Source organism: Salmo trutta, chromosome 3 (genome assembly GCF_901001165.1).
Source record: "Salmo trutta chromosome 3, fSalTru1.1, whole genome shotgun sequence".
NCBI classification, from domain to species: domain Eukaryota; kingdom Metazoa; phylum Chordata; class Actinopteri; order Salmoniformes; family Salmonidae; genus Salmo; species Salmo trutta.
This window is the reverse complement of record NC_042959.1, coordinates 10676760-10748848: the sequence shown is the minus strand read 5'-3', so window position 1 is coordinate 10748848 and position 72089 is coordinate 10676760. Positions and strand designations below refer to the sequence as shown.

The following is a 72089-nucleotide window of genomic DNA, read 5'->3' as shown; positions in this document are numbered from 1 at the left end:
GCATGCGCGCGTGTACACACACGCTCAGAAACGTAGGCACACACAAGCACGCACACACACTTTTAGCCTATTTGCAAGTCTGTTACCTCATCCCTTGGTCGACTCTAGTTGAATGGACAAGAGGCAAGGTAAACGGTCTGTTCCAGTCAGGCTGACAGCAGGCAGCCAGGCTGCAGGCAGAATTGGGCCCTTACAGCTCTTGTGAAGAAGGCAGCCACAAGACTAACAACAAACCTTCCCACAACTTTAGAGAACGTTCCCTTAAGAGTCTCATTAGGTCATTAACTAACGTTTTCATAGGAATGTTCCCATGACGTGCAAGGAATGTTTCCAAGAGACCATTCCCTTAATGTCAAATAGAAACAGTGCCGATTTTAGCATGTAAATCCTGATGTGGCAAACTCAAAACAAAAAAAAATGATGCATGCCAGATAGCCACTACACAACACATTAATTGCACTATAACAGTGACAAATTGTGTCCATGAACTGTTAGGGCCTACATGTTTTACCTTTATTTTAACTAGGCAAGTCAGTTAAGAACACAATCTTATTTTCAATGACGGCCTAGGAACAGTGGCAGAACGACAGATTTTTACCTTGTCAGCTCAGGGATTTGATCTTGCAACCTTTCAGTTACTAGTCCAAAGCTCTAACCACTAGGCTACCTGCCGCCACATAAAGCTGTCCCAACGGCAGTCCCAACACCATACCACTGCTACACCTGGCTATCAGTGGAGCCTTGTCTGGCAGCGAAACAGTTCATTCAGCCTCATTTACTGCCTTTTAAAAAAACATAGCTGATATGGCTGACTTGCTTAAACAAAAAGTGGACAATTGACATATACAAACCATGGACATATACAAACCATGGTTCCGGACCGTGGACGTCTCAGGAGGTTCCGAACCGTGGACCGTCTCAAGAGGTTCCGGAGCGTGGGCCGTCTCAGGAGGTTGCGGACCGTGGGCCGTCTCAGGAGGTTGCGGAGCGTGGGCCGTCTCAGGAGGTTGCGGAGCGTGGGCCGTCTCAGGAGGTTGCGGACCGTGGGCCGTCTCAGGAGGTTGTGGACCGTGGGCCGTCTCAGGAGGTTCCGGACCGTGGGCCGTCTCAGGAGGTTCCGGACTGTGTGCACAGAGCGCACAGGGCTGTGGATGCGCACTGGAGACACATTGCGTATCTCCGCAAAACATGGTGCCTGACTGGTCCCACGCTCCTCACGGCGACTGTCTTGCTCCAGACACCAATGCATCCACTCTACCTCGTCACCCCCCTCAACTATCTCACAATACTCCTCGCTCAGTCTATCCCAATATTCCTCCTCGCTCTCAGACTTGCCCCTCGGCTTCGCCGATCAACCCGTGTGCCCCTAGGGTAGCATATCCTTGCTACCATTTGAAAGGAAACACTTTGCAGCTTGTGGAAATGTGAAATGAATGTAGGAGAATACAACACATTTGACCTGGTAAAAGATAATACAAAGAAAAAACCTTGCGTTTTTAAAAATGTTTTGTACCATCATCTTTGAAATGCAAGAGAAAGGCGAAAATGTATTATTCTAGCCCAGGCGCAATTTAGATGTTGGCCACTAGATGGCAGCAGTGTATGTACAAAGTTTTAGACTGATCCAATGAACCATTGCATTTCTGTTCAAAATTAGGCCCAAATGTGCCTAATTGGTTTATTAATAACTTTTGAAGTTCATAACCGTGCATTCGCCTCAAACAATAGAATGCTATTCTTTCACTGTAAATTGGACAGTGCAGTTAGATTAAGAAGAATTTAAGCTTTCTGCCAATATCAGATATGTCTATGTCCTGGGAAATGTTCTTGTTACTTACAACCTCATGCTAATCACATTAGCCTACGTTAGCTCAACCATCCAGCGGGGACCAACCGATCCTGTAGAGGTTAAAGGGGTAGTTTTGTATTTTGAGACAGTCTTGAATAAGCTAAGTAGCCAATAGGCAGAGCATAGCATAATTTGTCTGATTCTCTGTAATAATGATATGGGAATAATAATGCATTTTATTTTGTTTCTTGCATCAAACACAACATTTTCAGACACCTCCTTGTCTGAAGGACAAGTGGATAAACAGGTTAATGTCAAACCCTGCATGTTTTTTAACAAAAGTCTAATGGAATGTGGCTATTGAATGTGGCTGCTACTGAAGGCTGAATGACAGAACAGCTATTTCCATGTTAAAATGTTATGGGACTCTTTTTGTCTCTATTGTTTTTGATGGTAGGCCACTCTGGTAGGTCTACATTATGATCAAATTGCTATCGTAGCCTACTTGGCCACTGTTAAAACTGTAACTTAAAGCGGGTACAGCCTCAGTGTTTACAGTAAACGCGTGCGCGAAGTTGCACAGAATGCAAACTGTAATGTTCATGTCGGATAAGACAAACCCAAACATACAAGGTTGGCAGTCATCTAATTATACACAGACAGGCAAAGTGTTTAGTATTAGGTATTAGGCAATCCGGGAGAGGAGAGGGGAAGAGGGGAGAGGAGAGGAGAGGAGAGGAGAGGGGAGGAAAGGAAAGGAGGTGGGAGGAAAGGAAATGAGAGGAAAGGAGAGGGGGGAGAGGAGAGGAGAGGGGAGTAAAGGAAAAGGGAGGAGGGGGGGGAGGAGAGGAGAGGAAAGGAGAGGGGAGGAGAGGAGAGGAGAGGAGAGGAGAGGAGAGGAGAGGAGAGGAGAGGGGAGGAGAGGAATGGAGAGGAGAGGAAAGGAAATGAAAGGAAAATAACAACGAGGGGAGCAGAGGGGAGTAAAGGAAAGGAAATGAGTGGAATGTAAAGGAGAGGAAAGGAGAGGAAAGGAGAGGAGAGGAGAGGAGAGGAGAGGAGAGGAGAGGAGAGGTAATGAGAGGAGAGGAGAGGAGAGGTAATGAGAGGAGAGGAGAGGAGAGGAGAGGAGAGGAGAAAAGAGGGGAGGAGAGGAGAGGAAAGGAGAGGAGAGGAAAGGAGAGGAGAGGAGAGGAAAGGAGAGGAAAGGAGAGGAGAGGAGAGGAGAGGAGAAAAGAGGGGAGGAGAGGAGGTGAGAGGAGAGGAGAGGAGAGGAGAGGAAAGGAGAGGAGAGGAGAGGAAAGGAGAGGAGAGGAGAGGAGAAAAGAGGGGAGGAGAGGAGAGGAGAGGAAAGGAGAGGAGAGGAGAGGAGAGGAGAAAAGAGGGGAGGAGAGGAGAGGAAAGGAAAAGGGAGGAGAGGAGAGGCAGAATTGTATCATTGTAAACTCTCAGAGATCCAGCAGGTCAAAAGTAGTTCCCCGTTTCTTCTCCTCTTCTCCTCTTCTTCCAGGATCTGATGCGTCTGGATAGGTGTAAACCACATCTCCACCTAGAGACCACTATATTTATTTCACCTATCAGCTCTGTAAAGGAAACTGAAAAAAGAGCAGCGGGAAGTAATTAAACACGACCCTTGTTCTCATCTGATGTGGCGTCTCTTTTTCGTCTGACGTTGAAATACGAGCTGTGTTTCAAGTTTCAACAACTCGAAAGATCTAAACAGCTATTCTATTCAGACACGTAACTGCAGACGTCAGCCGGTCGGCGGGTTTCTATTGAGCTCTTCCTTCGTCGGGTTTGTTAACAGTGTCAGTTTTTATGGGTTGTCTCCACTGAACATATAGCACATACCTTGTCTCACTAAACATTATGACTATGATAGGGGTTTGAGAGGAGTATACTTTGTTACATTTCCAACCATACTAGAGTGCTTTTACCAAACACCCTCAGTTCATGTTCAGTTCCGTTCTGATGGTTTATAATGGTGTGTGTATGTTGTACTTATGGAGCAAATCAAACAGCTCACAAGTAGTTCATCCCATGTTTTAAATGAGGCCTTGGAAAGCGTTGTCCTTCCACATCTCGGTCTGTCTTCTTTCTCTGCTCTCTCTTTCTGGAGAGTGACACCAGACATCAGTGTAGACGTGTGTTGTAATGTACAACGACCACCAGATGGCGAAATCTCACCACTGACCAGAGCTATCCAACCATTTTCCAAGAGAACTTCTGTGCATTATAAACGGCAGCCAATTCCCTATAGTTCACTACTTTTGACCAGAGCTCTATGGGCCCTGCTCAAAAGTAGTACACTATATAGGGAATAGTGTGTCATTTGGGACTCATACACAGGGTTGGCCTCGTCCTAGAGAGCTACTGGGTGTGTTAGAGAAGGGTTGGAGCAAAACCTTGCACTTACACAAATCAGCTGTCACAGTGGCGAGGTGAGCAGTGACTGGGATAACGTAACTGCCAGGGGACAAGGATGACAGTGGACAGGGATGACAGGGGACAGGGACAGTGTAACTGCCAGGGGACAGTGGACAGGAACAACACCAAGGAAACTGTACCAGTCTACACATTGTAGTGCTCAGGTCGGCATGGTACCTGAAACCCTATAGGATCAGTAGCAGAGCCATGGCTAATGGATAAACCAGATAGCATCAGCCCATGCTCCTACACACACACGCACACACACACACACACACACACACGTTTCTACAGTTGGGTGGAACTGGAGTCAACCCTGCCCCGTCCTAGTCCCTGTGAACTAATGAATTAATTAAACCAATGAATGACTGAGCTGACTATATTAATCGCGAGCAGCATATCACCCTGCATACCACTGCTGGCTTGCCTCTGAAGATAAGCAGGTTCGGTCCTGATCAGTCCCTGGATGGGAGCAGGGTGAGTCCTGGTCGGTCCCTGGATGGGTGCAGGGCTGGTCCTGGTCGGTCCCTGGATGGGAGCAGGGTCGGTCCTGTTCTGTCCCTGGATGGGAGCAGGGCTGGTCCTGTTCTGTCCCTGGATGGGAGCAGGGCTGGTCCTGGTCGGTCCCTGGATGGGTGCAGTGTCGGTCTTGGTCGGTCCCTGGATGGGAGCAGGGCTGGTCCTGGTCGGTCCCTGGATGGGAGCAGGGCTGGTCCTGGTCGGTCCCTGGATGGGTGCAGGGTTGGTCTTGGTCGGTCCCTGGATGGGAGCAGGGCTGGTCCTGTTCTGTCCCTGGATGGGAGCAGGGTTGGTCTTGGTCGGTCCCTGGATGGGAGCAGGGTCGGTCCTGTTCTGTCCCTGGATGGGAGCAGGGTCGGTCCTGGTTGGTCCCTGGATGGGAGCAGGGTTGGTCCTGGTTGGTCCCTGGATGAGAGCAGGGTCGGTCCTGTTCTGTCCCTGGATGGGAGCAGGGTTGGTCCTGGTCAGTCCCAGGATGGGAGGAGGGTTGGTCCTGGTCAGTCCCAGGATGGGAACAGGGTTGGTCCTGGTCGGTCCCAGGATGGGAACAGGATTGGTCCTGGTCGGTCCCTGGATGGGAACAAGGTTTGTCCTGGTCGGTCCCTGGATGGGAACAGGGTTGGTCCTGGTCGGTCCCAGGATGGGAACAGGGTTGGTCCTGGTTGGTCCCAGTATGGGAACAGGGTTGGTCCTGGTTGGTCCCTGGATGGGAGAACAGATGCTGCTGGAAATGGTGTAGGAGGGCCAGTAGGAGGCATTCTTCCCTCTGGTCTAAGGAGGTCTCAGGGCAGTGAACGGGATATGTCCCATCTTTCGGATGGGACATTAAATGGGTGTCCTGACTCTCTGTTGTCATTAAAAATCCCATGGCGCTTAATTAAAGTGGTATATAAATCCCATGTATTATTATTATTAATGAATAATGAAAGATGAATGAGGCCTGTCAGTTAAGGTGAATGAGGCCTGTATGTGAGTCTAAGGGAGGGAATCGGTCACTGTGCGCTTTTACATGATGAGTAATGTTGCTTGATACCTGAAGACTTGGTCCTGAAGATACCTGCAAGGCTTTAGCTCAGTGGCCTAACACAGTCTTGTGGAGGGCTGAGGCAGACATTATCATGTAAACACAATAAACACCCAATATGAACAGCTTCTCACAAGAACAGAAACCAGGTGGAAGTGTAGAGGGCAGCACTGCGGAGAGAGAGGGAAAGACAGAACGAGAGAGAGAGAGAGAGATCTAAGTAACAGTGAGGTTCAGATCTGATCAAAGCGAGATTAATCAAGCCGTAAAGCTCGATTACCAGCTGAAAATAGCAGCAGCTTATTTTAATGAGATTGCTATGCAGCAGTGTGCACTGTGCAGCTTGGTGCTACCGAACACACACACACAATCTCTCTCTGATGCTTTCTGATTAATCTTAAAGGGATAAATAGCTGATTCAATCATTTGATTATCACATCTTGACCAATAAAGTATGTTCCAGAGAAAAAGCTTATGAAAGAAGATTCCCAGCTAGCACATAATGTTCTGAGAACCATATGTTTCTTAGAGCTTGGTAAGAGCGTGGTTGTTTTATGGTTATTTTGCCTACAACCTTCCCACAACTCTCTGGTGCAGGATAGTTGTTTGGCTTTGGAACATTCTCAGCACAGTTAAGGAACTTGACAAAATACTATTATTTTCTTGGTATTTCATTACTTTAACAGATCGTTTGCTAAAAGTTCAAACATGGTTACATTTGATTTCAATGTTGGTAATGTTCTAGGAATGTTCTAAAACTGGTTTGACATTGGGAATGTTCTCACGTTGTTCTGAGAACCTTAAGAAACAACCTCAGTACTTCAGTATAACGTTTCCTACAGGTTTCCTCATTGTTCTACTTAAAGTCATGTTCTCCAATTGTTCCGAGAACGTTTAGAAAACGTTCTATAAAAACCACAAGAAAACTTTAGTAATGTTCAGAGAATGTTCTAATAACATTATTTAAAAACATACACATTCCGTTCTCAGCATCAACAACAATCTATCTATCCGCTATCTTTTTGAGTGTGTTCAGGTGTGTTGGCCGCGCCCACACCTGATCTTAATGAGTGTATGTTTCCCTGAAATGGGGTCTGTTTGAATAGACTAAAATGAAACATGACATGCTAGCTCCATCCTTGTGGCGCAGTGGAGTAATTCCATGGATAGAGAACATAAGTTCAAGTCTCACTGACACTGAGGCTGTGCCACAATAAAAAATACATGTATTTGCATGATTAATGGCTAAGCAAATGAATTTCAATGTGTCCTATCTGTGCTTGGAGTTCAAATTGTATTGGTCACATAAATGTATTTAGCAGGTGTAGCAAAATGCTTGCGTTTCTAGCTCCAACAGTGCAGTAATATCTAACAATACACACAAATCTAAAGTAACGGAATTAAGAATATATAAATATTTGGATGAGCAGTGTCAGAGCGGCATAGATTAACATACAGTAGGTTAGAATACAGTATATATGAGATGAGTAATGCAAAATATGTAAACACTATTAAAGTGACTAGTGTTCCATTATAAAGTGGTCAGTGATTTCAAGTCTATGTATATAGGGCAGCAGCCTCTAATGCGCTAGTGATGGCTATTTAACAGTCTGATGGCCTTGAGATAGAAGCTGTTTTTCAGTCTCTCAGTCCCAGATTTGATGCACCTGTACCGACCTCGCCTTCTGGATGATAGTGGGGTGAACAGGCAGTGGCTCGGGTGGTTGTTGTCCTTGATGATCTTTTTGGCCTTCCTGTGACATTGGGTGCTGCAGGTGTCCTGGAGGGCAGGTAGTTTGCCCCCGGTGATACGTTGGGCAGACCACCCCACCCTCTCGAGAACCCTGCGGTTGCGGGCGGTGCAGTTGTTACCAGGCGGGGATACAGCCCGGCAGGAGGCTGTCAGTTGTGCATCTTTAAAAGCTTGTGAGGGTTTTAGGTGCCAAAACAGTTAACCTATGCTAGCTGTCTTGTTGAAACATGTCCTCAGAACATTATTTTGTTACCTTCAAATAACCTAGAATTTCCGTTCTCAGAACATTAATGAAAACTTTCAGGGAACCATAGCAAAATGTTTTCAGAACCTCCTTGCAACCTAAAACTGAATGTTCCCAGAACAGGCAAAATGTTCACCTCAGTTCTCAGAATGTTTAAAAAAGTTCAGTTTTACCGTCAGGAAACGTATGACTTCGTTCCCACAACCAATATGAAACTTCAAAGGAACAAAATGTGCTAGCTGAGTCAAGATTGGCCTCTTATCTTGCCTTTTTCTTGTGTTTAAATGTGTTTAATAACCCTGTTTAATCATAGATGAATATCACACAGAAGCCTTGACTGACTGTTCTGTTTTTTGTCTTATTTCTTGTTTGTTTCACAATAAAAATATTTTGCATCTTCAAAGTGGTAGGCATGTTGAGTAAATCAAATGATACAAACCCCCCCAAAATCTATTTTAATTCCAGGTTGTAAGGCAACAAAATAGGAAACATGCCAAGTGGGGTGAATACTTTCGCAAGCCAATGTATCTACCGTAGCTTTGATTGGACTGATCATGTCAACATCATACTTTCAAAATGTTACGTAGCAAGCTAGCAGTCATCATCATGAAATCATGATGGCAAATCATTTTCAGTCACTGTCATATGAAGAGAAATGATGAAGAGAAATTATAGATAAAACGTATCGCGGACATAAACATTACACAAGTTGGAAATCGCAAATTCAACAATGAGTGGTTTGGAAGGAATCAGTGGCTAACTGCAAGCATTGCAAAGCAATCAGTAGCCTGCTATTCAGTGGATTGGGTGTGTGGTCCAAGTCTGGGTCTCTTTTCCAAGCTTAAAAGGATAAACATTCAACATTGGCCATGCTATCAATCCAGCGTTCAAAACAACTGGAAACTCGGAACTGGGAAATCTCAGACTTCAGTCAGTTCAAGTCAACTAGGTCAGGCTGGGAAAATACGTTTTGAATGGTCATCCAACTCGGAATTCCAAGTTGGGAACTCAGGCCTCTTTCTAAAGCTCTGACCTGAAGATCACTGGCGTCATAATTCGACCTTGTTTTTTTCTGAGTTCCCAGTTGTCTTGAAAGCACCATAAATTCACAGAATGACAGACTTTGATTACAAAATTGAAGAACCGCCGTGCCACCTTCCTGTTCAAATGAGCACAGCACAGAAGGTGAGTAAAAAAATGTATTGTATGCTGCTGCATAAATATTGTAATATGCCAGGGAGATATGTATACTGTAGCTAAGAAAGTAATACTAAGTGTATGTTGTGTTGTAAGCTGTTAGTAGCCCATGTGCTTCAACCTATTAATTTGGTCCCTTTTCCACTCATAACTTAGCCTACTGTTTTAGGCTAAGACTTAGCCTACTGTTTAGCCTGTTTTAGAGAAATGTTATCATTGAATATTGTAAGACCTGTCATTGTCTGCTTATATGCCCCCTTTATTTATCATACGGTTCAGACTTGGTGTACAGGGAGAATACTGTAAGAACAGCCCCGGTTCTGAATTCTGTCTCTGTACATTTCAAAGTGCTGAACAAATAGTTATATTCACTACGTCCGTCCTAGCTCGCTCATTAATGTCTTAATCTAAATTAAGGTTTGCCTCTTATCCGCATGTTGTTCCCTTATGCATAGTTTTTACATGTCAATTGTCAGTAGAAACCACATGTATTATGTGAAAATTGTGCATTTCTAGGTTTTGCAGTAAAATCAATAGAGGAAGACAAGTGTTTCCAATGACATCGTCTGTGTGCATCGTTTGATTTCAACCAATTATGAGGAGGCATTGTCTATTAATTATATACTTATTGATTGAAGATGTCATTGGAAACACTTGTCTTCCTCTATCGTCGTTTTTACTGCAAAACCTAGAAACACGTAATTTTCTTATATGTTGATGTTGGGGTGGTGCTGGATGGATATGAAGTTGAAACGTGGAAATGTCCCTTTAAGCCAAACTAAGCTAGCAGTGTTATTAAAGTCTAACTGAAACATTCATTGAAAGTTGAGGAAGATGTTCAAAAACCTCCATGCAACCTAAAAATGAATGTTTCCAGAATAGGCAAAAAATGTCACTTTCGTTCTTAGAACGTTTAAAAAAAGATGCAGTTTTACGTGTCTGGAAACGTACAGTATGGTTTCGTTCCCAGAATCAATGAGAAACGAAAAACGTACATTCCCACAACTTCCAAGGAACCAAATGTGCTAGCTGGGTGCTCTCTTATAATTTAAAAAGTCCACAAAAACTCCCACTGTACCTAACATCATTATTAACCTTTAGACGTACGCGTTATCATACCAGTCTCAGGGATGGCTAACTCTGGAAATTCCTTTGGTTTTTTTGCACCTTACTTGTGGAATAATCTTCAAAATTCAAGTGTTTTATTTATTTTGGTGCCTCTAGGGCAATTCAGACTGCTGATTGAGAACCTTCTTACTGTAGAATGTGTTTCTTTTCTATGATCGGGTTTTGTATTTCTGCTTTGCATTTCGTATCTGTATTTGATGCGTGTATTTTTGTAATTACAGGGATCATATGTAAAATAGACCTTGGTCTCAACATCACTGCCTTTCAAAATAAACATTAAAATAAAAAAATAAAAAAATATCCTACTGGGCACAGAGATCAATTCAACGTCAACCAGTGTGTGCCCAGTGGGATTAAATGCTTCCAAGGAAGTCGTCACCGGTAGTCCCACAGATTTTGGACCGGAACTCCAATGGCAATGCCAAGGACTCGCTGCCCTCCTGGATGGTGCCAGTTGTTGACAATAGCTAGTGTGTGTGTGCATGCGCGCGTGTACACACACGCTCAGAAACGTAGGCACACACAAGCACGCACACACACTTTTAGCCTATTTGCAAGTCTGTTACCTCATCCCTTGGTCGACTCTAGTTGAATGGACAAGAGGCAAGGTAAACGGTCTGTTCCAGTCAGGCTGACAGCAGGCAGCCAGGCTGCAGGCAGAATTGGGCCCTTACAGCTCTTGTGAAGAAGGCAGCCACAAGACTAACAACAAACCTTCCCACAACTTTAGAGAACGTTCCCTTAAGAGTCTCATTAGGTCATTAACTAACGTTTTCATAGGAATGTTCCCATGACGTGCAAGGAATGTTTCCAAGAGACCATTCCCTTAATGTCAAATAGAAACAGTGCCGATTTTAGCATGTAAATCCTGATGTGGCAAACTCAAAACAAAAAAAAATGATGCATGCCAGATAGCCACTACACAACACATTAATTGCACTATAACAGTGACAAATTGTGTCCATGAACTGTTAGGGCCTACATGTTTTACCTTTATTTTAACTAGGCAAGTCAGTTAAGAACACAATCTTATTTTCAATGACGGCCTAGGAACAGTGGCAGAACGACAGATTTTTACCTTGTCAGCTCAGGGATTTGATCTTGCAACCTTTCAGTTACTAGTCCAAAGCTCTAACCACTAGGCTACCTGCCGCCACATAAAGCTGTCCCAACGGCAGTCCCAACACCATACCACTGCTACACCTGGCTATCAGTGGAGCCTTGTCTGGCAGCGAAACAGTTCATTCAGCCTCATTTACTGCCTTTTAAAAAAACATAGCTGATATGGCTGACTTGCTTAAACAAAAAGTGGACAATTGACATATACAAACCATGGACATATACAAACCATGGTTCCGGACCGTGGACGTCTCAGGAGGTTCCGAACCGTGGACCGTCTCAAGAGGTTCCGGAGCGTGGGCCGTCTCAGGAGGTTGCGGACCGTGGGCCGTCTCAGGAGGTTGCGGAGCGTGGGCCGTCTCAGGAGGTTGCGGAGCGTGGGCCGTCTCAGGAGGTTGCGGACCGTGGGCCGTCTCAGGAGGTTGTGGACCGTGGGCCGTCTCAGGAGGTTCCGGACCGTGGGCCGTCTCAGGAGGTTCCGGACTGTGTGCACAGAGCGCACAGGGCTGTGGATGCGCACTGGAGACACATTGCGTATCTCCGCAAAACATGGTGCCTGACTGGTCCCACGCTCCTCACGGCGACTGTCTTGCTCCAGACACCAATGCATCCACTCTACCTCGTCACCCCCCTCAACTATCTCACAATACTCCTCGCTCAGTCTATCCCAATATTCCTCCTCGCTCTCAGACTTGCCCCTCGGCTTCGCCGATCAACCCGTGTGCCCCTAGGGTAGCATATCCTTGCTACCATTTGAAAGGAAACACTTTGCAGCTTGTGGAAATGTGAAATGAATGTAGGAGAATACAACACATTTGACCTGGTAAAAGATAATACAAAGAAAAAACCTTGCGTTTTTAAAATGTTTTGTACCATCATCTTTGAAATGCAAGAGAAAGGCGAAAATGTATTATTCTAGCCCAGGCGCAATTTAGATGTTGGCCACTAGATGGCAGCAGTGTATGTACAAAGTTTTAGACTGATCCAATGAACCATTGCATTTCTGTTCAAAATTAGGCCCAAATGTGCCTAATTGGTTTATTAATAACTTTTGAAGTTCATAACCGTGCATTCGCCTCAAACAATAGAATGCTATTCTTTCACTGTAAATTGGACAGTGCAGTTAGATTAAGAAGAATTAAGCTTTCTGCCAATATCAGATATGTCTATGTCCTGGGAAATGTTCTTGTTACTTACAACCTCATGCTAATCACATTAGCCTACGTTAGCTCAACCATCCAGCGGGGACCAACCGATCCTGTAGAGGTTAAAGGGGTAGTTTTGTATTTTGAGACAGTCTTGAATAAGCTAAGTAGCCAATAGGCAGAGCATAGCATAATTTGTCTGATTCTCTGTAATAATGATATGGGAATAATAATGCATTTTATTTTGTTTCTTGCATCAAACACAACATTTTCAGACACCTCCTTGTCTGAAGGACAAGTGGATAAACAGGTTAATGTCAACCCTGCATGTTTTTTAACAAAAGTCTAATGGAATGTGGCTATTGAATGTGGCTGCTACTGAAGGCTGAATGACAGAACAGCTATTTCCATGTTAAAATGTTATGGGACTCTTTTTGTCTCTATTGTTTTTGATGGTAGGCCACTCTGGTAGGTCTACATTATGATCAAATTGCTATCGTAGCCTACTTGGCCACTGTTAAAACTGTAACTTAAAGCGGGTACAGCCTCAGTGTTTACAGTAAACGCGTGCGCGAAGTTGCACAGAATGCAAACTGTAATGTTCATGTCGGATAAGACAAACCCAAACATACAAGGTTGGCAGTCATCTAATTATACACAGACAGGCAAAGTGTTTAGTATTAGGTATTAGGCAATCCGGGAGAGGAGAGGGGAAGAGGGGAGAGGAGAGGAGAGGAGAGGAGAGGGGAGTAAAGGAAAGGAGGTGGGAGGAAAGGAAATGAGAGGAAAGGAGAGGGGGAGAGGAGAGGAGAGGGGAGTAAAGGAAAAGGGAGGAGGGGGGGAGGAGAGGAGAGGAAAGGAGAGGGGAGGAGAGGAGAGGAGAGGAGAGGAGAGGAGAGGAGAGGAGAGGAGAGGGGAGGAGAGGAATGGAGAGGAGAGGAAAGGAAATGAAAGGAAAATAACAACGAGGGGAGCAGAGGGGAGTAAAGGAAAGGAAATGAGTGGAATGTAAAGGAGAGGAAAGGAGAGGAAAGGAGAGGAGAGGAGAGGAGAGGAGAAAAGAGGGGAGGAGAGGAGAGGTAATGAGAGGAGAGGAGAGGAGAGGTAATGAGAGGAGAGGAGAGGAGAGGAGAGGAGAGGAGAAAAGAGGGGAGGAGAGGAGAGGAAAGGAGAGGAGAGGAAAGGAGAGGAGAGGAGAGGAAAGGAGAGGAAAGGAGAGGAGAGGAGAGGAGAGGAGAAAAGAGGGGAGGAGAGGAGGTGAGAGGAGAGGAGAGGAGAGGAGAGGAAAGGAGAGGAGAGGAGAGGAAAGGAGAGGAGAGGAGAGGAGAAAAGAGGGGAGGAGAGGAGAGGAGAGGAAAGGAGAGGAGAGGAGAGGAGAGGAGAAAAGAGGGGAGGAGAGGAGAGGAAAGGAAAAGGGAGGAGAGGAGAGGCAGAATTGTATCATTGTAAACTCTCAGAGATCCAGCAGGTCAAAAGTAGTTCCCCGTTTCTTCTCCTCTTCTCCTCTTCTTCCAGGATCTGATGCGTCTGGATAGGTGTAAACCACATCTCCACCTAGAGACCACTATATTTATTTCACCTATCAGCTCTGTAAAGGAAACTGAAAAAAGAGCAGCGGGAAGTAATTAAACACGACCCTTGTTCTCATCTGATGTGGCGTCTCTTTTTCGTCTGACGTTGAAATACGAGCTGTGTTTCAAGTTTCAACAACTCGAAAGATCTAAACAGCTATTCTATTCAGACACGTAACTGCAGACGTCAGCCGGTCGGCGGGTTTCTATTGAGCTCTTCCTTCGTCGGGTTTGTTAACAGTGTCAGTTTTTATGGGTTGTCTCCACTGAACATATAGCACATACCTTGTCTCACTAAACATTATGACTATGATAGGGGTTTGAGAGGAGTATACTTTGTTACATTTCCAACCATACTAGAGTGCTTTTACCAAACACCCTCAGTTCATGTTCAGTTCCGTTCTGATGGTTTATAATGGTGTGTGTATGTTGTACTTATGGAGCAAATCAAACAGCTCACAAGTAGTTCATCCCATGTTTTAAATGAGGCCTTGGAAAGCGTTGTCCTTCCACATCTCGGTCTGTCTTCTTTCTCTGCTCTCTCTTTCTGGAGAGTGACACCAGACATCAGTGTAGACGTGTGTTGTAATGTACAACGACCACCAGATGGCGAAATCTCACCACTGACCAGAGCTATCCAACCATTTTCCAAGAGAACTTCTGTGCATTATAAACGGCAGCCAATTCCCTATAGTTCACTACTTTTGACCAGAGCTCTATGGGCCCTGCTCAAAAGTAGTACACTATATAGGGAATAGTGTGTCATTTGGGACTCATACACAGGGTTGGCCTCGTCCTAGAGAGCTACTGGGTGTGTTAGAGAAGGGTTGGAGCAAAACCTTGCACTTACACAAATCAGCTGTCACAGTGGCGAGGTGAGCAGTGACTGGGATAACGTAACTGCCAGGGGACAAGGATGACAGTGGACAGGGATGACAGGGGACAGGGACAGTGTAACTGCCAGGGGACAGTGGACAGGAACAACACCAAGGAAACTGTACCAGTCTACACATTGTAGTGCTCAGGTCGGCATGGTACCTGAAACCCTATAGGATCAGTAGCAGAGCCATGGCTAATGGATAAACCAGATAGCATCAGCCCATGCTCCTACACACACACGCACACACACACACACACACACACACGTTTCTACAGTTGGGTGGAACTGGAGTCAACCCTGCCCCGTCCTAGTCCCTGTGAACTAATGAATTAATTAAACCAATGAATGACTGAGCTGACTATATTAATCGCGAGCAGCATATCACCCTGCATACCACTGCTGGCTTGCCTCTGAAGATAAGCAGGTTCGGTCCTGATCAGTCCCTGGATGGGAGCAGGGTGAGTCCTGGTCGGTCCCTGGATGGGTGCAGGGCTGGTCCTGGTCGGTCCCTGGATGGGAGCAGGGTCGGTCCTGTTCTGTCCCTGGATGGGAGCAGGGCTGGTCCTGTTCTGTCCCTGGATGGGAGCAGGGCTGGTCCTGGTCGGTCCCTGGATGGGTGCAGTGTCGGTCTTGGTCGGTCCCTGGATGGGAGCAGGGCTGGTCCTGGTCGGTCCCTGGATGGGAGCAGGGCTGGTCCTGGTCGGTCCCTGGATGGGTGCAGGGTTGGTCTTGGTCGGTCCCTGGATGGGAGCAGGGCTGGTCCTGTTCTGTCCCTGGATGGGAGCAGGGTTGGTCTTGGTCGGTCCCTGGATGGGAGCAGGGTCGGTCCTGTTCTGTCCCTGGATGGGAGCAGGGTCGGTCCTGGTTGGTCCCTGGATGGGAGCAGGGTTGGTCCTGGTTGGTCCCTGGATGAGAGCAGGGTCGGTCCTGTTCTGTCCCTGGATGGGAGCAGGGTTGGTCCTGGTCAGTCCCAGGATGGGAGGAGGGTTGGTCCTGGTCAGTCCCAGGATGGGAACAGGGTTGGTCCTGGTCGGTCCCAGGATGGGAACAGGATTGGTCCTGGTCGGTCCCTGGATGGGAACAAGGTTTGTCCTGGTCGGTCCCTGGATGGGAACAGGGTTGGTCCTGGTCGGTCCCAGGATGGGAACAGGGTTGGTCCTGGTTGGTCCCAGTATGGGAACAGGGTTGGTCCTGGTTGGTCCCTGGATGGGAGAACAGATGCTGCTGGAAATGGTGTAGGAGGGCCAGTAGGAGGCATTCTTCCCTCTGGTCTAAGGAGGTCTCAGGGCAGTGAACGGGATATGTCCCATCTTTCGGATGGGACATTAAATGGGTGTCCTGACTCTCTGTTGTCATTAAAAATCCCATGGCGCTTAATTAAAAGTGGTATATAAATCCCATGTATTATTATTATTAATGAATAATGAAAGATGAATGAGGCCTGTCAGTTAAGGTGAATGAGGCCTGTATGTGAGTCTAAGGGAGGGAATCGGTCACTGTGCGCTTTTACATGATGAGTAATGTTGCTTGATACCTGAAGACTTGGTCCTGAAGATACCTGCAAGGCTTTAGCTCAGTGGCCTAACACAGTCTTGTGGAGGGCTGAGGCAGACATTATCATGTAAACACAATAAACACCCAATATGAACAGCTTCTCACAAGAACAGAAACCAGGTGGAAGTGTAGAGGGCAGCACTGCGGAGAGAGAGGGAAAGACAGAACGAGAGAGAGAGAGAGAGATCTAAGTAACAGTGAGGTTCAGATCTGATCAAAGCGAGATTAATCAAGCCGTAAAGCTCGATTACCAGCTGAAAATAGCAGCAGCTTATTTTAATGAGATTGCTATGCAGCAGTGTGCACTGTGCAGCTTGGTGCTACCGAACACACACACACAATCTCTCTCTGATGCTTTCTGATTAATCTTAAAGGGATAAATAGCTGATTCAATCATTTGATTATCACATCTTGACCAATAAAGTATGTTCCAGAGAAAAAGCTTATGAAAGAAGATTCCCAGCTAGCACATAATGTTCTGAGAACCATATGTTTCTTAGAGCTTGGTAAGAGCGTGGTTGTTTTATGGTTATTTTGCCTACAACCTTCCCACAACTCTCTGGTGCAGGATAGTTGTTTGGCTTTGGAACATTCTCAGCACAGTTAAGGAACTTGACAAAATACTATTATTTTCTTGGTATTTCATTACTTTAACAGATCGTTTGCTAAAAGTTCAAACATGGTTACATTTGATTTCAATGTTGGTAATGTTCTAGGAATGTTCTAAAACTGGTTTGACATTGGGAATGTTCTCACGTTGTTCTGAGAACCTTAAGAAACAACCTCAGTACTTCAGTATAACGTTTCCTACAGGTTTCCTCATTGTTCTACTTAAAGTCATGTTCTCCAATTGTTCCGAGAACGTTTAGAAAACGTTCTATAAAAACCACAAGAAAACTTTAGTAATGTTCAGAGAATGTTCTAATAACATTATTTAAAAACATACACATTCCGTTCTCAGCATCAACAACAATCTATCTATCCGCTATCTTTTTGAGTGTGTTCAGGTGTGTTGGCCGCGCCCACACCTGATCTTAATGAGTGTATGTTTCCCTTGAAATGGGGTCTGTTTGAATAGACTAAAATGAAACATGACATGCTAGCTCCATCCTTGTGGCGCAGTGGAGTAATTCCATGGATAGAGAACATAAGTTCAAGTCTCACTGACACTGAGGCTGTGCCACAATAAAAAATACATGTATTTGCATGATTAATGGCTAAGCAAATGAATTTCAATGTGTCCTATCTGTGCTTGGAGTTCAAATTGTATTGGTCACATAAATGTATTTAGCAGGTGTAGCAAAATGCTTGCGTTTCTAGCTCCAACAGTGCAGTAATATCTAACAATACACACAAATCTAAAGTAACGGAATTAAGAATATATAAATATTTGGATGAGCAGTGTCAGAGCGGCATAGATTAACATACAGTAGGTTAGAATACAGTATATATGAGATGAGTAATGCAAAATATGTAAACACTATTAAAGTGACTAGTGTTCCATTATAAAGTGGTCAGTGATTTCAAGTCTATGTATATAGGGCAGCAGCCTCTAATGCGCTAGTGATGGCTATTTAACAGTCTGATGGCCTTGAGATAGAAGCTGTTTTTCAGTCTCTCAGTCCCAGATTTGATGCACCTGTACCGACCTCGCCTTCTGGATGATAGTGGGGTGAACAGGCAGTGGCTCGGGTGGTTGTTGTCCTTGATGATCTTTTTGGCCTTCCTGTGACATTGGGTGCTGCAGGTGTCCTGGAGGGCAGGTAGTTTGCCCCCGGTGATACGTTGGGCAGACCACCCCACCCTCTCGAGAACCCTGCGGTTGCGGGCGGTGCAGTTGTTACCAGGCGGGGATACAGCCCGGCAGGAGGCTGTCAGTTGTGCATCTTTAAAAGCTTGTGAGGGTTTTAGGTGCCAAAACAGTTAACCTATGCTAGCTGTCTTGTTGAAACATGTCCTCAGAACATTATTTTGTTACCTTCAAATAACCTAGAATTTCCGTTCTCAGAACATTAATGAAAACTTTCAGGGAACCATAGCAAAATGTTTTCAGAACCTCCTTGCAACCTAAAACTGAATGTTCCCAGAACAGGCAAAATGTTCACCTCAGTTCTCAGAATGTTTAAAAAAGTTCAGTTTTACCGTCAGGAAACGTATGACTTCGTTCCCACAACCAATATGAAACTTCAAAGGAACAAAATGTGCTAGCTGAGTCAAGATTGGCCTCTTATCTTGCCTTTTTCTTGTGTTTAAATGTGTTTAATAACCCTGTTTAATCATAGATGAATATCACACAGAAGCCTTGACTGACTGTTCTGTTTTTTGTCTTATTTCTTGTTTGTTTCACAATAAAAATATTTTGCATCTTCAAAGTGGTAGGCATGTTGAGTAAATCAAATGATACAAACCCCCCCAAAATCTATTTTAATTCCAGGTTGTAAGGCAACAAAATAGGAAACATGCCAAGTGGGGTGAATACTTTCGCAAGCCAATGTATCTACCGTAGCTTTGATTGGACTGATCATGTCAACATCATACTTTCAAAATGTTACGTAGCAAGCTAGCAGTCATCATCATGAAATCATGATGGCAAATCATTTTCAGTCACTGTCATATGAAGAGAAATGATGAAGAGAAATTATAGATAAAACGTATCGCGGACATAAACATTACACAAGTTGGAAATCGCAAATTCAACAATGAGTGGTTTGGAAGGAATCAGTGGCTAACTGCAAGCATTGCAAAGCAATCAGTAGCCTGCTATTCAGTGGATTGGGTGTGTGGTCCAAGTCTGGGTCTCTTTTCCAAGCTTAAAAGGATAAACATTCAACATTGGCCATGCTATCAATCCAGCGTTCAAAACAACTGGAAACTCGGAACTGGGAAATCTCAGACTTCAGTCAGTTCAAGTCAACTAGGTCAGGCTGGGAAAATACGTTTTGAATGGTCATCCAACTCGGAATTCCAAGTTGGGAACTCAGGCCTCTTTCTAAAGCTCTGACCTGAAGATCACTGGCGTCATAATTCGACCTTGTTTTTTTCTGAGTTCCCAGTTGTCTTGAAAGCACCATAAATTCACAGAATGACAGACTTTGATTACAAAATTGAAGAACCGCCGTGCCACCTTCCTGTTCAAATGAGCACAGCACAGAAGGTGAGTAAAAAAATGTATTGTATGCTGCTGCATAAATATTGTAATATGCCAGGGAGATATGTATACTGTAGCTAAGAAAGTAATACTAAGTGTATGTTGTGTTGTAAGCTGTTAGTAGCCCATGTGCTTCAACCTATTAATTTGGTCCCTTTTCCACTCATAACTTAGCCTACTGTTTTAGGCTAAGACTTAGCCTACTGTTTAGCCTGTTTTAGAGAAATGTTATCATTGAATATTGTAAGACCTGTCATTGTCTGCTTATATGCCCCCTTTATTTATCATACGGTTCAGACTTGGTGTACAGGGAGAATACTGTAAGAACAGCCCCGGTTCTGAATTCTGTCTCTGTACATTTCAAAAGTGCTGAACAAATAGTTATATTCACTACGTCCGTCCTAGCTCGCTCATTAATGTCTTAATCTAAATTAAGGTTTGCCTCTTATCCGCATGTTGTTCCCTTATGCATAGTTTTTACATGTCAATTGTCAGTAGAAACCACATGTATTATGTGAAAATTGTGCATTTCTAGGTTTTGCAGTAAAATCAATAGAGGAAGACAAGTGTTTCCAATGACATCGTCTGTGTGCATCGTTTGATTTCAACCAATTATGAGGAGGCATTGTCTATTAATTATATACTTATTGATTGAAGATGTCATTGGAAACACTTGTCTTCCTCTATCGTCGTTTTTACTGCAAAACCTAGAAACACGTAATTTTCTTATATGTTGATGTTGGGGTGGTGCTGGATGGATATGAAGTTGAAACGTGGAAATGTCCCTTTAAGCCAAACTAAGCTAGCAGTGTTATTAAAGTCTAACTGAAACATTCATTGAAAGTTGAGGAAGATGTTCAAAAACCTCCATGCAACCTAAAAATGAATGTTTCCAGAATAGGCAAAAAATGTCACTTTCGTTCTTAGAACGTTTAAAAAAAGATGCAGTTTTACGTGTCTGGAAACGTACAGTATGGTTTCGTTCCCAGAATCAATGAGAAACGAAAAACGTACATTCCCACAACTTCCAAGGAACCAAATGTGCTAGCTGGGTGCTCTCTTATAATTTAAAAAGTCCACAAAAACTCCCACTGTACCTAACATCATTATTAACCTTTAGACGTACGCGTTATCATACCAGTCTCAGGGATGGCTAACTCTGGAAATTCCTTTGGTTTTTTTGCACCTTACTTGTGGAATAATCTTCAAAATTCAAGTGTTTTATTTATTTTGGTGCCTCTAGGGCAATTCAGACTGCTGATTGAGAACCTTCTTACTGTAGAATGTGTTTCTTTTCTATGATCGGGTTTTGTATTTCTGCTTTGCATTTCGTATCTGTATTTGATGCGTGTATTTTTGTAATTACAGGGATCATATGTAAAATAGACCTTGGTCTCAACATCACTGCCTTTCAAAATAAACATTAAAATAAAAAAATAAAAAAATATCCTACTGGGCACAGAGATCAATTCAACGTCAACCAGTGTGTGCCCAGTGGGATTAAATGCTTCCAAGGAAGTCGTCACCGGTAGTCCCACAGATTTTGGACCGGAACTCCAATGGCAATGCCAAGGACTCGCTGCCCTCCTGGATGGTGCCAGTTGTTGACAATAGCTAGTGTGTGTGTGCATGCGCGCGTGTACACACACGCTCAGAAACGTAGGCACACACAAGCACGCACACACACTTTTAGCCTATTTGCAAGTCTGTTACCTCATCCCTTGGTCGACTCTAGTTGAATGGACAAGAGGCAAGGTAAACGGTCTGTTCCAGTCAGGCTGACAGCAGGCAGCCAGGCTGCAGGCAGAATTGGGCCCTTACAGCTCTTGTGAAGAAGGCAGCCACAAGACTAACAACAAACCTTCCCACAACTTTAGAGAACGTTCCCTTAAGAGTCTCATTAGGTCATTAACTAACGTTTTCATAGGAATGTTCCCATGACGTGCAAGGAATGTTTCCAAGAGACCATTCCCTTAATGTCAAATAGAAACAGTGCCGATTTTAGCATGTAAATCCTGATGTGGCAAACTCAAAACAAAAAAAAATGATGCATGCCAGATAGCCACTACACAACACATTAATTGCACTATAACAGTGACAAATTGTGTCCATGAACTGTTAGGGCCTACATGTTTTACCTTTATTTTAACTAGGCAAGTCAGTTAAGAACACAATCTTATTTTCAATGACGGCCTAGGAACAGTGGCAGAACGACAGATTTTTACCTTGTCAGCTCAGGGATTTGATCTTGCAACCTTTCAGTTACTAGTCCAAAGCTCTAACCACTAGGCTACCTGCCGCCACATAAAGCTGTCCCAACGGCAGTCCCAACACCATACCACTGCTACACCTGGCTATCAGTGGAGCCTTGTCTGGCAGCGAAACAGTTCATTCAGCCTCATTTACTGCCTTTTAAAAAAACATAGCTGATATGGCTGACTTGCTTAAACAAAAAGTGGACAATTGACATATACAAACCATGGACATATACAAACCATGGTTCCGGACCGTGGACGTCTCAGGAGGTTCCGAACCGTGGACCGTCTCAAGAGGTTCCGGAGCGTGGGCCGTCTCAGGAGGTTGCGGACCGTGGGCCGTCTCAGGAGGTTGCGGAGCGTGGGCCGTCTCAGGAGGTTGCGGAGCGTGGGCCGTCTCAGGAGGTTGCGGACCGTGGGCCGTCTCAGGAGGTTGTGGACCGTGGGCCGTCTCAGGAGGTTCCGGACCGTGGGCCGTCTCAGGAGGTTCCGGACTGTGTGCACAGAGCGCACAGGGCTGTGGATGCGCACTGGAGACACATTGCGTATCTCCGCAAAACATGGTGCCTGACTGGTCCCACGCTCCTCACGGCGACTGTCTTGCTCCAGACACCAATGCATCCACTCTACCTCGTCACCCCCCTCAACTATCTCACAATACTCCTCGCTCAGTCTATCCCAATATTCCTCCTCGCTCTCAGACTTGCCCCTCGGCTTCGCCGATCAACCCGTGTGCCCCTAGGGTAGCATATCCTTGCTACCATTTGAAAGGAAACACTTTGCAGCTTGTGGAAATGTGAAATGAATGTAGGAGAATACAACACATTTGACCTGGTAAAAGATAATACAAAGAAAAAACCTTGCGTTTTTAAAAATGTTTTGTACCATCATCTTTGAAATGCAAGAGAAAGGCGAAAATGTATTATTCTAGCCCAGGCGCAATTTAGATGTTGGCCACTAGATGGCAGCAGTGTATGTACAAAGTTTTAGACTGATCCAATGAACCATTGCATTTCTGTTCAAAATTAGGCCCAAATGTGCCTAATTGGTTTATTAATAACTTTTGAAGTTCATAACCGTGCATTCGCCTCAAACAATAGAATGCTATTCTTTCACTGTAAATTGGACAGTGCAGTTAGATTAAGAAGAATTTAAGCTTTCTGCCAATATCAGATATGTCTATGTCCTGGGAAATGTTCTTGTTACTTACAACCTCATGCTAATCACATTAGCCTACGTTAGCTCAACCATCCAGCGGGGACCAACCGATCCTGTAGAGGTTAAAGGGGTAGTTTTGTATTTTGAGACAGTCTTGAATAAGCTAAGTAGCCAATAGGCAGAGCATAGCATAATTTGTCTGATTCTCTGTAATAATGATATGGGAATAATAATGCATTTTATTTTGTTTCTTGCATCAAACACAACATTTTCAGACACCTCCTTGTCTGAAGGACAAGTGGATAAACAGGTTAATGTCAAACCCTGCATGTTTTTTAACAAAAGTCTAATGGAATGTGGCTATTGAATGTGGCTGCTACTGAAGGCTGAATGACAGAACAGCTATTTCCATGTTAAAATGTTATGGGACTCTTTTTGTCTCTATTGTTTTTGATGGTAGGCCACTCTGGTAGGTCTACATTATGATCAAATTGCTATCGTAGCCTACTTGGCCACTGTTAAAACTGTAACTTAAAGCGGGTACAGCCTCAGTGTTTACAGTAAACGCGTGCGCGAAGTTGCACAGAATGCAAACTGTAATGTTCATGTCGGATAAGACAAACCCAAACATACAAGGTTGGCAGTCATCTAATTATACACAGACAGGCAAAGTGTTTAGTATTAGGTATTAGGCAATCCGGGAGAGGAGAGGGGAAGAGGGGAGAGGAGAGGAGAGGAGAGGAGAGGGGAGTAAAGGAAAGGAGGTGGGAGGAAAGGAAATGAGAGGAAAGGAGAGGGGGAGAGGAGAGGAGAGGGGAGTAAAGGAAAAGGGAGGAGGGGGGGAGGAGAGGAGAGGAAAGGAGAGGGGAGGAGAGGAGAGGAGAGGAGAGGAGAGGAGAGGAGAGGAGAGGAGAGGAGAGGGGAGGAGAGGAATGGAGAGGAGAGGAAAGGAAATGAAAGGAAAATAACAACGAGGGGAGCAGAGGGGAGTAAAGGAAAGGAAATGAGTGGAATGTAAAGGAGAGGAAAGGAGAGGAAAGGAGAGGAGAGGAGAGGAGAGGAGAAAAGAGGGGAGGAGAGGAGAGGTAATGAGAGGAGAGGAGAGGAGAGGTAATGAGAGGAGAGGAGAGGAGAGGAGAGGAGAGGAGAAAAGAGGGGAGGAGAGGAGAGGAAAGGAGAGGAGAGGAAAGGAGAGGAGAGGAGAGGAAAGGAGAGGAAAGGAGAGGAGAGGAGAGGAGAGGAGAAAAGAGGGGAGGAGAGGAGGGGAGAGGAGAGGAGAGGAGAGGAGAGGAAAGGAGAGGAGAGGAGAGGAAAGGAGAGGAGAGGAGAGGAGAAAGAGGGGAGGAGAGGAGAGGAGAGGAAAGGAGAGGAGAGGAGAGGAGAGGAGAAAAGAGGGGAGGAGAGGAGAGGAAAGGAAAAGGGAGGAGAGGAGAGGCAGAATTGTATCATTGTAAACTCTCAGAGATCCAGCAGGTCAAAAGTAGTTCCCCGTTTCTTCTCCTCTTCTCCTCTTCTTCCAGGATCTGATGCGTCTGGATAGGTGTAAACCACATCTCCACCTAGAGACCACTATATTTATTTCACCTATCAGCTCTGTAAAGGAAACTGAAAAAAGAGCAGCGGGAAGTAATTAAACACGACCCTTGTTCTCATCTGATGTGGCGTCTCTTTTTCGTCTGACGTTGAAATACGAGCTGTGTTTCAAGTTTCAACAACTCGAAAGATCTAAACAGCTATTCTATTCAGACACGTAACTGCAGACGTCAGCCGGTCGGCGGGTTTCTATTGAGCTCTTCCTTCGTCGGGTTTGTTAACAGTGTCAGTTTTTATGGGTTGTCTCCACTGAACATATAGCACATACCTTGTCTCACTAAACATTATGACTATGATAGGGGTTTGAGAGGAGTATACTTTGTTACATTTCCAACCATACTAGAGTGCTTTTACCAAACACCCTCAGTTCATGTTCAGTTCCGTTCTGATGGTTTATAATGGTGTGTGTATGTTGTACTTATGGAGCAAATCAAACAGCTCACAAGTAGTTCATCCCATGTTTTAAATGAGGCCTTGGAAAGCGTTGTCCTTCCACATCTCGGTCTGTCTTCTTTCTCTGCTCTCTCTTTCTGGAGAGTGACACCAGACATCAGTGTAGACGTGTGTTGTAATGTACAACGACCACCAGATGGCGAAATCTCACCACTGACCAGAGCTATCCAACCATTTTCCAAGAGAACTTCTGTGCATTATAAACGGCAGCCAATTCCCTATAGTTCACTACTTTTGACCAGAGCTCTATGGGCCCTGCTCAAAAGTAGTACACTATATAGGGAATAGTGTGTCATTTGGGACTCATACACAGGGTTGGCCTCGTCCTAGAGAGCTACTGGGTGTGTTAGAGAAGGGTTGGAGCAAAACCTTGCACTTACACAAATCAGCTGTCACAGTGGCGAGGTGAGCAGTGACTGGGATAACGTAACTGCCAGGGGACAAGGATGACAGTGGACAGGGATGACAGGGGACAGGGACAGTGTAACTGCCAGGGGACAGTGGACAGGAACAACACCAAGGAAACTGTACCAGTCTACACATTGTAGTGCTCAGGTCGGCATGGTACCTGAAACCCTATAGGATCAGTAGCAGAGCCATGGCTAATGGATAAACCAGATAGCATCAGCCCATGCTCCTACACACACACGCACACACACACACACACACACACACGTTTCTACAGTTGGGTGGAACTGGAGTCAACCCTGCCCCGTCCTAGTCCCTGTGAACTAATGAATTAATTAAACCAATGAATGACTGAGCTGACTATATTAATCGCGAGCAGCATATCACCCTGCATACCACTGCTGGCTTGCCTCTGAAGATAAGCAGGTTCGGTCCTGATCAGTCCCTGGATGGGAGCAGGGTGAGTCCTGGTCGGTCCCTGGATGGGTGCAGGGCTGGTCCTGGTCGGTCCCTGGATGGGAGCAGGGTCGGTCCTGTTCTGTCCCTGGATGGGAGCAGGGCTGGTCCTGTTCTGTCCCTGGATGGGAGCAGGGCTGGTCCTGGTCGGTCCCTGGATGGGTGCAGTGTCGGTCTTGGTCGGTCCCTGGATGGGAGCAGGGCTGGTCCTGGTCGGTCCCTGGATGGGAGCAGGGCTGGTCCTGGTCGGTCCCTGGATGGGTGCAGGGTTGGTCTTGGTCGGTCCCTGGATGGGAGCAGGGCTGGTCCTGTTCTGTCCCTGGATGGGAGCAGGGTTGGTCTTGGTCGGTCCCTGGATGGGAGCAGGGTCGGTCCTGTTCTGTCCCTGGATGGGAGCAGGGTCGGTCCTGGTTGGTCCCTGGATGGGAGCAGGGTTGGTCCTGGTTGGTCCCTGGATGAGAGCAGGGTCGGTCCTGTTCTGTCCCTGGATGGGAGCAGGGTTGGTCCTGGTCAGTCCCAGGATGGGAGGAGGGTTGGTCCTGGTCAGTCCCAGGATGGGAACAGGGTTGGTCCTGGTCGGTCCCAGGATGGGAACAGGATTGGTCCTGGTCGGTCCCTGGATGGGAACAAGGTTTGTCCTGGTCGGTCCCTGGATGGGAACAGGGTTGGTCCTGGTCGGTCCCAGGATGGGAACAGGGTTGGTCCTGGTTGGTCCCAGTATGGGAACAGGGTTGGTCCTGGTTGGTCCCTGGATGGGAGAACAGATGCTGCTGGAAATGGTGTAGGAGGGCCAGTAGGAGGCATTCTTCCCTCTGGTCTAAGGAGGTCTCAGGGCAGTGAACGGGATATGTCCCATCTTTCGGATGGGACATTAAATGGGTGTCCTGACTCTCTGTTGTCATTAAAAATCCCATGGCGCTTAATTAAAAGTGGTATATAAATCCCATGTATTATTATTATTAATGAATAATGAAAGATGAATGAGGCCTGTCAGTTAAGGTGAATGAGGCCTGTATGTGAGTCTAAGGGAGGGAATCGGTCACTGTGCGCTTTTACATGATGAGTAATGTTGCTTGATACCTGAAGACTTGGTCCTGAAGATACCTGCAAGGCTTTAGCTCAGTGGCCTAACACAGTCTTGTGGAGGGCTGAGGCAGACATTATCATGTAAACACAATAAACACCCAATATGAACAGCTTCTCACAAGAACAGAAACCAGGTGGAAGTGTAGAGGGCAGCACTGCGGAGAGAGAGGGAAAGACAGAACGAGAGAGAGAGAGAGAGATCTAAGTAACAGTGAGGTTCAGATCTGATCAAAGCGAGATTAATCAAGCCGTAAAGCTCGATTACCAGCTGAAAATAGCAGCAGCTTATTTTAATGAGATTGCTATGCAGCAGTGTGCACTGTGCAGCTTGGTGCTACCGAACACACACACACAATCTCTCTCTGATGCTTTCTGATTAATCTTAAAGGGATAAATAGCTGATTCAATCATTTGATTATCACATCTTGACCAATAAAGTATGTTCCAGAGAAAAAGCTTATGAAAGAAGATTCCCAGCTAGCACATAATGTTCTGAGAACCATATGTTTCTTAGAGCTTGGTAAGAGCGTGGTTGTTTTATGGTTATTTTGCCTACAACCTTCCCACAACTCTCTGGTGCAGGATAGTTGTTTGGCTTTGGAACATTCTCAGCACAGTTAAGGAACTTGACAAAATACTATTATTTTCTTGGTATTTCATTACTTTAACAGATCGTTTGCTAAAAGTTCAAACATGGTTACATTTGATTTCAATGTTGGTAATGTTCTAGGAATGTTCTAAAACTGGTTTGACATTGGGAATGTTCTCACGTTGTTCTGAGAACCTTAAGAAACAACCTCAGTACTTCAGTATAACGTTTCCTACAGGTTTCCTCATTGTTCTACTTAAAGTCATGTTCTCCAATTGTTCCGAGAACGTTTAGAAAACGTTCTATAAAAACCACAAGAAAACTTTAGTAATGTTCAGAGAATGTTCTAATAACATTATTTAAAAACATACACATTCCGTTCTCAGCATCAACAACAATCTATCTATCCGCTATCTTTTTGAGTGTGTTCAGGTGTGTTGGCCGCGCCCACACCTGATCTTAATGAGTGTATGTTTCCCTTGAAATGGGGTCTGTTTGAATAGACTAAAATGAAACATGACATGCTAGCTCCATCCTTGTGGCGCAGTGGAGTAATTCCATGGATAGAGAACATAAGTTCAAGTCTCACTGACACTGAGGCTGTGCCACAATAAAAAATACATGTATTTGCATGATTAATGGCTAAGCAAATGAATTTCAATGTGTCCTATCTGTGCTTGGAGTTCAAATTGTATTGGTCACATAAATGTATTTAGCAGGTGTAGCAAAATGCTTGCGTTTCTAGCTCCAACAGTGCAGTAATATCTAACAATACACACAAATCTAAAGTAACGGAATTAAGAATATATAAATATTTGGATGAGCAGTGTCAGAGCGGCATAGATTAACATACAGTAGGTTAGAATACAGTATATATGAGATGAGTAATGCAAAATATGTAAACACTATTAAAGTGACTAGTGTTCCATTATAAAGTGGTCAGTGATTTCAAGTCTATGTATATAGGGCAGCAGCCTCTAATGCGCTAGTGATGGCTATTTAACAGTCTGATGGCCTTGAGATAGAAGCTGTTTTTCAGTCTCTCAGTCCCAGATTTGATGCACCTGTACCGACCTCGCCTTCTGGATGATAGTGGGGTGAACAGGCAGTGGCTCGGGTGGTTGTTGTCCTTGATGATCTTTTTGGCCTTCCTGTGACATTGGGTGCTGCAGGTGTCCTGGAGGGCAGGTAGTTTGCCCCCGGTGATACGTTGGGCAGACCACCCCACCCTCTCGAGAACCCTGCGGTTGCGGGCGGTGCAGTTGTTACCAGGCGGGGATACAGCCCGGCAGGAGGCTGTCAGTTGTGCATCTTTAAAAGCTTGTGAGGGTTTTAGGTGCCAAAACAGTTAACCTATGCTAGCTGTCTTGTTGAAACATGTCCTCAGAACATTATTTTGTTACCTTCAAATAACCTAGAATTTCCGTTCTCAGAACATTAATGAAAACTTTCAGGGAACCATAGCAAAATGTTTTCAGAACCTCCTTGCAACCTAAAACTGAATGTTCCCAGAACAGGCAAAATGTTCACCTCAGTTCTCAGAATGTTTAAAAAAGTTCAGTTTTACCGTCAGGAAACGTATGACTTCGTTCCCACAACCAATATGAAACTTCAAAGGAACAAAATGTGCTAGCTGAGTCAAGATTGGCCTCTTATCTTGCCTTTTTCTTGTGTTTAAATGTGTTTAATAACCCTGTTTAATCATAGATGAATATCACACAGAAGCCTTGACTGACTAGATTTTTAAATGCAGGGAGTACTGAATGTATAAAATACATCTAGTTTGAATTTTGTGCATTATTTGCCTGCATGTGGAACTCCACCCATGAATTTCTCAACATCCTTATTTGGGCTGAGAACGTCTTGAACGCAGTGCTATTTCATTGAAAAGGCGTGAGATGGGTGTGGTTTACCCACACATATCCAATTAAACGCCATTCATCTGTGGAAAGGGGCGAGGCCGCAGAGGGAAACCCTTGCAGTCTGTGGGTGGGAGTTGGAGGAGGGGGCGGGGTTATGAGTCGGAAGTGTCTCCCTACTGGCCCAGCTGTCATCGACTAGAAGAGACCATTCGTACCGGTTGACTTGGAAATGCAGAAAATTGAAAAAAGCTGAAATATGGCAACATCTAGGAACCATAAGGACATGACGACAATTTAGAGGTACATAATGCACGATATAGAATCCGTTACAGAAATGTAATGTCGAACCAGAGAAATGCACTCAGGTTTATACCCGTAGTTTAGAATTGCACAAAAATTATGACGACAACGATTGGTGCTAAGCTATGACATTGAACACACAGGACACGAAACCGACGAGGTCGTTTAAAGATACACACACCATTTAATACCAATATCACCGCAGATCCAGCCCGTGTATCGCTGTCGGTTGAATTTTCGGATACATTGTTTCATTTGTCATCGACATTGTTGCCTATCTGCTTCGATTGCTCGGCTACAATGTATCTACTGTAGTAGCTTGTCGGCTATTACCCTAGCCGAGCGGCTTGTATACGGGGAACTAGGCTACCCTAGATTCAGCATAGACAAGAAACGTCACCAGCATTTTCTTCTTTAACTGGTCGCGACGGAGGAGGTCATTGCAGAAAAAAATCTAGATATTCGGTAGGTGTTGGTGTATTTACCTTCATTTTAACGCACGGGCATAGACACACACCACACTGCATATAGACCTCATATAGACCAACACTGATGATCGTAATGTGTTTGATTGACAGGGCACATGGAGCCCAATGCAGCAGCTGTTAGCTTGCTAGCCACATAACGACCTTTGGGAAGAGAAACGTCAACTAATAGCGTAGCCAGCCTGCCTGGTGCTATGTGCTTCTACCGCAGCTAACCTACGCAGGTTCACTCAGGTGTTTTCTGTTGTGGCCTGCTAGTGCTACTGCTATGCTAAGTCTGTTATTTTATCATGTAGCCTTGGCCTACTGTGGCTGAGCGAGTCAATGATTTAATCTCATTGTTACATCACTAGCAGTCTGCAGTTGCAGCAAAGTCACTGCAGTTGGCAAGGCTGGTGTTGTTTTGGATGGCCTGTAGGATCAAATTGTGGAATGATAGCCTTTGTATTTATGTCCCCCCCTGTCTCTCCCCCGACCCTGTCTCTCCCCCGACCCTGTCTCTCCCTCGACCCTGTCTCCCCCTCGACCCTGTCTCTCTCTCCACCCCCTCCCTCGACCCTCTCTCCACCCCCTCCCTCGACCCTCTCTCCACCCCCCTCTCTCCCCCCTCCCTCGACCCTGTCTAGTCCGCTTCTCACTCATCTCCCCCTTTTTACCTCACCCACTGTTTTCCCTACATCACCTTTCCCTCCCCTTGCTTTCTCGCGCATGCCTTCACTCCTGTCCTCTCCCTCACCCCCTTTCTCCCTTCAATTTCTCCCGCACTCCTCTCCTCTCCTCTCCATGTTATACAGTAGGAAAAAGGCCTAGAAGACACTGAGATAAGAAGAACCAAGTTGAGGAGGAAACATCGGCTTTACACCGGGATTCATAAATGGACGACTACGGCTTCGGAGTCCTGGTGAAGAATAACGGCAGTGGCAACAAGTCTGCTTTCCCTGTGAGGATCCCTCCTCACCTCCAACCCCAGCCCCCCCACCTCAATCACCCTGCCAACCCCTCCAGCCCCCCTTCATTCGTCAACAGCACCTCGGCCACCAATGGAGGGGGTAGCGCCTGGCTGTTCCCCTCCGTAACACCCCACAGTAACATGCAGGATGAGATCCTTGACTCCGACAAGTCCAAAGCCCTGGACCTCCAGGACTTGCAGGAGAAGGCCCAGCCGCAGGTCGTCTCCCCTGGGCAGCAAGAGGCCGGAGGTGGCCTAGGGGAGCTGGATGGAATCCTACCCGAGGACGGCTCCATGGAGAAGGGCTCGTTGGAGACCGGTGGGAAGGAGAAGCTTAGGGGTGGGATGGACTCCCCTCCGGTGCTTGGGGGGTTTGACTACCAGGACAGCCTGGGAATGGGGACGTCTGGAGCCCAATCCTCCACCACCTCCTCCTCCTTGACCTCCTTCAACAACTGGTCCCCGACCATACCTTCCAACCCCTCCCCTGTTATCGGCGAGGACGTCGGGGGTGGGTTCTTTGGCCCGGCTGGTTCCAACGCTAACGGACCCCAGATGCTGTTCCAGAACTTCTCCCACCACGCGGGGCCCGGCTTCGGAGGGGCGGGGGGCAGCTTCTCCCCCCAAATCGGCCCGGTCTCCCAGCACCACCCTCCTCCCCACCACTACCACCCCCACAACCAGGGGGTCCCCCCTCAGCACCGTCGCTCTCCAGCCCCCCCCCACCCTCCCCAGCCCTCCTTCCCTCCTCACCCCCACCGCTCTGGAGCTTTCACCCAGCTGCCCCACCTGGCCCCGGCCCAGTCCAAGCCCCCCTCCCCTTGGGGCAGCTACCAGAGCCCTGCCCCCCCCACTTCCACCTCCTGGAGCCCCGGGGGAGGTGGGTACGGTGGCTGGGGAGGGTCACAGGGGGTTCGTGAGTACCGCAGGGGCCTCAATGGAGGGGTGACGGCCCTCAACTCCATCTCACCACTTAAGAAGTCTTTCCCCAACAACCAGGTACTGAACTAGCTTGATATACTGCACACTCCCCTCTAACAACCAGGTACTGAACTAGCTTGATATACTGCACACTCCCATCTAACAACCTGGTACTGAACTAGCTAGATATACTGCACACTCCCCTCTAACAACCTGGTACTGAACTAGCTAGATATACTGCACACTCCCCTCTAACAACCTGGTACTGAACTAGCTAGATATACTGCACACTCCCATCTAACAACCTGGTACTGAACTAGCTAGATATACTGCACACTCCCATCTAACAACCTGGTACTCTTAGATGTATATACTGCACACTCCCATCTAACAACCTGGTACTGAACTAGCTAGATATACTGCACACTCCCATCTAACAACCAGGTACTGAACTAGCTAGATATACTGCACACTCCCCTCTAACAACCTGGTACTGAACTAGCTAGATATACTGCACACTCCCATCTAACAACCTGGTACTGAACTAGCTAGATATACTGCACACTCCCATCTAACAACCTGGTACTCTTAGATGTATATACTGCACACTCCCATCTAACAACCTGGTACTGAACTAGCTAGATATACTGCACACTCCCATCTAACAACCAGGTACTGAACTAGCTAGATATACTGCACACTCCCCTCTAACAACCTGGTACTGAACTAGCTAGATATACTGTACACTCCCATCTAACAACCTGATACTGTTAATGTACAGTTGAAGTCGGAAGTTTAAATACTTAGGTTGGAGTCATTAAAACTCGTTTTTCAACCACTCCACAAATTTCTTGTAAACAAACTATAGTTTTGACAATTCGGTTAGGACATCTACTTTGTGCATTTTCGTTTTTCCAACAATTGCTTAGACTGATTATTTCCCTTATAATTCACTGTATCACAATTCCAGTGGGTCAGGAGTTTACATACAGTAAGTTGACTGTGCCTTTAAACAGCTTGGAAAATTCCAGAAAATTATGTCATGGCTTTAGAAGCTTCTGATAGGCTAATTGACATCATTTTAGTCAATTGGAGGTGTACCTGTGGATGTATTTCAAGGCCTACCTTCAAACTCAGTTCCTCTTTGCTTGATATCATGGGAAAATCAAAAGAAATCAAACAAGACCTCAGAAAGAGAATTGTAGACCTCCACAAGTCTAGTTCATCCTTGGGAGCAATTTCCAAACGCCTCAAGTTACCACGTTCATCTGTACAAACAATAGTACACAAGTATAAACACCATGGGACCACTAGAGATGAACGTACTTTGGTGTGGAAAGTGCAAATCAATCCCAGGACAACAGCTAAGGACCTTGTGAAGATGCTGGAGGAAACAGGTACAAGAGTGTCTATATCCACAGTAAAATGAGTCCTATATCAACATAACCTGAAAGGCTGCTCAGCAGGGAAGAAGCCACTGCTCCAAAACCGCCATTAAAAAAAGCCAGACTACGGTTTGCAACTGCACATGGGGACAAAGATTGTACTTTTTGGAGAAATGTCCTCTGGTCTGATGAAACAAAAATAGAATTGTTTAACCATAATGACCACCGTTATGTTTGGAAGAAAACGGGGGAGGCTTGCAAGCCGAAGACACCATCCCAACCGTGAAGGACTGGGGTGGCAGCATCATGTTGTGGGGGTGCTTTGCTGCAGGAGGGACTGGTGCACTTCACAAAATAGATGGCTTCATGAGGAAGGAAAATTATGTGGATATACTGAAACAACATCTCAAGACATCAGTCAGGAAGTTAAAGCTTGGTTGCAAATGGGTCTTCCAAATGGACAATGACCCTAAGCATACTTCCAAAGTCTTGGCAAAATGGCTTAAGGACAACAAAGTCAAGGTATTGGAGTGGCCATCACAAAGCCCTGACCTCAATCCTATAGAAAATGTGTGGGCAGAACTGAAAAATTGTGTGCGAGCAAGGAGGCCTACAAACCTGACTCAGTTACACCAGCTCTGTTAGGTGGAATGGGCCAAAATTCACCCAACTTATTGTGGGAATGCTCGTGGAAGGTTATCTGAAACGTTTGACCCAAGTTAAACAATTTTTAAAGGCAATGCTACCAAATACTAACTTGGTGTATGTAAACTTCTGACCCACTGGTAATGTGATGAAAGAAATAAAAGCTTAAATAAATCATTCTCTCTACTATTATTCTGACATTTCACATTCTTCAAATAAAGTGGTGATCCTAACTGACCTAAGACAGGGAATTGTTACTGGTATTAAGTGTCAGGAATTGTGAAAAACTGATTTTAAATGTATTTGGCTAAGGTGTATGTAAACTTCAGACTACAACTGTATATGGCACACCTCATACCTGTTAAGACCGGATGTTCCAAAGGCCTCAGAATTATGAGTAGATTAACCATATTCATATAACAGCCTACAAGGAACTAGTCAATGATTTTTCTTTCATTTCAATGTTTTGCCAAACTCCAATTATGCGTGATTTAGTTGGTTATGATATAATTTATTCGCGACTGCAGGCTGTAATCCAGCTAATGCTGTTGTCTATTGAGCCATAAAATAAATAAACTCTTTCATGCGCTTCAATGGTACAATCACATGGTACTATCCCACATGTACTACATAGGACAATATTATATAATATTGTCCTATCTTCCAGGTTCCCTCTCAGAAGTATCCTCGTAATACCTCTGGGTTCAACCAAAAGGCCTGGATGGAAGACAGCATGAGTCGCACTGACAACTTCCCTTTCCAGGTGAGAGAAGTGATGAGCAAACTGTAGAGAGAAAATATATTTATCCACCCTTATAGGACAATGAAAATGGACTTGAAACATGCTTCTATATTGTTAAAACCAACACATGCAGCTTTGTAAAGGCATTTTTGATACAAGTATCAGACCCAAATGATATGTTCTCATCTGCGCAATACAGTACACATCAAAGTAAATGAGAAGAGCAAATATGATCTAGTTACTAGTAAGTAGAGCATCTGATAACATCAATGACAATTAGGCCAACAAAAAAATGTTCATTATGAAATTCACAGTAACTGTGTGTTGTTGTATATGTAGTCTTATAGATCTGTGAATGTGGTGGTAAGCGTATGCCATGAAGAGGCCTAATCCGGTAATCAGTGTTCATCCAAAAAAAACACCATACTCTCTGTTTAGTGCATTACTTTAAACCAGAGCCTGGTCAAAGGCAGTGCACTATACAGGGAATTAGGTGCCATTTGGTACGGAAACTTCAGCCTTCTTCTTTCGTTACAGATGTTAAATACGGAAACCCCAGCCTCCCTCTGTTGTTAGAGATCGCACAGCGCCTGTATGACAAATGTTGACATACTGTCATCTCACTTCTGCAGTCTTTGGCCCTGTTTGAATGCATAAAGAAGGCCCTGTTTGAATGCATAAAGAAGGCCCTGTTTGAATGCATAAAGAAGGCCCTGTTTGAATGCATAAAGAAGGCCCTGTTTGAATACATAAAGAAGGCCCTGTTTGAATACATAAAGAAGGCCCTGTTTGAATGCAAAAAAAAAGGCATGCAAACATTCTTCTGAGGTAAACGCAGATCTGACATGACCTGGATTGGCTAAAGCAGTAGGGTGTAAGTCTAGCTTTAGCGTTCCAGTCACACACAGATCAGTGATTACTTCAAGGAAGGGATTATTTGAAAAGCATTCAGTGTCTATCTACAGAGACGGGCATGTGATACAAAAGCTGTAGATGGCCTACATCTGGAGATATCTCTGTAGAATCAGAGAAATACATTTTGGTGGCCTTTTATTTCATAAGCGTCACCGCAGAACATCTCTGTGGATGTGTAACTGTTTAGGTCTAAAGTACCAGGACAACATAGTTCTCATCTATTAACAAAGCAAAACTGTGTCAAGGGTCTTCAGTAGAACCTACCACGGGTTCTAGCATCAGAATGGTTCTGTGTTCCTGTTGTTAGAACACCGCAGGCTAATCATCGTGTTCCCGGTCTCTGTGTGTCTCCCAGCAGGAGAGAACCCGTTCCTTTGATGGCTTCAGCATGCACTCTCTGGAGAACAGTCTGATTGATATTATGAGGGCTGAACAGGATTCCTTGAAAGGTGGGTTTCTCTGTTTCACGCAGTATGAAAGAACACCCTGGGCCTGTATTCACAAAGCGTCTCACAATAAGAGTTTTTTTTTTTTCCTTTAGAAAAATAATGAATATAATTATATGTACAAGGGGGACCTGATCCTAGATGCTTTGAATATAGGCCGTGGTATTCTGTAATACCCCACAAACAATGAGGAAATATTAGCTGAACATACAGTAATGGCATATTTTCAATTTAGAGACAGAAGATTGATGTCACGTAATTCTGACCGGTTGGTAAAATGTCTAGCTGCGCTAGTGCAGGATAGAGGAGAAACGGCTAAACTCTGTCTAAACGTGCTCCATCACACACGCTTACCTGTTTAAGTACTGCTATGCTGCCACTTTGATCCATGCTCCACTCTCCATTCTCTCCACCACCATGAATTAAACATTTGGGTTACGTTCTGTCGCATACCATCTCGGAAGACATGTTTTATAGCCAAGACCCAGACTGCTCCTCAGAAGGAGTTTGTCACTATGTTCATTTAGGCCAGTCCATCACTTATTTCCCCTCTCTGATCATGCATTGCTATCTGTTGGCTGTTAAGTCAGTTCTCTGGATGCTTTGATGCTTCTGCTGCTCATCTCAATTCTCATTCTCCTCAGTACATCACAGAACAGCTACAGTTGTTGAAATATGGTGGATATATGGAGTGAGAATGCGGTGGCTGTGTGGAGTGAGAATGCGGTGGCTGTGTGGAGTGAGAATGCGGTGGCTGTGTGGAGTGAGAATGCGGTGGCTGTGTGGAGTGAGAATGCGGTGGCTGTGTGGAGTGAGAATGCGGTGGCTGTGTGGAGTGAGAATGCGGTGGCTGTGTGGAGTGAGAATGCGGTGGCTGTGTGGAGTGAGAAGGCAAAGTAATATGCATATTCTAACTGACTTCGGTCTCTTCCTCTCCAGGTCGCTATGGTTTCTCTCACCAGGGCGGAGATGGGTCTTTGCCCATGAATGGTATGGAAATGTTATTTTGCCTCAATACTAGAACGTTTATAGCTTAGTTCAGCCATTCACAATACAGGTAGTCAATTGGATGCAAGTTGTTCATGGAGTGTACATTATTTTGTAACCCTGTGCTGTTAAGAGTTGGTATGAAGGTTGTTGTCTCTTGTTTTACATGCAGCTAGGAGCTATGGCAGACGACGAGGTAAAGCCAAACCCAAAATGTCTTCATGTTTTAGCCTAAGTTATGTCAATATTTGCAAAGCGGCCATTACACAGTACATGCTGTCTGTCTGGTTTGGCCTCTGTGTCTGAAGTGGGGGAATAGGGTGCCATTTCAGATGCAACTTGTCTGTGTTTACCTCTTAAATGCTGACTGTTCACTAGTCCCCAACTGAACCTGCAGAGGAAGACTTCAAGTCCCCAGGGAGGATTTGAAATGAATATAATAAAAAAAATATCAAAATAAAATGTATTAATTCAATCCAAATACTATAAAACATTTGATAAGAACTTCGTGTAGATTGTGTGGCCTACTGCTCTGTGTTGCTTTATATACTTAACATGGTGAAGTGTTGAAATGGATTTCCAGGTTGTCTTTATTGCAATTGTGCTGACTGACCATCTCACAGATTGCTATATTAATAACGTTCAACACATGAGTTTGTTGTGAAATCTGATCATATGTACAGCGCAACAGCAAAAAAAGATGTGCTGACGTGATTGTCGGATGCCTGTTTCCTGCTGGGTTTTTATGACCTGGCTGTGGTGGCTTGTCACTAGACTTCACCAAAGCATCAAATCTTACAAGCGCTTGCGGAAATCGTGATTGGTTTCATGATCATGGTTCTCTTTTGTCTTCATCACAATGAAAAATTGCTTTATTTGAGTTAATTTGATTTCAATTAATGTACCGCAATTTTATTGTAGGTGTAGGTATTTATTTGGGTACAATCTTTCCCTTTTTCGACGACTGAGTCAAATAGACCTGATCCAAGCTCCACAGAGCTGGCCTGGTTAAACATCCACAATGGTTGTTGAAAAGGACAATGTGAAAATGAGTTATCGGAGCCGGCACAGTATGGTTTGAAAATAAATATTATAACCACAAATAGGTGCTAAGTGACATAAAAATGTCCAGGCACTCGTGTTCGGTTTGAAAGTTAAAAAGCCTTTAATGTATGGGACATTAAAATACTTCAATGTATATCAGCTTACGTCTTCATCAGGGTGTCTGGGTTAGTACGGTTTGGGTTGGCAACATGGTGTGAAATAAGTCCAGGGTGTCGGGGTTAGTACGGTTTGGGTTGGCAACATGGTGTGAAATAAGTCCAGGGTGTCGGTCGGGGTTAGTACGGTTTGGGTTGGCAACATGGTGTGAAATAAGTCCAGGGTGTCGGGGTTAGTACGGTTTGGGTTGGCAACATGGTGTGAAATAAGTATCTCATCTCTACTGGTCTATTTCTCGGCCCTCCAGGTCACTCTAACCTGTTCCCTATGGAGGACGAGCGGACCTTCGGAGAGGATGAGTCAGGTGACCAGGGACTTCCTGGTTTAGGATCCGCCCACTGTTTCCCACACCTCAACGGAGAGCGAGTGGAGAGATACTCACGCAAGGTGTTTGTGGGAGGACTGCCCCCCGACATAGACGAAGGTATTGATCAATGAACAGAATAATACACCTTCTACAATGAAGTTCTGAGTTAAAGACGATGAGAGGCGTCTGTTTTCTATGTTAATGACCCCGACATGTGATGTCAGAGGCTTAAAGGCTGTGTGCTACAACTACAGGGTCCTGAAGAGCCTGTGTAGCTGACTATCTTTGACTCTTTCATTCTCAGATGAGATCACCGCCAGTTTCCGCCGGTTCGGTCACCTGTTTGTCGATTGGCCCCACAAGGCTGAGAGCAAGTCCTATTTCCCACCCAAAGGTGAGTGATATGGTCACATTCACCAGGAAATACTCGGGGCCCTAGGAATGACGGGGACACTCGGGGGCCCTAGGAATTAAGGGAACTAGATGAAGGTCATGAGAGTATTGAGCTCTTTCTTTACCTCCCTCTAGGTTATGCATTCTTACTGTTCCAAGACGAGAGCTCTGTCCAGGCTCTGATCGATGCCTGTATCGAGGAGGATGGCAAGCTCTACCTCTGTGTCTCCAGCCCCACCATCAAGGACAAGCCTGTGAGTGGAGCTTTACGTGTCTGTGACACACGAGCCAGTCAGTCTTGGTGGGAGTTGTCAGTCCTCCTTGTCAGTCTAGCACTGCTGGTAAATAGTGAGATCTCCCCAGTCCTCTCACCTAGTTCAGCCCTGCCCACTCACCTAGTTCAGCCCTGCCCACTCACCTAGTTCAGCCCTGCCCACTCACCTAGTTCAGCCCTGCCCACTCACCTAGTTCAGCCCTGCCCACTCACCTAGTTCAGCCCTGCACACTCACCTAGTTCAGCCCTGCCCAGTCCACTCCACTCACCTAGTTCAGCCCAGTCCACACACCTACAGTAGTTCAGCCCTGCCCAGTCCACTCCACTCACCTAGTTCAGCCCAGTCCACACACCTACAGTAGGTCAGCCCTGCCCAGTCCACTCTGCTCACCTAGTTCACATCTAGTTGTATGGACATTGAAAGAGTTACAAACGTTATATGAAATTTGTTAGCATTTGTTAGCATTTTCTAGATGTTATATGGGTGTTATCTGAATGTTGTCTGGCCGTTCCTCTAGGTCCAGATCCGTCCCTGGAACCTGAACGACAGTGACTTTGTGATGGACGGCTCTCAGCCTCTGGACCCCAGGAAGACCATCTTCGTAGGGGGGGTGCCACGTCCTCTACGCGCAGGTACTGCACTGTGTTTCTGTGTGTGTGTGTGTGTGTGTGAGAGAGAGAGACTCTGAGCTATAGTAATGCCTAGGCTTTAGCTCAGCAGGCTAACAGTGTCTGGCATGACAGACTCAGTCAGCCACATCATCAGCCTATATGTGTTAATGTTCCAGTGGAGCTGGCCATGATAATGGATCGTCTGTATGGAGGAGTGTGTTACGCTGGCATCGACACAGACCCTGAGCTGAAGTACCCTAAAGGAGCGGGCCGTGTGGCATTCTCCAATCAGCAGAGCTACATCGCTGCTATTAGCGCTCGATTCGTTCAGCTGCAGCACGGCGAGATCGACAAACGGGTGAGTCAGTCTGGTCTTTGGTACTTTAGCGGAGCCACATACGCCCTGCATTTTGTCCAGGAGAAAAACCATAAAGACCTCACACGAACAATAGCTAAGCTACAAAATGGAGCTGGGTCTGAGCTTTTCCCCTCTGGTTTCTCTCTTGTCCCATTCCATCTGGGTATGTTTCATCTCCTCTTTCCCCCTCTGTCCTCCTCTCCCCCAGGTGGAAGTGAAGCCATACGTGCTGGATGACCAGCTGTGTGATGAGTGCCAGGGGACACGCTGTGGGGGGAAGTTCGCTCCCTTCTTCTGCGCTAACGTCACCTGTCTCCAGTACTACTGTGAGTACTGCTGGGCCGCCATACACTCCCGGGCCGGACGAGAGTTCCACAAGCCACTGGTCAAGGAGGGGGGAGACCGACCCCGACACATATCCTTCAGGTGGAATTAGGGAGGGAGGGAGGGTGACAGGCTATGTTGTAGAAAACAAATGCACTTTTCTTTTTGCTGGTTCCTATTTAGTTTCAAAATGAAAAGAAAAGAAACTTAAAAGCTTAATTTAATCTTTATTTTTTTAATCAGACTTTCTTCTAACCAAGTAAATGCTAAGAAGAAGTAAAACGAAGTGAAAGAAATCCCGTTTTGAATTTAAGTTAAGGTGTGCATGAGTACTTGGATGCATTATTAGTATGAGAAGAAGTGTTTCTTCTGACTTGACTGTATTTTATTTTCTCACATTAGCTGGCGAAGCTGCTTACGTTTGTTGTCAAGAGTAACATATATAAAATTTGAGAGAGCTATGTGCTGCACCTCAATCAGTATATTAACTAGAACAGTTGCGTTTTAAATGGTGCACTTATTTTGTTACTTTACGCATGCAGGATTAGATTAATAATTGTATTGTTAACCAAAGGTTGAGAGCAACTGGTCAGGTTAAAGTTCAATAGTGAAAGAAATCCACTGCAGGAGGGCAGACAGACTGACAATTCCCTTCATCATAAATAAACTGTTCAGAGTACATACAGGATTATTTCAGAAAAAAATGATCCCCTTGGTATCGGGCCTGACATTGATTACTGATATCTGTTTCCAGATCATGGTTTTAAATTGACTCTTTGTAGCCAAAATGGGCAAACCAAAGATTGGCCTAAAAACAAGTGATCAAAGCCAGTTGATTATCTGAGGGGTTTAAGGACTATAAGACTCCATTTTCAGGTTCAGAAGGTCAGTAATGCTAGTGCCGTTTTAAGTTGTGAAATTGAGGAGAGGGTAGAAACAGTCTTTGGAAAGACACTTTCAGCTGATAAAGACAAGAGCCCTAGCTGTCTAGGCAGGGCTCAGGTATTGGCAGTAGTATTAGCTCACTTTATATTGTCAGGGATATTAGCACTGGACGCTAACATGCTAATGTTGTAGTACTAGTAGGGATGCACAGTACAGTGGTAGCTAGCTACAGTGTTCCCTGAGTGACTCATAGTATGCAGCCTGGTACTATGTGCTTTAGTGTTAACCAACTCCTCTGGCTATCGTTGTCCAGCTAATTAACACAGAGAGGAGTTGGCTAAAGCAGAGACAGACAGGACTACCAGGCTAGTCTCATGGTGATCTGACGTATTCTCTACCATGACTGGAGTGTAGAGGAAGTAGATCCGAGCTGTGGCGAATGGCTTCGCTAGTGGATTCTAGCTGTGGAGGATGAATATGTTAGTAGTTGGACACTCTTTGAAGAACTTGCTGTCACAGAGATAAAGATATTATTTTATACATGGCCTGCTGATTTTTGTACAGTGTTTTCTAGCTGATTATTTTGTCATGAACATATATAAATTTATTATGCACTACTTTTCTAAATATTTTTTTCAATAGTCATTTTAGGCACATTTTTCACAAGATGGGATAACTCCTTTTGCAATACCTCATTTTTTTCACTTGGTGAAAAATAATTTTGTACCTTTGTTACTAAGAGATCTGCATTTATGGTAAAACTTAATTTAAAAAATAAAAAATGAATGATATTAATATAATTTTCAATTTAGCTTTTTATATATTTAAGTGCTGGTAAATGTTAAATTGTCTGGTGTGATTGTGTAGAGAAAAGAAAAAGAGTTAGCCAATCATGTACAGTACAGACTTCTCTTTCATAATAATAAACCATAAGTACTGGATCTTAAGGCATGACAAGACCTTTCTAAACTTATTTTGATAGTCTTGAAACATATATTCAGCTTGTAGTGGGTAAGGAAAACCTTGGGGAAATGTTTTGCCTTGGATGGATGAGTGAACCCTCGTTCCCTTGTATCATCAGTGAATGATGACAGGTGTTCTAAAAACTATTTAGATTCTCATTCTGGAACTACCTGAAGGTTCCAGTTATTCTAGGCATGCATGACGTAATACAGAATAACATGACTATTGACTAGTGTTAATGCAGAAAACTATTGTAATGCTCTAGATCTCTTTGTTTTATTTTTGTATGAGTTTTTAAGTTCTCTTTCAGATCACATAATATCTATCCTCTCTTTCTCACCTAAAGTCTGCCTCCCTCACAGACAGACCTGCTGTACATGCAGGATACCACATGAGTTTAGCCATGTAGAAGACACTTGTTCCTAAAGAGACTTGATCACTCCACCCCTGTGATGTGGCATGCTTTGGGACATAGACTTGAATGTGATTCATGTTGCAAGTTAACTTTGAGCCCTTATGTGCAATACTTGTTCTTTCCTAAAACAGTTTCTCTCTTTCTGCAATGTAAATCATTTAAACCCATATAAACCATGTAATCATTAAAACAGGATTATTTTCTCAGTCTATTGTTCATGCTGGTGTCTGCAAAGTAAAACAAAAGATACTTTCTACTAATATATAACTGAATTTATTTTTAAACATTATTTTGTGCTTATTCAATTATTTTGCTACTACCATGCTACTGTGATTAAGAAAACATTGTATATACTAAGTTGATAATGTATTTAGCATTTGTTATATTTTCAATTGAAATGTAAAACTATAATTTGGATCAGATTTTTATATTTTTTGGGGTGATGTGTTGAACTTATTGATGTCTAGGTTTTCTAATTGCTGTTTGTGCGCCACATTCAGAGGAATAATGTCTGTTAGTATTACTTGATTGCGAAACATGTCAATAGTTTTTAATGGTATGTTGGGAAGGTTGTATTTATTGATATACCTTTTTTACTTGACATCATCTTGATTTTTATTATTGGTCATTTTGCATTTATAAGTTCCAATTTGTATATTTCTTCCCCCCCCCCCGTTATGTTATGTGGTAACAGATGTCAGTTTTTATAGTTGGTTTGTAGAACTGAAGTAAAAATCAAGATCTAAAGTCATATAATCATCTGCAGCCAACTATTTATAACTGTATGCATACAACATTTGAAGTATTTGTAATGTGAGATGTTGAAAGAATAAAACTCAGCTGTGAGGAGAACAGTGGTTGAAGTGAATTTGTTGAGGAAAGCAAGGTGTGTGTGTGTGTGTGTGTGTGTGTGTGTGCTGCTGCTGCTGGGTTTGTACAGGAAAAGGAAAACACACAGGTTCTTTTTTCAGTACATTCCTTTTGAACCCTGCACCCAAATAAACTATTGACTCAAACACTTCAATGTCTTATGTTGCTGAAAGTGGACATTTAAATCCATTGGATTGGTATAAATATTGTTACACCAGTCCATTCCTTTTTAATCCATGATGGGGAGTGAGTAAGTGCACACTTCATGGAGAAGATTGTCCCTCACAACACCAGTCTTTCTACATTGTTTTGTTCCTCTTTTTGTTTGTGTGAAAGGTGTTGTGACCCTTGTTAAATGCATTTGACTTGACTAGAAGGATAGAGAATTGGACCATAACTATTGAGTGCAGCTGCGTGTGACAGAGACCATCTGGCCTGATGAGCTGAACCAGGTCAGAAAGGGCAAATTATAGATGCAGGCAGATCCAATCCTCCAGCCCGGACCTTTGGCTCCTCATACCAAGAACGACGGATACCTAGAGGGTTGAAAGTGTATTTGAAAGTGGGCTCAGCAGGCCACTGTAGTATGCGCTATTACATTTGTCAGAAAAAGAAAGAAACGCCATCTGCTGGCGAAGAGAAACCATTGTAATGCAGCATGGAAAATATCTTATTTACGTCAATCAATTTGGCTGGCAGTGGCAAATTGTACTGCTCTTTTGGTCAGTGAGTGACAACACTAATATTCACCAAATAAGTGATTAGCAGCTAAATTGAGAATTAAATAGTGAGTTGTTGCATCTCGAACTAAATCAACAGATTCATGTTTCCAGACTGGGCACGTGCAGCTAATCCGCACTGCTCGAGCCAGGTAGGGAACGGGCTCGAGACTGTCCGTTAACTAGCCGAGCTAGGTAGGGAACGGGCTCGAGACTGTCCGTTAACTAGCCGAGCTAGGTAGGGACCGGGCTCGAGACTGTCCGTTAACTAGCCGAGCTAGGTAGGGAACGGGCTCGAGACTGTCCGTTAACTAGCCGAGCTAGGTAGGGAACGGGCTCGAGACTGTCCGTTAACTAGCCGAGCTAGGTAGGGAACGGGCTCGAGACTGTCCGTTAACTAGCCGAGCTAGGTAGGGACCGGGCTCGAGACTGTCCGTTAACTAGCCGAGCTAGGTAGGGAACGGGCTCGAGACTGTCCGTTAACTAGCCGAGCTAGGTAGGGAACGGGCTCGAGACTGTCCGTTAACTAGCCGAGCTAGGTAGGGACCGGGCTCGAGACTGTCCGTTAACTAGCCGAGCTAGGTAGGGAACGGGCTCGAGACTGTCCGTTAACTAGCCGAGCTAGGTAGGGAACGGGCTCGAGACTGTCCGTTAACTAGCCGAGCTAGGTAGGGAACGGGCTCGAGACTGTCCGTTAACTAGCCGAGCTAGGTAGGGAACGGGCTCGAGACTGTCCGTTAACTAGCCGAGCTAGGTAGGGAACGGGCTCGAGACTGTCCGTTAACTAGCCGAGCTAGGTAGGGAACGGGCTCGAGACTGTCCGTTAACTAGCCGAGCTAGGTAGGGAACGGGCTCGAGACTGTCCGTTAACTAGCCGAGCTAGGTAGGGAACGGGCTCGAGACTGTCCGTTAACTAGCCGAGCTAGGTAGGGAACGGGCTCGAGACTGTCCGTTAACTAGCCGGCAGCGTTTCTTTACAGACTAACGTTTCTTTACAGACTAACTTTTACTAGCCAACTTCAAATGATTGTTGATAAACAGGCATAGAAATAAGATGCCAGGTGCTCAGTTCAAGGCTTTTTACGTGCCAAGTTTTGGATCTCAATCCTCACGATGTAGTCAAAAAGATGGACAGCAAACGAATGAGTACTTGATCGAGTTGTCCAGCTCATGGAGAAGACAATATAAATTGTCAAGAAAAAAGATCAAATTAACGAAGTGTAACAGCAAGCCTGCCCTGTCCAAGAAGAAACGAAAGGCTGAGAGAAGGTCGATGCCTCCGCCACCACCACCCGTGACAGAGAGAATGACAGCTACCCGAAGACAAGGTGAAGGAGAGAGATCACAACAACAGAGACGGAGAAGTCCTAGATGTAACTACTCTAAAATAACGTTATCCAGAATATTGTCAGAATAAGTAGTTAGCTATCAGCAGAATGTTTTCATGTGATGGTCTAGCTAGCTAACGTTAGGGTGCTATGTCAATGGTAGGCTACCCTACTCAACCCTGTTGGGAATTCTTTAAAAGTGAATTCATCCATCCTAACTTCCTGGAAGTATTCACTGATTAGAATGAAAAAACATGAATACATGTGGGTCGTTTACCTGTCCAATCATGTCTAACCAGTGCTAATTTCAAGGACGCTAGGAAGGAAGGAATCACTTTTAAATCTTTTAAACGGGACTGCAGCCTCGTTCCTTCCTTGTTCCTCCATGTCCAATACAGGCACTCCTCAGAGCATGATGAATGAAGACCTCTTCACCTTCTCCCAGAGAGACGAGCACACATCAACCAACCAACCTGTACATTTGATGCTGTATTACAAATATTTCAGATTTATTTGTGCGGTTTGTGTCTGTTGCCTCCATTTCCTGGCAGTCTGGCAGCTGTTGAATTGTGTTACCTGTCACAGACCTACCATTATTAAACTACTCTACTGTCTCTAACCTACAACGTTTTTATCTGATGTTGATGTGGGCTTTGCCATAACTCTGTTGTTACTTCTCTCTCCTCCCCAGCAGTGGGCAGCCAGACAGGCTGTGTTGAGGACCATCGGTAGGATGCTGCAGGAGAACAGCAGCATCAGAGAGAGACTGGTCTCCCTCAGCCATAGCAGTCAGGTTATACATTGAACTCAGTCTGAAGACTAGATTACAATCTGGGAATGATACATAGATTATGGAACTTCACTTTCCCTCTCAAACTCAGGAATGGAATAGTTTTATTTGTTTCCCTTAAATGTTCTGATTTTGTTTTAACCAAGTTTATGGACTACCTGGCAAATGTTCTGATTTTGTTTTGACCAAGTTTATGGACTACCTGGCAAATGTTCTGATTTTGTTTTGACCAAGTTTATGGACTACCTGGCAAATGTTCTGATTTTGTTTTGACCAAGTTTATGGACTACCTGGCAAATGTGCTGATTTTGTTTTGACCAAGTTTATGGACTACCTGGCAAATGTTCTGATTTTGTTTTAACCAAGTTTATGGACTACCTGGCAAATGTTCTGATTTGAGATGGAATGAAGATGAGGTTATTTAATTTACCTGAAGCTAAACCTGTATTGTACATCTCGATGTATCTGTTCCTATAGTTTCCTCTTTAATAGACTCTGGTTGAAGAAATAGACTATAGGTTGGTTTTGATGGGAACACACAGATGTTGTCATAGATGTTGACTGTTGTCATGGGGAACAAAGAGTTCTGAATTAAAACAACTTCTTGAGGAGAAAGTGTTGTTCATTTCCGTTATGTCTGGTGAACTATAACAGGGCAGCCAACCCTCCTGGAGTGCTACTACTGGGTATGAAGGCTGTTGCACCAGCCCTTCTTCCTCATGGAGAACCTCACCTCTTTTTCCACTAGAGGGAAGTGTCTCTATTTTGTGTGTGTGTGTGTGTGTGTGTGTGTGTGTGTTAGATACTGTACACACAATACTGTACACTCAGCCACCTAAAGGTAGAATACACAGATCTGCCACAGCTCAACTTTCTGAATCAGAGGTTCTCAGTAGAGCCTCTGAGTGTCCCAAATGGCACCTTATTCCCTTTTATAGTGCACTACTTATGAACAGAGCCCTATGTGTTTGTTTCCTGCTCCTTATTCGTGAATTAACAACCCACAGCCAACATGTGTTTCCTGTTCCTTATTAGTGAATTAACAACCCACAGCCAACATGTGTTTCCTGCTCCTTATTAGTGAATTAACAACCCACTGCCAACATGTGTTTCCTGTTCCTTATTAGTGAATTAACAACCCACAGCCAACATGTGTTTCTGTTTCCTGTTCCTTATTAGTGAATTAACAACCCACAGCCAACATGTGTTTCTGTTTCCTGTTCCTTATTAGTGAATTAACAACCCACAGCCAACATGTGTTTCCTGTTCCTTATTAGTGAATTAACAACCCACAGGCAACATGTGTTTCTGTTTCCTGTTCCTTATTAGTGAATTAACAACCCACAGCCAACATGTTTCTGTTTCCTGTTCCTTATTAGTGAATTAACAACCCACAGCCAACATGTGTTTCTGTTTCCTGTTCCTTATTAGTGAATTAACAACCCACAGCCAACATGTGGTTCTGCTTATCCTAACATCATTAGCTGTAGTATTAACAGTTGTGTTGCCCTGTGTGTCACAACACACTAAAGTCTGGCCTTGTACAGTATACACATGGAACACAACATACACACAGAAAAACATCCCCAAAAGGATCAGCTATATTGATCAACTGACACAGACATCTATCTAATCTAGAATATTTGAAATAAGGCACAGTAAGTGTCTGATAAGACAGACTACACCTCTCCCTGTATTTCATGGGTCATTTTATGGGGCTCCCAGTTATTTTCTCAGCGGGGAAATGTTAAACAACCACATACCTCTGGTTATTACCTCTCCTGTGTTTCACCGCTTCATGTAATGATTCTCCATTACCTCCTGTCTTTCCTCTCCCTGTAATGATTCTCCATTACCTCCTGTCTCTCCTCTACCTGTAATGATTCTCCATTACCTCCTGTCTCTCCTCTACCTGTAATGATTCTCCATTACCTCCTAACTGTCTTTCCTCTACCTGTAATGATTCTCCATTACCTCCTGTCTCTCCTCTCCCTGTAATGATTCTCCATTACCTCCTAACTGTCTTTCCTCTACCTGTAATGATTCTCCATTACCTCCTAACTGTCTTTCCTCTACCTGTAATGATTCTCCATTACCTCCTGTCTCTCCTCTCCCTGTAATGATTCTCCATTACCTCCTGTCTCTCCTCTACCTGTAATGATTCTCCATTACCTCCTGTCTCTCTTCTCCCTGTAATGATTCTCCATTACCTCCTGTCTCTCCTCTACCTGTAATGATTCTCCATTACCTCCTGTCTCTCCTCTCCCTGTAATGATTCTCCATTACCTCCTGTCTCTCCTCTACCTGTAATGATTCTCCATTACCTCCTAACTGTCTTTCCTCTACCTGTAATGATCCCCCATTACCTCCTGTCTCTCCTCTCCCTGTAATGATTCTCCATTACCTCCTGTCTCTCCTCTGCCTGTAATGATTCCACATTACCTCCTAACTGTCTTTCCTCTGCCTGTAATGATTCTCCATTACCTCCTGTCTTACCTCTACCTGTAATGATTCTCCATTACCTCCTGTCTCTCCTCTCCCTGTAATGATTCCACATTACCTCCTAACTGTCTTTCCTCTACCTGTAATGATTCTCCATTACCTCCTGTCTCTCCTCTCCCTGTAATGATTCTCCATTACCTCCTGTCTCTCCTCTCCCTGTAATGATTCTCCATTACCTCCTAACTGTCTTTCCTCTACCTGTAATGATTCTCCATTACCTCCTAACTGTCTCTCCTCTACCTGTAATGATTCCTGTCTTAATGACATCCCCCTCCTACTCACATTAATTACATTACCCTTCTCTGTCTCTTGGATACCATGAAGGTAGTTAAATAAATAAAAAATAGAATACACTCACCGGCCAGTCTATTAGGTATATCCATCTAGTACTGGGTCGGATCCCCTTTTGCCTCCAGAACAGCCTATATTCTTTGGGGAATTATACAAGGTGTAGGAAATGTTCCAAAGGGATGTTGGTCCATGTTGACGCCATGGCATCACGCAGTTGCTGCAGATTGGATGGTGGTACATTCATACCACCCTGCATCCCACTGCTGGCTTGCATCTGAAGCTAAGCAGGGTTGGTCCCTGGATGGGAGACCAGATGCTGCTGGAAGTGGGGTTGGAGGGCCAGTAGGAGGCACTCTTTCCTCTGGTCTAAAAAAATATCTCAATGCCCCAGGGCAGTGATTGGGGACACTGCTCTGTGTTGGGTGCTCTCTTTCGGATGGGACGTTAAACGGATGTCCTCACTCTCTGAGGTCATTGAAGATCCCATGGCACTTATCGTAAGAGTAGGGGTGTTAACCCCGGTGTCCTGGCTAAATTCCCAAGCTGTCCCTCATACCATCATGGTCACCTAATCATCCCCAGCTTACAATTGTCTCATTCATCCCCCTCTACCCTGTAACTATTCCCCAGGTCGTTGCTGTAAATGAGAATGTGTTCTCAGTCAACTTACCTGCTAAAATAACGGTAAAATAAAAATGTAAAAAATGATGTGAACAGCCTGTTCCATCTCATCCAAAGCTGCTCTATAGGGTTGAGGTCTGGAGGCTGCTCAAGTAAACTGAAATCGCTGTCATATTCCAGGCAATGTTTTTCCACTCCTCAACAGTCCAGTGTATGTGATGGCGTGCCCACTGGAACCTCTTCTTCTTGTTTTTAGCTGATAGGAGTGGAACCCGGAGTGGTCGTCTGCTGCAATAGCCCGTCCGTGACAAGGATCATCGAGTTGCCCTTCTGCACACCACTGTTGTACTGCCCCGTTATTTGTCTGTTTGTGGCCCGCCTCTTAGCTTGCACGATTCTTGCCATTCTCCTTGGACCTCTCTGATTAACAAGCTGTTTTCGCCCACAGGATTGCCGCTGACTGCATGTTTTTTGTTTCTCGCACCATTATCGGTAAATCCTAGACCAGGGCTCTCCAATCCTGTTCCTGGAGAGCTACCATCCTGTAGGTTTTCACTCCAACCCTAATCTAGCACACCTGATTCTAATAATTAGCTGTTTGGTAAACTGAATCAGGTTAGTTACAGCTGGGGTTGGAGTTAAAACCTACAGGATGGTAGCTCTTCAAGAACAGGGTTGGAGAGCCCTGACCTAGACACTGTCGTGTGTGAAAAGCCCAGGCGGGCATCTGTTTCTGAGATAGTGGATCCGACGCACCTGGCACTAATGATCATACCACGCTCAAAGTCACTTAGGTCACTTGTTTTGCCCATTCTAACGTTCAATCAAGCAGTACCTGAATGCCTTGATGCCCGTCTGCCTGCTTTATATAGCCAGCCACGGCAGCGTGAGTCTCTGTCTAGGAGCTATCTTTGCTGATGCAGTAGGCCTACATAACAGCAACTTCTGAAAAGGGTACCCAGTTACAGGTGATATCTTGCTTGCATCAATCTTACACATACTAATTCTACGTAACTTAGGCTACTTGTTATTGAGAGTAAGAAGAGTTGGAAGGATATGACACATCCCAAATGGCACCCTATTTCCTTTATAGTGTACTACTTTTGACCAGAGCCCTATGGAAAGTAGCCGTGGGAAGTAGGGTTGCTGAGGGTGCTGCACGCCCGTATGAGCGGACAAAAATAGTCATCAACAGTGCAGGGAGACCAGTTTTTTCAGCACCCCCACCCCTAAACATCTCTCTTCCTGCAGGGCTCTGGTCAAAAGTAGCACACTATGTAGGGACCAGTGGAGGCTGCTGAGGGGAGGATGGCTCATAATAATGGCTGCAATGAACCGAATAGAATGGCATCAAACCATGTGTTTGTTATATTTGATACCATTCCACTATTACCACAAGCCCATCCTCCCCAATTAAGGTGCCACCAACCTCCTGTGGAAGGGAATAGGTTGTAGCAGGAAGCTTTTAGTGGTACAGTATGGCACCAACAATCACCAGTATATTTACTAAGAGTGTTAGGAGTACAGTGTTGTGGATAAAGACATTCTCAGGAGGTGATTAAGGTCTAAACAGCCCAGTTCAGTGTAAGGTCTGAACAGATCTTCTAATCAAGGCTGTGGTTTGAGACAGAGACTGGTGGTAGACTATGGCGGCTCTACCTCCCAACCACACAACTCTAGCCTCAGCATTGGTCTTGTTGTTCACTGTATTGTTGATGTGGAGAGGCTGTTTTCTCTATCACTCTATACTCTATTGAGTGTTGACTCTATTGCTGGGATTGTTCCTGACCCCACTCCCCCCAGTGTTGTTTATATGGAGAGGTTTCTGGTCTCTTAGGCTAGTCCTGAGAATGGAGTGTGTTGTATTAAAAAACCATTAGGCATAGCCTGAGTGCCTGTCTGTTTGTGCTATAATGCCAACTCAATAAGCAATAGAGTTGTCAAGAACACACACAGACCTGGGACCAGGCTAGGAGAGACCCACCCTGTTAGATTGCAGTAGCATGCTAAGCTGAAAGAGCTGGTGAACACTATTCAACCTGATCGACCGCCAAACTCAACTACACTGAACAAAAATATAAACAGAACATGTAAAGTGTTGGTCCCATGTTTCATGAGCTGAAATAAAATATCCATGAAATGTACCGTATGCACAAAAGCTTATTTCTCTCACATTTTGTGCACAAATTTGTTTACATCCCTGTTAGTGAGCATTTCTCCTTTGCCAAGATAATCCATCAACCTGACAGGTGTGGCATATCAAGAAGATGATTAAACAGTATGATCATTACACAGGTGCTGGGCACAATAAAAGGCCACTCTAAAATGTGCCGTTTTGTCACACAACACAATGCCACAGTTTTGAGGGAGCGTGCAATTGGAATGCTGACTGCAGGAATGTCCAACAGAGCTGTTGCCAGAGAATTTAATGTACATGTCTCTACCATAAGCTGCCTCCAACTTTGTTTTAGAGAATTTGGCAGTACATCGAACCGGCCTCACAACCACAGACCATGTGTAACCACGCAGCCCAGGACCTCTACATCCGGCTTCTTCACCTGCGGGATCATCTGAGACCAGCCACCTGGACAGCTGATGAAACTGAGGAGTATTTCTGTCTGTAATAAAGCCATTTTGTGGGGAAAACTCATTCTTATTGGCTGGGACTAGCTTCCCAGTGGGTGGGCCTATGCCCTCCCAGACCCACCCATGGCTGCGCCCCTGCCCACTCGTGAAATCCATAGATTATGGCCTAATGAATTTATTTCAATTGACTGATTTCCTCATTATGAGCTGTAACTCAGTAAAATAGTTGAAATTGTTGCATGTTGCATATTTTAGTTCAGTATATATCAATTATATTGGCTGGTCCCGTGTGGCTCAGTTGGTAGAGCATGGTGTTTGCAACGCCAGGGTTGTGGGTTCGATTCCCACGGGGGACCAATATGTATGCATTCACTACTGTAAGTTGTTCTGGATAAGAGCGTCTGCTAAATGACTAAAATGTAAAAATGTAATGTAAATGGCTGTGTGTTTGTGTCAGGGTCCCAGTTGCAAAGCCTATGCTTAGTGCTATTACTCACTTGGGTGAGTTGGGGATTGAGGATGGGTGGCATTCATCACATCCTAAAGCCACACACACACACACACACACACACACACACAGTCTATGTAAGTGAGCCATGATCCCAGCCCTGATTAGCCACAGTGATGCTTACAGCAGGCCTCCTCTCTGAGTGTCTCTGGTGATTAGCCCCAGTGATGCTTACAGCGGGCCTCCTCTCTGAGCGTTAGCCCCAGTGATGCTTACAGCGGGCCTCCTCTCTGAGTGTCTCTGGTGATTAGCCCCAGTGATGCTTACAGCAGGCCTCCTCTCTGAGTGTCTCTGGTGATTAGCCCCAGTGATGCTTACAGCAGGCCTCCTCTCTGAGCGTCTCTGGTGATTAGCCACAGTGATGCTTACAGCAGGCCTCCTCTCTGAATGTCTCTGGTGATTAGCCCCAGTGATGCTTACAGCAGGCCTCCTCTCTGAGCGTTAGCCCCAGTGATGCTTACAGCGGGCCTCCTCTCTGAGTGTCTCTGAGCGTTAGCCCCAGTGATGCTTACAGCGGGCCTCCTCTCTGAGTGTCTCTGAGCGTTAGCCCCAGTGATGCTTACAGCGGGCCTCCTCTCTGAGCGTTAGCCCCAGAGATGCTTACTGCGGGCCTCCTCTCTGAGCGTTAGCCCCAGTGATGCTTACAGCGGGCCTCCTCTCTGAGCGTTAGCCCCAGTGATGCTTACAGCGGGCCTCCTCTCTGAGCGTTAGCCCCAGTGATGCTTACAGCGGGCCTCCTCTCTGAGTGTCTCTGGTGATTAGCCCCAGTGATGCTTACTGCAGGCCTCCTCTCTGAGTGTCTCTGGTGATTAGCCCCAGTGATGCTTACAGCAGGCCTCCTCTCTGAGTGTCTCTGGTGATTAGCCCCAGTGATGCTTACAGCAGGCCTCCTTTCTGAGCGTCTCTGGTGATTAGCCACAGTGATGCTTACAGCAGGCCTCCTCTCTGAATGTCTCTGGTGATTAGCCACAGTGATGCTTACAGCAGGCCTCCTCTCTGAGTGTCTCTGGTGATTAGCCCCAGTGATGCTTACAGCAGGCCTCCTCTCTGAGTGTCTCTGGTGATTAGCCCCAGTGATGCTTACAGCAGGCCTCCTCTCTGAGCGTCTCTGGTGATTAGCCACAGTGATGCTTACAGCAGGCCTCCTCTCTGAGTGTCTCTGGTGATTAGCCCCAGTGATGCTTACAGCAGGCCTCCTTTCTGAGCGTCTCTGGTGATTAGCCACAGTGATGCTTACAGCAGGCCTCCTCTCTGAATGTCTCTGGTGATTAGCCACAGTGATGCTTACAGCAGGCCTCCTCTCTGAGCGTTAGCCCCAGTGATGCTTACAGCAGGCCTCCTCTCTGAGCGTTTCTGGTGATTAGCCCCAGTGATGCTTACAGCAGGCCTCCTCTCTGAGTGTCTCTGAGCGTTAGCCCCAGTGATGCTTACAGCAGGCCTCCTCTCTGAGTGTCTCTGAGCGTTAGCCCCAGTGATGCTTACAGCGGGCCTCCTCTCTGAGCGTTAGTCCCAGTGATGCTTACAGCAGGCCTCCTCTCTGAGCGTTAGCCCCAGTGATGCTTACAGCAGGCCTCCTCTCTGAGCGTTTCTGGTGATTAGCCCCAGTGATGCTTACAGCAGGCCTCCTCTCTGAGTGTCTCTGGTGATTAGCCCCAGTGATGCTTACAGCAGGCCTCCTCTCTGAGTGTTAGCCCCAGTGATGCTTACAGCAGGCCTCCTCTCTGAGTGTCTCTGGTGATTAAAGGTTGTGGTAAAGAATTAGATTTTCTTTCGTCTCTATTTTTCTTTCCAGTCTGATGCCAAGACTACGTCTTATTGAGATCATGTTCTGTATTCAGAACATGCAAGTACCTCCGGTCCAACCCTTCTTCCACTACCTTTCTGCAATTTGTTTTATTTAACCTTTATTTAACTAGGCAAGTCAGTTAAGAACAAATTCCTATTTGCAATGACGGCCAAATCCTAACCCGGATGACGCTGGGCAAATTATGCGCCAACCGATGGGACTCCCAATCACAGCCGGTTGTGATACAGCCTGGAATCGAACCAGGGTCTGTAGTGACACCTCTAGCACTGAAATGCAGTGCCTTAGACTGCTGCCTCACTCGGGAGATTAATATAGAATTTATCTTATGCTAATTTGACCTTATTCATTATGTTTGATAAGGGCCTTATTAAAATGAACTGGTTTGAAAACATGTGCATCCCCAAAGGTGTGTGTTTCCTTTCAAGTCTCCTCATACACCTTAGAGAGCGAGGGAGGGAGAAAGGTTGCATCCCAAATGACCTATGTTCTCTATAGAGTGGACCCTATGGGCCCTGGTCAAAAGTAGTGGATGAAGACTCGTTACGCCAGGAGCAAACTGAGCTGTAATGCTGTATTTAGAGAAACAGCAAAAACACAAACTTTCATTACTTGTGTCCCAACTCAAACCTATACGCAACCCTGTGTCCCAACTCTGTCATTACCTTCGCTGGAGAATACACTGCATAGTGAATAGCATACATTCTCTGCAGATCTTCTCATACATACTGTATACATGTAGGGCACTTCTACCATACTGTATACATGTAGGGCACTTCTACCATACTGTATACATGTAGGGCACTTCTACCTTACTGTATACATGTAGGGCACTTCTACCATACTGTATACATGTAGGGCACTTCTACCTTACTGTATACATGTAGGGCACTTCTACCATACCGTATACATGTAGGGCACTTCTACCATACTGTATACATGTAGGGCACTTCTACCATACCATATACATGTAGGGCACTTCTACCATACTGTATACATGTAGGGCACTTCTACCATACCGTATACATGTAGGGCACTTCTACCATACTGTATACATGTAGGGCACTTCTACCATACTGTATACATGTACGGCACTTCTACCTTACTGTATACATGTAGGGCACTTCTACCATACCGTATACATGTAGGGCACTTCTACCATACTGTATACATGTAGGGCACTTCTACCTTACTGTATACATGTAGGGCACTTCTACCATACTGTATACATGTAGGGCACTTCTACCATACCATATACATGTAGGGCACTTCTACCTTACTGTATACATGTAGGGCACTTCTACCATACCATATACATGTAGGGCACTTCTACCATACTGTATACATGTAGGGCACTTCTATCATACCGTATACATGTAGGGCACTTCTACCATACCGTATACATGTAGGGCACTTCTACCTTACTGTATACATGTAGGGCACTTCTACCTTACTGTATACATGTAGGGCACTTCTACCATACCGTATACATGTAGGACACGTCTACCATACCGTATACATGTAGGGCACTTCTACCTTACTGTATACATGTAGGGCACTTCTATCATACCGTATACATGTAGGGCACTTCTACCATACCGTATACATGTAGGGCACTTCTACCATACTGTATACATGTAGGGCACCTTACTGTATATGCTAATGACATGCTTCAAACTGGTTGATTAAGGAGATGGAGGAGGTATTGAGTTATATTAGTCTGATGGACAGTTAAATCTTATCTGTGTGTGTGTGTGTGTGTGTGTGTGTGTGTGTGTGTGGGTTTGATTTAGCTAGTCTGACTTTGAAGATAAATTATATTTTGGATGTTACCATAGGCTATTTGACATTTAAACTGCCATAATTTGCAAAAAGATCAGACGCACTCAATATTTTAAAAGCAGAGCTGTTGTCCTTTAAATGTTGTGTCGTTAGAATTGGTTAAAACATTTTTTTTAAATAACATACCATACAAATCAGCTGTTTTCCTGAAATTGGATCTGTTTTTGTTGCTTGGTCAGGTTTTAGTCTGTTTTTGTTGCTTGATCAGGTTTTAGTCTTTTTTTGTTGCTTGATCAGGTTTTAGTCTTTTTTTGTTGCTTGATCAGGGTTTAGGAGTTGAATAAAAAGTTGTTAACTGCCCTGTAAAGCTACAATACAGTAAGTCTGAGGGAGTTAGAAACAACAACCAACACAAGCATGAGTTTACACTGGGCAACCATAATGTCCTGCATTGTCCAAACACTGTAATTGCTCTGACATGCTTACTAGTAATCCTATTTTTACATCCTTAATGAGAAATGAGGTCTGAATTTGTTGACAGTGCTGAACCAGAGTTGTGGTTCCAGCTGTTTTAGGGCCCCTGTGGTTATATTGATGATTTGGTGCAATAAGCAAACAGTGGGAAAATATACCAGCAAAACTAAACCCACTATAAATTCTTCCCTGGAAAGTGGTTACAATTCAGACATTTATTGTGATTAGGAACCAGTGGTCACTGGAATTTGGTAATTTAGAATTGGGGGACCAGAGGAAAAGAACATGGATGTTTAATGCAGACATGCGTACACACACCCACACGTCTTATGTACTCGACTGTACTGTGAGAGCATTTTATACCATGTGTTTATTCACAGCGCTCTAGAAAGAAAATTGTCTTTAGGGAGTGGTGGAGGTTATGCTATAACATAATCAAATGGCACCCTATTCCCTACATAGTGCACTACTTTTGACCAGAGCCCTATGTAGGGAATTGGGTGCCACTTGATAATGCAAGCCTTGTGTGCCCTAAATGAACCAGAAAGCACTGGCTTTCCCAGTTCATTTCTACTTAGGAAAGAACTCTTTTCACTGTTGTTTTTATAATTAAATCCTAGATCTAAACTATACTTATAATTCAATCAAAATGTGGGTTAAGTTAACTTGAAGTTTATTTTTACTTTTGTCGTCAAACCCTTTTCTGTGGACGCAGTTTGACAGGTACCGAATGAAAAATTAGGTTTAGATTATATTGTCCATTGAAGTCTGGAAAATATCCTTCCAGACACAGTGAGAGAGACCGTGTGGGTCAGTCTGTTTAGAATAGGTTGTTCAACTCAGTGATTTGCCTGTTTTAACCTGTCTCCAGACCTGTTATTACTAAGAGGTCTCTGAAACAGTCAGAACACCATGTACTTTCAGAAGAGGTTCTTCTAACTATTAACCCTCCTTAGGGTTGACAGCTGTAATAAGGGGTTGTCTTGGTGACCAGTCTATAGAGGAGGACATCAGTCTTACAGTAGCTTCGGCCTGTAGCTACTTTCTGGTTTTCCTCAAGGATTCTAATCCATAGCTCAGACACACCGGTAGGATTTTCAAATATTTGACTGCCGACAGTACTTAGCACCTCTGAACTGAGTGTCGGCAGTCAATCTTAAAATCCTCCAAACCAGAAGGTGGCAGGAGCGTTGCACTAACTCGGCAGCTGTTTCATGGAAACTAATCCATTGTGATTGAATTATAATGTCAATACTAGCTACAGTGGTTAGCTAGCTTGGAGGAATTATTTAGTGTTGTGCATTGCATCTGTGCACTTAGCTAGCTACCATCCCATAGCCTACATTGCATATGAAGTGTAACTGGCTCATGACATTTAACTGTGGATTTACAGAGAAAATGGCCTTTTGTTGTCACTCCTGTTGGCTCCCCCACGTGTGGTTCCGCGCTCTCTGATTGGCTCAAAGTCAAGTTGTTGGCCACTGACAAGATTGCGATTCTAAAAGTAGAATCAATAGGGCGGCAGGTAGCCTCGTGGTTACAGCGTTGGGCTAGTAACTGAAAGGTTGCTGGATAAAATACCAGAGCTGACAAGGTAAAAATCTGTTGTTCTACCCCTGAACATGGCAGTTAACCTACTGTTCCCTGGCAAGCTGTCATTGTAAATAAGAATTTGTTCTTAACTGACTTGCCTAGTTAAATAAAGAATGGTATTTATATAGGTTTGTCGCTACCGGGTTGCCACACAGCAGGTATTGCTTTTGTTCTAGCAAGAGAAGGAACGACCTCCCACTGTGATAAGTGAGATTCTGGTTTCATGCTTTTTTTATATATATAATATTTCTATTCACAATGAATGACAGATAAAATGTAAAGATGTCCATTTTTCCGGTGCTTCGTGCTTAAGGGACTACTACTGACACCTCAGGCTAGTTTCTGGACTGGATTAGACCTGGGTTTTTAGTGAAGCAAGTATTGTTGTACAGAAAATAGCATTCAATAAAATGCCAATTTGCTGTACAACAATATAGACCCTTCCCCTGGTTTCTAGAATAAGAGACTGCCTATTGTGACCTCAGGCTTGCTTCTGGGTGTAACAGCGGTCGTACAAAGGGGACCAAGGCACGGCGTTTAAAGTGCTCATATTTTACTTTAATAAAACACTAAATCAAAAACAACAAAAAACGACCGTCAACAGTTCCGTCAGGTTACAAGGAACAAAACAGAAAACAACTACCCACAAAACCCAAAGGAAAAACAGGCTGCCTAAGTATGGCTTCCAATCAGAGACAACGATAGACACCTGCCTCTGATTGGAAACCATACCCGGCCAAAACCTAGAAAACAAAAACATAGAATGCCCACCCCACACCCTGACCTAACCACATAGAGAAACAAACCCTCTCTCTCAGGTCAGGGCGTGACACTGGGGTAGATTAGACCAGGGTCAATGCTGAAGCAATTAGGATAAAAAATTGTCGAGCAGAAAACACCATTCAAATAGAATTGCATTATTAAAGAGGAGGCTGCTAGTCTATGCCCCAAAGCCATTCCTTCCCCCTGGTCTCTAGGTCTAGGAAACCATGTATTTTAGTTTCCTAATGGCTAAAGATACACTAGCTTAACTCAGAAAGGCGGATCCGACAGAGAGCTCTGTGTGTGTGTGTGTGTGTGTGTGTGTGTGTGTGTGTGTGTGTGTGTGTGTGTGTGTGTGTGTGTGTGTGTGTGTGTGTGTGTGTGGCAGTGCTAATTGTAGGGTATCTAATCAATGGGACTGAGGGTTGTAGGGGTCTGGAGCTCAAAGCTCACGCTGGACTCCTGGCACGCTGACCTTTAGGTGGACGACCAGAGAGATTTGAACACATTCCCTTAAGGCTGGCCGTCTGTCTATCTGTAGAGTCAGGGAGGAGGGGACAGTGTCTATCCCCAATCAGACAGACCCCTGCTGGGCTTGGTGTGGCCACTTTGCCCCCTTAACCAGGGACAGGAATCAGAGGAGAGGAGAGGAGAGGAGAGGAGAGGAGAGGAGAGGAGAGGAGAGGAGAGGAGAGGAGAGGGGAAGAGAGGAGAGAGAGGAGAGGAGATGACTAATGGGTGGAATCTAAGGATGCCAACATCAGTGAACTTTTCTTGTGCTCTGATATCAGCCTCACGCTCTTCTCTCTCCTTCACTGCCTTTCCAGCTAATTGCCTTTTCTCATCAACTCATCAAGCTACTATAATTATCTTGGAGGCGTGAATACGCTTCCTCTTATTCCTCCTGACCCAGCTAAACTATGACACACACACCTACACAAACACAGACGTACACAAACAGATCACGCAATTCACAGTGGGAAACCGCAAGGCAGGGGCTGGTGTTGCTGTAAACACACACACACACACACACACACACACACACACACACACACACACACACACACACACACAAGCATTATTTAAGTGCCTCCAGTGTGTCTGGGCTGTGCTCTGTAATCAGTTGAGGATTAGTGTGGTGGTGTCAGCCCCTGCCCCCCCCCCCCCCGCGTCATTAGGCCTTTATGGATCTGTGTGTGTGTGCTTGTGTTTGTGTGTGTGTGTGTGAGCGTGGACATGCATCATTTGTAGATTTTCCGGATAATGCATTTGTTTGAATAGCATAATTGATCTCTACAGGACAGAGATGCTTTGTCTTGGAAGATTATATTTATTATTATTATTATTATTATTCTGTACTGGGATATCTACTGTTTCTTCATACGCGCAGCCCTACAGGTACATCTGAGCTTTATACACACACACACACACACACACACACACACACACACACACACACACACACACACACACACACACACACACACACACACCCTAACCTGACAGTGCTGCTCAGTCTGAGTGATGATAGACTGAGGCTAATGTGAACAGGCGCCACACACCTCAGGAAGGTAGTAATTTACCTTCATTACCCTTAAAAATCCTGCTTAAATGAGACGGATTCCACACTCCTAATTACAAGGTGTTAATAACAACAATGCAATGACAGTCATTTACTAACCTGCTATCGGGCCCTGATCTGGTTGACTGACATACTTCTTATTGATTACCATTGTGATTGACTACCAAAGTGATGTTTAAGGTCATAGCGAGTTTAAACATGAGTAGAGAGACTTGTCAGGGCTCCATGGAGCCAGAGCTGTGTCCTTTGACTGTGTTGAAATGGTAACACAACACTTAAGTTGTTTCTCTGGTCCTCTTTCATCTTCCTGCCACCGACCGACGCCCAGAGACAAGTTATGATGACACATAGGCCTATACACACACACATCAAGCTAATAGCAGAGAGGGAGGTACAGTAATAGGACGGGGCTCAACCTCTAATATATCACTACAATCAGCTCCCTATCAGCAGCACTGAACTAGTCTGCAAGTGAGATAGCACAGGGCTGACCCTGGCAAAAACACTCCCGTGATTGAAATCAGGGCGTGGTCTGTGGATCTGTCTCCGTCCTTACGTTCGTATGTACAAGCTGAAACGAGTCACCTTCGACTCCTCCTTATGGCTGCTTTCTGTCATTGTTTCTGACGGTGCAGAATCATAACAACACATGCTTTCAGCCCCCCATGGATGCTGTGCATCATTTTCGTGATGTTGTCAGCCAACCTGCTGTCTATTTACTGCACTGAAAGAGTATTTTTTTATTTTCACTTCTAAGGCAATGGGCTATTTTTCATCATTGATTCATGTCCTTCGTTTGTTGAATGTAGAATATTTTTTATTATATTATTTCTTAAAATATAAATGATATAATTTATTCTGGGAAAATGGGGTTAAGCAGGCCTATTCTTCATATTTGAGGAATAGCCTTCATTGAGGGAATGAAGCATGAACTAGTTCTCAGATATTTCCCCTCCACATCCTCCTTCTCACGCAGTTAGCGGTAAATTAGCCTCGTGTTTACCCGGCCTAGTGTTTACGCGGAGTGGAGTGTGTCTCGGGGGTCTCTTTAACCTCAAGACCCCCCAGGACCACACCCAAATCCCCCAAACTCACAGGCCAATCACAAGTCTCTTTCCGCCTCTACAGGTTTTTCAGGGTTTTAATTGGTTGAAAGTCCCAGTACTTTAAACAAGCGTTCTCATGAGTTTAGAGTAGACACAGACTTCAGAAGTTGAGAAATTGTTGTTGACTCTGCGGACAGCAGTTGAGATGCGCATATTGTTGTTTACTTGAAGCATGGATTCTCCAGTAGATTCGAAAGATGGCTTTTCGACCTATGAGGACACTCCTCCACCGAGGCTGTTTAAGGAGCGCAAAACACCTTTATCACCTTTACCTTTCAGTGTGGAAGCGATCATGTTGGATAGGACTCATAGCGAAGGAGGGAGACGCGACAGCGGTACGATAACCTCTCCCCTGGGGAATTACTCTACATCGGTGTCCAGACAGCCGTCTAGTCCAGAATACTTTATTCACAATTTTGACCCGTCTTCTTCGAAGGTTAAATCAGAGACGTCGGAACCAGAGGACTGTGCGTCATGGATGTCACCGCGGTGCAGGTTGTCTCCAGCGCTCAGTAAGTGCTCAACCTTATACTATAGAAGAGTTATTGAATAGCCTACGGCCTGGTATATTTTTGTCCCATGCTGATCTATTGGGAAATATCCGTTATTTGTGTTTTCTAATGTATTTTAAAGTTGTAGCCTATGTGGAAATAAGATAACTTTAAAATAGAATTGGAAAAGTCTTAGTGTGCAGTAGTTTTATACCATTCCATCTACAGATCAATATCATTCAATACATTGCATATCATCAGGGGAGAAGGTTTAATTAATGTATTTGTGTATATACACTGAGTATACCAAACATTAGGAACACCTTCCTGATATTGAGTTGCACTCCCCCTTTTGCCCTCAGAACAGCCACAATTCGTTGGGCCATGGACTCTACAAGGTGTAGAAAGCGTTCCACAGGGATGCTGGCCAATGTTGACCCCAATGCTTTTGTGTTGGCTGGATGTCCTTTGGGTGGTGGACCATTCTTGAGCACACAGGAAAATGTTGAGCATGAAAAACCCAGCAGCGTTGCAGTTCTTGGCACAAGCCAGTACTCCTGGCTCCTACTACCAGACCCCGTTCAAAAACACTTCAATCTGTTGTTTGGCCCATTCACCCTCCGAATGTCACACACACAATCCATGTTTCAATTGTCTCCAAGCTTAAAAATCCTTCTTTAAACATGTCTCCTCCCCTTCATCTACACTGATTTGAAGTGGATTTAACAAGTGACATCAATAAGTGATCATAGCTTTCACCTGGATTCACCTCGTCAGTCTATGTCATAGAAAGAGCAGGTGTTCTTAATGTTTGTACACTTGTATTTTGATTCATGTTCTCTTTTTGTATATTAATGACATGTTTAGGCTATTGGGTGTTGACAAATACCACAAACACTCATTACGCCTTTACTGAGACATCCCTCTCTACTTCCTTTTCTCCCTCTTTCCCTCTTTCCTTTCCTCCCTCTTCCTCTCCCTCTTTCCCTCTTTCTCTCCCTCTTTCTCTCCCTTTCCCTCCCTCTTCCCCTCCCATTTTACCTCCCTCTTTCCCTCTTTCCCTCCTTCCCTCCCTCTTTCCCTCCCATTTTACCTCCCTCTTTCCCTCCCTCCCTCCCTCCCTCCCTCCCTCCCTCTAGACCAGGTCAATCCCTCCTTGAGGAAACACAAGACCAACAGGAAGCCCCGGACCCCCTTCACCACCTCCCAGCTCCTGTCCTTGGAGAGGAAGTTCCATCATAAACAGTACCTGTCCATCGCTGAGCGGGCTGAGTTCTCCTCCTCCCTGTCCCTCTCAGAGACCCAGGTCAAGATCTGGTTCCAGAACCGACGGGCTAAAGCCAAGAGACTGCAGGAGGCAGATGTGGAGAAACTCAAGATGGCCGCCGCAGGTGTTGGATCCAAGCCGGGGTTCTATCCCCCGGGGTTCTCCTCGCTGCCGTTCCCCCTCTGTGTCAGTCTGGAGGGTCTGGGTGGGGGGGTCTCAGGGATGTGCGGAGGACAGGGGTACCCCTTCAGAAGTACCACTCTGTTAACAACAGTACCACATCTGGGGGTGTACACCTCACCTGTAGGGTACGGACTCTTCCACCTGTCCTGAGACACGTGTGTGTGTGTGTGTGTGTGTGTGTGTGTGTGCGCGCGTGTGTGTGTGCGATGAACCTTACAACAAGATATTAAATCGTACCCTAACTCTCAGGGGTGCTTTGAATATAGTGTGCTGGACCTACTTAGATATATTCAAGAGATGTGGAAGTGTACATTGTTATACGGTACCTTGTGTTCCCTGGTTTGTTATGGAAGTGACTAGCGCATCAGAACACCCATAGTACAAGCATCATTGCAGGGTAATTGTTCATTTATTCTATAGCCCTGACCTCCTGACCTGTGCTGTATTTGCCAAAGCTAGTTGGATCGTTCCCAAAGGATATTGATCTGGTTCTCCCGTTTGTCTGATCACTCCGTAAATGCCAGATTATCTCTATAATAGCATTATTGATGTCTCTGTTTTTGCCCTTCCTGTCTTTGGGAAAGTTTATTTTTAGACTTTCATATTTGTGATATACATATAGAACAACATATTTATTGAATAAATGTAATATAATTAAGCAGTAAGAGTCAAGGGTGTGTGGTATATGGCCAATATACCATGGCTTGGGGTTATTCTTAATTAAACACGACGCAACGCGGAGTGCCTGGACACAGCCCTTAGCCGTGTTATATTGGCCATATATCACAAACCCCTGAGGTTCCTTATTGCTATTATAAACTGGTTACCAATGTAATTAGAGCAGTAAAAATACATGTTTTGTCATACCCATGGTATACTGTCTGATATACCACGGCTGTCAGCCAATCAGGATTCAGGGCTCGAACCACCCAGTTTCTAATATATATTTTATGAAGTGTATCTACAAGTGTAAATAGTTTGTGGTCTAATGTTGAATATAAATGTGGTTATTTGCTGACTATAACATCTAGTCTTTTGATTTGGTGTCACCTTCTCTTCTTGTAGTTACAGTATGTATTTTAGTCATGATTATGCTTCTACATCTGGTAAATGCAAAGAACAAATTGCTTAAATTCGACAGAATTTCATATGCAAGTGGATTGTTTAATCATGTATCGATCTGATTGTTCGTTTGATCCGACCATTAACTTTGTACCTGGAGCTGGACACAGTGGACGGATAAGAAAAACATTTTAATAACATGTGTAGATGCTGTCTAAAAATGTGGAACAATCAGAATATGGACAAGATCAGAACAAAGGACGCATGTAAGGGCCAGGTATAAATTAGGCTTTAGCATTAGTGGGGGAGGTAGATTTTAACCAGTTAGGTCAACTAATAGCTAGATATATTAAACCAGTTAGGTCAGCTAATAGCTACATACAGTATATTAAACCAGTTAGGTCAACTAATAGCTAGATATATTAAACCAGTTAGGTCAGCTAATAGCTAGATATATTAAACCAGTTAGGTCAGCTAATAGCTACATACAGTATATTAAACCAGTTAGGTCAACTAATAGCTATATACAGTATATTAAACCAGTTAGGTCAGCTAATAGCTAGATATATTAAACCAGTTAGGTCAACTAATAGCTAGATATATTAAACCAGTTAGGTCAGCTAATAGCTAGATATATTAAACCAGTTAGGTCAACTAATAGCTATATACAGTATATTAAACCAGTTAGGTCAACTAATAGATAGATATATTAAACCAGTTAGGTCAACTAATAGCTAGATGTATTAAACCAGTTAGGTCAGCTAATAGCTACATACAGTATATTAAACCAGTTAGGTCAACTAATAGCTAGATATATTAAACCAATTAGGTCAGCTAATAGATAGATATATTAAACCAGTTAGGTCAACTAATAGCTAGATATATTAAACCAGTTAGGTCAGCTAATAGCTAGATATATTAAACCAGTTAGGTCAGCTAATAGCTAGATATATTAAACCAGTTAGGTCAACTAATAGCTAGATATATTAAACCAGTTAGGTCAGCTAATAGCTACATACAGTATATTAAACCAGTTAGGTCAGCTAATAGCTAGATATATTAAACCAGTTAGGTCAACTAATAGATAGATATATTAAACCAGTTAGGTCAGCTAATAGCTAGATATATTAAACCAGTTAGGTCAACTAATAGCTATATACAGTATATTAAACCAGTTAGGTCAGCTAATAGCTAGATATATTAAACCAGTTAGGTCAGCTAATAGCTACATATATTAAACCAGTTAGGTCAACTAATAGCTAGATATATTAAACCAGTTAGGTCAGCTAATAGCTATATACAGTATATTAAACCAGTTAGGTCAGCTATTAGCTAGATATATTAAACCAGTTAGGTCAGCTAATAGCTAGATATATTAAACCAGTTAGGTCAACTAATAGCTACATACAGTATATTAAACCAGTTAGGTCAGCTAATAGTTATATACAGTATATTAAACCAGTTAGGTCAACTATTAGCTAGATATATTAAACCAGTTAGGTCAACTAATAGCTAGATATATTAAACCAGTTAGGTCAGCTAATAGCTATATACAGTATATTAAACCAGTTAGGTCAGCTAATAGCTAGATATATTAAACCAGTTAGGTCAACTAATAGCTAGATATATTAAACCAGTTAGGTCAACTAATAGCTAGATATATTAAACCAGTTAGGTCAACTAATAGCTAGATATATTAAACCAGTTAGGTCAGCTAATAGCTACATACAGTATATTAAACCAGTTAGGTCAACTAATAGCTAGATATATTAAACCAGTTAGGTCAGCTATTAGCTAGATATATTAAACCAGTTAGGTCAGCTAATAGCTAGATACAGTATATTAAACCAGTTAGGTCAGCTAATAGCTAGATACAGTATATTAAACCAGTTAGGTCAGCTAATAGCTACATACAGTATATTAAACCAGTTAGGTCAACTAATAGCTAGATATATTAAACCAGTTAGGTCAACTAATACCTAGATATATTAAACCAGTTAGGTCAGCTAATAGCTAGATACAGTATATTAAACCAGTTAGGTCAGCTAATAGCTAGATATATTAAACCAGTTAGGTCAGCTAATAGCTAGATACAGTATATTAAACCAGTTAGGTCAGCTAATAGCTAGATATATTAAACCAGTTAGGTCAGCTAATAGCTACATACAGTATATTAAACCAGTTAGGTCAACTAATAGCTAGATATATTAAACCAGTTAGGTCAACTAATAGCTAGATATATTAAACCAGTTAGGTCAGCTAATAGCTAGATATATTAAACCAGTTAGGTCAGCTAATAGCTAGATATATTAAACCAGTTAGGTCAACTAATAGCTAGATATATTAAACCAGTTAGGTCAGCTAATAGCTAGATATATTAAACCAGTTAGGTCAGCTATTAGCTAGATATATTAAACCAGTTAGGTCAGCTAATAGCTAGATATATTAAACCAGTTAGGTCAACTAATAGCTATATACAGTATATTAAACCAGTTAGGTCAACTAATAGCTAGATATATTAAACCAGTTAGGTCAACTAATAGCTACATACAGTATATTAAACCAGTTAGGTCAACTAATAGCTAGATATATTAAACCAGTTAGGTCAACTAATAGCTAGATATATTAAACCAGTTAGGTCAGCTAATAGCTAGATATATTAAACCAGTTAGGTCAACTAATAGCTATATACAGTATATTAAACCAGTTAGGTCAACTAATAGCTATATACAGTATATTAAACCAGTTAGGTCAACTAATAGCTAGATATATTAAACCAGTTAGGTCAGCTAATAGCTACATACAGTATATTAAACCAGTTAGGTCAGCTAATAGCTAGATATATTAAACCAGTTAGGTCAGCTAATAGCTACATACAGTATATTAAACCAGTTAGGTCAGCTAATAGCTACATACAGTATATTAAACCAGTTAGGTCAGCTAATAGCTACATACAGTATATTAAACCAGTTAGGTCAACTAATAGCTACATACAGTATATTAAACCAGTTAGGTCAGCTAATAGCTAGATATATTAAACCAGTTAGGTCAACTAATAGCTAGATATATTAAACCAGTTAGGTCAACTAATAGCTAGATATATTAAACCAGTTAGGTCAACTAATAGCTAGATATATTAAACCAGTTAGGTCAGCTAATAGCTACATACAGTATATTAAACCAGTTAGGTCAGCTAATAGCTAGATGTATTAAACCAGTTAGGTCAGCTAATAGCTAGATATATTAAACCAGTTAGGTCAGCTAATAGCTAGATATATTAAACCAGTTAGGTCAGCTATTAGCTAGATATATTAAACCAGTTAGGTCAGCTATTAGCTAGATATATTAAACCAGTTAGGTCAACTAATAGCTAGATATATTAAACCAGTTAGGTCAACTAATAGCTATATACAGTATATTAAACCAGTTAGGTCAACTAATAGCTAGATATATTAAACCAGTTAGGTCAGCTAATAGCTAGATATATTAAACCAGTTAGGTCAGCTAATAGCTACATACAGTATATTAAACCAGTTAGGTCAACTAATAGCTAGATATATTAAACCAGTTAGGTCAGCTAATAGCTACATACAGTATATTAAACCAGTTAGGTCAACTAATAGCTAGATATATTAAACCAGTTAGGTCAGCTAATAGCTACATACAGTATATTAAACCAGTTAGGTCAGCTAATAGCTTGATATATTAAACCAGTTAGGTCAACTAATAGCTAGATATATTAAACCAGTTAGGTCAGCTAATAGCTAGATATATTAAACCAGTTAGGTCAGCTAATAGCTACATACAGTATATTAAACCAGTTAGGTCAGCTAATAGCTAGATATATTAAACCAGTTAGGTCAACTAATAGCTAGATATATTAAACCAGTTAGGTCAGCTAATAGCTAGATATATTAAACCAGTTAGGTCAACTAATAGCTAGATATATTAAACCAGTTAGGTCAACTAATAGCTAGATATATTAAACCAGTTAGGTCAGCTAATAGCTACATACAGTATATTAAACCAGTTAGGTCAACTAATAGCTAGATGTATTAAACCAGTTAGGTCAGCTAATAGCTACATACAGTATATTAAACCAGTTAGGTCAGCTAATAGCTAGATATATTAAACCAGTTAGGTCAACTAATAGCTACATACAGTATATTAAACCAGTTAGGTCAGCTAATAGTTATATACAGTATATTAAACCAGTTAGGTCAGCTAATAGCTAGATATATTAAACCAGTTAGGTCAACTAATAGCTAGATATATTAAACCAGTTAGGTCAGCTAATAGCTAGATATATTAAACCAGTTAGGTCAACTAATAGCTAGATATATTAAACCAGTTAGGTCAGCTAATAGCTACATACAGTATATTAAACCAGTTAGGTCAACTAATAGCTAGATATATTAAACCAGTTAGGTCAACTAATAGCTAGATATATTAAACCAGTTAGGTCAGCTAATAGCTAGATATATTAAACCAGTTAGGTCAACTAATAGCTAGATATATTAAACCAGTTAGGTCAGCTAATAGCTAGATATATTAAACCAGTTAGGTCAACTAATAGCTATATACAGTATATTAAACCAGTTAGGTCAACTAATAGCTAGATATATTAAACCAGTTAGGTCAACTAATAGCTACATACAGTATATTAAACCAGTTAGGTCAACTAATAGCTAGATATATTAAACCAGTTAGGTCAGCTAATAGATAGATATATTAAACCAGTTAGGTCAACTAATAGCTAGATATATTAAACCAGTTAGGTCAACTAATAGCTAGATATATTAAACCAGTTAGGTCAGCTAATAGCTATATACAGTATATTAAACCAGTTAGGTCAGCTAATAGCTATATACAGTATATTAAACCAGTTAGGTCAGCTAATAGCTAGATATATTAAACCAGTTAGGTCAGCTAATAGCTAGATATATTAAACCAGTTAGGTCAGCTAATAGCTAGATATATTAAACCAGTTAGGTCAGCTAATAGCTATATACAGTATATTAAACCAGTTAGGTCAGCTAATAGCTATATACAGTATATTAAACCAGTTAGGTCAACTAATAGATAGATATATTAAACCAGTTAGGTCAACTAATAGATAGATATATTAAACCAGTTAGGTCAACTAATAGCTATATACAGTATATTAAACCAGTTAGGTCAGCTAATAGCTAGATATATTAAACCAGTTAGGTCAGCTAATAGCTAGATATATTAAACCAGTTAGGTCAGCTAATAGCTAGATATATTAAACCAGTTAGGTCAGCTAATAGCTATATACAGTATATTAAACCAGTTAGGTCAGCTAATAGCTATATACAGTATATTAAACCAGTTAGGTCAACTAATAGATAGATATATTAAACCAGTTAGGTCAACTAATAGCTAGATGTATTAAACCAGTTAGGTCAGCTAATAGCTAGATATATTAAACCAGTTAGGTCAGCTAATAGCTACATACAGTATATTAAACCAGTTAGGTCAGCTAATAGCTAGATATATTAAACCAGTTAGGTCAACTAATAGCTACATACAGTATATTAAACCAGTTAGGTCAGCTAATAGTTATATACAGTATATTAAACCAGTTAGGTCAACTAATAGCTAGATATATTAAACCAGTTAGGTCAGCTAATAGCTAGATATATTAAACCAGTTAGGTCAGCTAATAGCTAGATATATTAAACCAGTTAGGTCAGCTAATAGCTAGATATATTAAACCAGTTAGGTCAGCTAATAGCTACATACAGTATATTAAACCAGTTAGGTCAGCTAATAGCTAGATATATTAAACCAGTTAGGTCAACTAATAGCTAGATATATTAAACCAGTTAGGTCAACTAATAGCTAGATATATTAAACCAGTTAGGTCAACTAATAGCTAGATATATTAAACCAGTTAGGTCAACTAATAGCTAGATATATTAAACCAGTTAGGTCAGCTAATAGCTAGATATATTAAACCAGTTAGGTCAGCTAATAGCTACATACAGTATATTAAACCAGTTAGGTCAACTAATAGCTAGATATATTAAACCAGTTAGGTCAGCTAATAGCTACATACAGTATATTAAACCAGTTAGGTCAACTAATAGCTAGATATATTAAACCAGTTAGGTCAGCTAATAGCTAGATATATTAAACCAGTTAGGTCAGCTAATAGCTAGATATATTAAACCAGTTAGGTCAGCTAATAGCTAGATGTATTAAACCAGTTAGGTCAGCTAATAGCTAGATATATTAAACCAGTTAGGTCAACTAATAGCTAGATATATTAAACCAGTTAGGTCAGCTAATAGCTAGATATATTAAACCAGTTAGGTCAGCTAATAGCTACATATATTAAACCAGTTAGGTCAGCTAATAGCTAGATATATTAAACCAGTTAGGTCAGCTAATAGCTAGATATATTAAACCAGTTAGGTCAACTAATAGCTAGATATATTAAACCAGTTAGGTCAACTAATAGCTAGATATATTAAACCAGTTAGGTCAGCTAATAGCTAGATACAGTATATTAAACCAGTTAGGTCAACTAATAGCTAGATATATTAAACCAGTTAGGTCAGCTAATAGCTAGATATATTAAACCAGTTAGGTCAACTAATAGCTAGATATATTAAACCAGTTAGGTCAACTAATAGCTAGATATATTAAACCAGTTAGGTCAGCTAATAGCTACATACAGTATATTAAACCAGTTAGGTCAGCTAATAGCTACATACAGTATATTAAACCAGTTAGGTCAACTAATAGCTAGATATATTAAACCAGTTAGGTCAGCTAATAGCTAGATATATTAAACCAGTTAGGTCAGCTAATAGCTAGATATATTAAACCAGTTAGGTCAACTAATAGCTAGATA

The 72089-nt window shown here is 43.5% G+C and overlaps 2 protein-coding genes and 1 long non-coding RNA gene across 12 annotated transcripts; all 3 read left to right on the top strand.

The window, feature by feature from the left end:
- Positions 1-29515: 29515 nt before the first annotated feature.
- On the top strand, positions 29516-43737 carry LOC115168109 (cytoplasmic polyadenylation element-binding protein 4). 7 transcript variants are annotated; one of them, XM_029723054.1, is made up of 12 exons: positions 29516-29658; positions 30938-32091; positions 34711-34806; positions 36056-36149; positions 37086-37136; positions 37306-37329; positions 38602-38778; positions 38966-39055; positions 39190-39308; positions 39847-39961; positions 40117-40298; positions 40507-43737. In XM_029723054.1, exons 2-12 carry the CDS (start codon positions 31018-31020, stop codon positions 40732-40734), a joined length of 2250 nt encoding a protein of 749 aa, XP_029578914.1. In that variant the 5' UTR covers positions 29516-29658; positions 30938-31017; the 3' UTR covers positions 40735-43737. The 7 variants fall into 7 exon arrangements, with proteins under 7 accessions (XP_029578914.1, XP_029578934.1, XP_029578895.1 ...); XM_029723074.1 differs by having other exon boundaries at positions 30770-32091; positions 36059-36149; XM_029723035.1 differs by having other exon boundaries at positions 30770-32091.
- Positions 43738-44368: 631 nt separating this feature from the next.
- On the top strand, positions 44369-47207 carry LOC115168100 (uncharacterized). Of its 4 annotated transcripts, none has more exons than XR_003870623.1 (3): positions 44369-45847; positions 46165-46291; positions 46497-47207. It is a non-coding gene; the product is annotated as an uncharacterized LOC115168100 (long non-coding RNA). The 4 variants fall into 4 exon arrangements; XR_003870622.1 differs by having other exon boundaries at positions 44370-45847; positions 46494-47207; XR_003870621.1 differs by having other exon boundaries at positions 44371-45847; positions 46165-46277.
- Positions 47208-62301: 15094 nt separating this feature from the next.
- On the top strand, positions 62302-64294 carry LOC115168093 (homeobox protein MSX-2-like). The gene is made up of 2 exons (XM_029723003.1): positions 62302-62715; positions 63834-64294. Exons 1-2 carry the CDS (start codon positions 62376-62378, stop codon positions 64292-64294), a joined length of 801 nt encoding a protein of 266 aa, XP_029578863.1. The 5' UTR covers positions 62302-62375.
- Positions 64295-72089: the final 7795 nt, after the last annotated feature.

Bases quoted from the DNA above. Each gene is read 5' to 3' on its own strand.
- LOC115168109 (XM_029723054.1), top strand. From the start codon at position 31,018: ATGGACGACTACGGCTTCGGAGTCCTGGTGAAGAATAACGGCAGTGGC. The intron at 36,150-37,085 runs GTGGGTTTCTCT...CTTCCTCTCCAG, and splicing joins TGAACAGGATTCCTTGAAAG to GTCGCTATGGTTTCTCTCAC. The intron at 40,299-40,506 runs GTGAGTCAGTCT...CCTCTCCCCCAG, and splicing joins ACGGCGAGATCGACAAACGG to GTGGAAGTGAAGCCATACGT.
- LOC115168093 (XM_029723003.1), top strand. From the start codon at position 62,376: ATGGATTCTCCAGTAGATTCGAAAGATGGCTTTTCGACCTATGAGGAC. The intron at 62,716-63,833 runs GTAAGTGCTCAA...CCCTCCCTCTAG, and splicing joins CAGGTTGTCTCCAGCGCTCA to ACCAGGTCAATCCCTCCTTG.